The sequence below is a fragment of the Hibiscus syriacus genome, unplaced genomic scaffold, assembly GCF_006381635.1.
Source record: "Hibiscus syriacus cultivar Baekdansim isolate YM2019G1 unplaced genomic scaffold, ASM638163v2 tig00112072_pilon, whole genome shotgun sequence".
NCBI lineage: Eukaryota > Viridiplantae > Streptophyta > Magnoliopsida > Malvales > Malvaceae > Hibiscus > Hibiscus syriacus.
Genome location: NW_024063249.1, coordinates 60,149 through 132,237, shown reverse-complemented (window position 1 = coordinate 132,237; position 72,089 = coordinate 60,149). Strand labels below are relative to the sequence as shown.

At 33.9% G+C, this 72,089-nt stretch overlaps 1 protein-coding gene and 1 pseudogene across 1 annotated transcript; both read left to right on the top strand.

Moving 5' to 3' along the window:
- The first annotated feature begins 33,553 nt into the window (after positions 1 to 33,553).
- LOC120174381 lies at positions 33,554 to 61,612 on the top strand. Its single transcript, XM_039181254.1, is given in 11 exon segments — positions 33,554 to 33,668; positions 33,764 to 33,792; positions 34,091 to 35,138; positions 35,249 to 35,356; positions 35,434 to 35,732; positions 42,242 to 42,868; positions 44,021 to 44,656; positions 45,603 to 46,169; positions 46,171 to 47,604; positions 61,222 to 61,308; positions 61,436 to 61,612. Coding segments are annotated over 11 exon segments (5,127 nt in total).
- A 1,855-nt stretch (positions 61,613 to 63,467) lies between these two features.
- Positions 63,468 to 63,535, top strand: LOC120174391 (annotated as a pseudogene).
- The last annotated feature ends 8,554 nt before the right edge of the window (positions 63,536 to 72,089 follow it).

Genomic DNA, 72,089 nt, shown 5'->3' with positions numbered 1-72,089 from the left:
AAGAACGGAAGAAAGCTCAACAAAATACAAAAGCTATGCACATGTTGTGTTGTGCAATTGATCCTAATGTATATAAAGGATTTTCTTCTTGTTCAAATGCCAAGGAGATGTGGGATAAGCTTGAAGAGATCTATAGAGACAAGGAAGAAGAAGAACCAATAAATGTGATGTCTCTATTAGCTCTCATAGAGTCAAAGGTATCTTCTAACTTAAATATATTAAATTCAAAATCTTTTAATGAGTTACAAGATGCTTATGATGAATTATTTTCAGAGTTTGAGACCATGAACTCGAAATATAATAAATTGATTTATGAATTTATTGCTAAAAATAATCTTCTTTTGAAAGCTAAAACAGACTTGGAAAATCAAAATGAAATGTTGAGAAAGAGTTAGAGCTTTCAAAAATAAAATTTGAAAACTTTGAAAAAGAAATTTTCAAATTAAACAAACTTCTTCTAGAAACGAAAATGGATTTTGAAAATCAAAATGAAATCTTGAAGAAGGATTTAGAGCTTTCAAAAATGAAATTTGAAAGTATTGAAAAAGAAAATTTATATTTGAAAGTTAAGCTTGAATGTTTAACAAAAGAAAAAAATATCATTTTAAATAATTCATCTAGTTCAATAATGACAATATGTTCACATTGTCATTATCATGGTCATAAGGAACATACTTTTCCTTTAAAGAAAGGAAAATGATTTACAATTAGACAAGTATGAGTTCCAAAAGGAACAAGAGGCATTGAAACTAATGTTCAAGGGTCCAAAGCAATTTGGATACCAAAATCTACTTAAATGTCTCTTGTAGGTGTGTGGGAGCAATGGTGATGAAGATGATGATATTCAAGATGCTTTAGCCACACATGAAAAAGGAATGGGTAACCACTAAACTTAATGTTTTTATTTTATTTGGTTGCTCATTTTGTTTATGCATGCATGAGGTTTTAAATGTTGAATAATTCTAAATGATTATGTTTTATCTCATGTATGTTGAAAAATATTGTATGATGAGCATAGTAATTTTTGGTAATGTTTTATAAACTCTAGTTCATCATATTAATTTTTGGTCAAAATTGTTTTTGATATATCTTTAACAATTGATATCGATTTTTTTTCAAGAACTTTGGTTTTTGCAAAATTTTGACCTTAAATATTTCTTAATGTCTATGCATTTTTTTTAGTTTTAATGCATAACATTTTCAAAAACTTTATGCATGTGCTTTTAATCTCGATAATCAACATTGCATAATGTTTTGTATGTCAATGGATTAAAGCATAATCCGATTAGATGAATTTGACAAAAGATACAATGTCTTATTTTTAAATTAAGTGTTTGCAAAATTGATTGACATTGCATCTACTTTGATTATGCTTGTTGGTCATTGAATAGGAAACATTTACATGGTGCATTTAGATTCTATCAATATGACTAATTTATGCCTAGTTGCTAAGGATGAGCATGATTGTTGGTTATGGCATAGGAGACTAGGACATGCTCGTATGAGTGTTTTGCAACGATTGATTCAAGGAGATTTAGTTAGAGGGTTGCCAAAGCTAAAATTTGATAACGATAAAATCTGTGATGCTTATGCTAAAGGAAAACATAGAAAAGCTTCCTTTAAGTCCATTAATGATGTATCAACTAGTAGAGTATTACAATTGATCGATATAGATCTTTTTGGGCCATCTAGGACTACTAGCTTGGGTGGAAAACAATATGCATTTGTCTTGGTAGATGAATATTCTAGATATACTTGGGTTCTATTCTTAAGTGCTAAAGATGAAGCATTAGAAAAATTCATCACGTTTTTAAAAGTAATTCAAAACGAAAAAGGTTACTCTATAACTAGTGTTAGGAGTGATCATGGAACTGAATTTGAAAATCTTGGATTTACTGAATTTTGTAATTCTAATGGTATTAGCCATAATTTTTCAGCACCTAGAACCCCTCAACAAAATGGAGTTGTTGAGAGGAAAAATCAAACTTTAGAAGAAATGACTAGAACCATGCTTTGTGAAAATAATTTGCCAAAATATTTTTGGGCGGAAGCCACAAATACCGCTTGTTATGTTATTAATCGAGTAATGATTAGGCCTATTTTGAAGAAAACTCCATATGACCTTTTTTAAAATAAAAAGCCTAATATTAGCTATTTTCATCCTTTTGGATGTAAATGTTTTGTTTTAAACAACGATAAAGACAATCTTGGCAAATTTGATACTAAAAGTGATGAAGGAATTTTTCTAGGTTATTCCTTGAATTCTAAAGGTTAGCGAGTATTTAATAAAAGAACTTTAGTTTTAGAAGAGTCTATACATGTTTTTTTCGATGATAACCCCCTTTCGAGGAAGAATTCTTGTATGAATGATGATGTAGACATTATAAATATAAATGACGTTGGACATGGCGTTGAGAACCATCATCAAAGGAAGAAACTAAAGATGAGGAAACTCAAGATCCTCTCAGAATCCAACCATTGAAGAAGGGGAAGTCTCTTACCCAAGGGAATACAACTATGTCAAGGATGGTGAAATAATAGGTGATCCATCCATAGTGGTAACAACTCGATCTTCTCTTAGAAATTTTTGTAATTATGTTGCATTTATCTCATGCATAAATCCTAAGAATATTAAAGAAGCATTAAATGATGAACATTAGATTATGGCTATGCAAGAAGAGTTAAATCAATTTGAGAGGAGTAAAGTTTGGACATTAGTTGAAAGGCCTAGTAATAATTCTACTGTAGGTACTAGATGGTATTTAGGAATAAGCTTGATGAAAGTGGTAATATAGTGAGAAACAAGGCTAGACTTGTTTCTCAAGGGTATACTCAAAAAGAGGGCATAGACTATGATGAAACATACGCTCTCGTAGCTAGGATGGAAGCAATTAGAATGTTATTAGCATTTGCTTATTTTCATGAATTTAAATTATATCAAATGGATGTTAAAAGTGCATTCTTAAATGGTTTTATAAAAGAAGAAGTGTATGTGGAACAACCTCCAGGTTTTGAAGATTTAAAATTTCCAAATCATGTTCTTAAATTGACAAAAACGCTTTATGGTTTAAAACAAGCTCCTAGAGCTTTGTATGAAAGATTGTCAAACTTTTTAATTAAAAAAAAAGGATTTTCAAAAGGGAAGGTTGACACTAAATTGTTTTTAAAGCATAAAGGTAAAGATTATTAGTAGTTCAAATTTATGTTGATGATATAATATTTGGTTCTACTAATGATGTTCTTTGCCAAGAATTTTCTAAGCTAATGCAAAGTGAATTCGAGATGAGCATGATGGGGGAGCTCTCATTTTTCTTGGGACTCCAAATCAAGCAAAGAAAATATGTCATCTTCATCAATCAAGCTAAATACGTCAAATATGCTCAAGAAGTTTGGACTGGAAAATGGGAAACCTCATGACACTCCAATGAGCTCATCAACAAAGCTTGACATAGATGAAGGAGGTAAATGTGTGGATGTTAAATTATATAGGTCAATGATTAGCTCTTTGCTCTATCTAACTGCAAGTAGACCGAACATTATGTTTAGTGTTTGCTTATTGCTAGATTTCAATCATGCTCTACGGAATCACATTTACTAGCTGTTAAGAGAATCTTTAGATACCTTATGGACACTCCTAGTTTAGGACTTTGGTATCCTAGAGACTCTAGCTTTAGCTTGCATGCCTTTTCTGATGCGAATTATGAAGGATGCAAATTAGATAGGAAAAGCACCTCATGCACTTGCCAATTCCTTGGAAATATGTTGATTTCTTGGTTTTCAAAGAAACAAAATTGTGTTGCATTATCTACCACTGAAGCCGAATACATTTCAGCTGGTAGTTGTTGTGCACAAATTTTATGGATGAAACAACAACTTTTTGATTATGGAAATGAAGTAGGTACTATTCCTATCAAGTGTGACAATACTAGTTCTATTTGTCTCACTAAAAATCCCATCCAACACTCTAGAACTAAGCACATTGAAATAAGATATCACTTCATAAGAGACCATGTCGCTAAGGAAGATGTAGTTCTAGAATTTGTTGATACTTTGCACCAATTAGCGAATATCTTTACAAAACCTTTAGACAAGGAAAGATTTTGGACACTTAGGAGAGAATTAGGTTTAACTATCCTATCTTCACTTAGTGTTTAAAATAATTTTAGCACTTTTAAGAATAAATGAAAAATGCTTATAATAAATTTTGATTGCATTCTTTGCTATTAATTAGGGGGAGTTTATGATGCTTTGTGAAAAACTGATTATATGTTCAAATAAATTTTAATGATAAATTTGATTGATTGAACATAATTAATTTTTGGTAATATGAGTTGCCAATACCACTAGAGAAAATTAATTTAGCATTTTGAGTGTTTAACATCAAATTTTAGCAGTTTTAGTGAAGAGGGAATCGATACCCCCTTGAAGGGGAATCGATTCCCCCTTTGAATGGGAACCGATTCCCTCCTTTAGGGAATCGATACCCCCATGAGTTCTGGTTATTAAACGCCCAAAAAAACCTTTTCTCTTAAAACCCTCTCTTCTATCTTAAACATCGTTCATCCTCTCTTTCTCTCTAAATCTCCATTTTTTCCAAAATCATCAAATACAAGTCAGAATTAGATATTTCTTCAACTTTTAATCCTTGCAAACAACAGCACATTCTCATAAAATCCAAATTTTCAAGGTAATATTTCAAAATCCTCTATTTCATTGATTTTTGAACTTAGGACTAGTTTTGATTTGTTCTAAGATGAACATTACATCGGACATTGGTTATATGATGATTTTACAACCAATTTCGTCAAAAACACTCAATTTTTCAAAATTATCTTGTAATTTTGAAATAAAAAAATCGAGAATTGTTGTTTTAATTGATGTTTTTGATTCAATTATGTTGTTTTCATAAAAACTATACGTATTATGATTTTTAAACATTATTTTCCAAATAGTTTTTCAAAACATTGCCCTTTAGGATTCAGTTTAGAGAACCTTGAAATTTGAGGACTCATTTGAGTTTTGGGTTTGATTATATTGCATACATGTGTTTAAATTTGTAGGTTACATATTCTATTCTGATTCTTAAAACATGTCAAATCCTAAATGACCTAGGACGTTGTCTAGTCGCTCAAGTCAAAACCGACCTCTTATTCCTCCACCCAATCCAAATAACCCAAATATGACCATTCTGAACTCTTGTTTCACGTACCTGGTCATAGACAAGATCTGTATCATAGGCACCATACTTGTTTTGAGTCATACAAAATCCGAGAAGAACGTATCCCTTCGATCCAAGCTATAGAAGATATGGACTTCCAATATCTTCCTACTCTTAAATCATAGAAGTTTGATAAACTCTTTAAACTCAAACCTTTGGTTTATCATCAATTAGTCTGCATTTTTCTATTCCAATGTGGTATGTGTCCAAAACGAGCACCGATTTGAAATTATAGGAATTCAATCCTATCATTTAGGAAAATTCATTTTTATTGACTCCAGCACAATCGCTACCCATTTTGGACTAATAACTCAAGTTTAATGAAAAAGAGACTGTGGATTCACCCTATAAGTCTAAGGATAGTGAGAGTACCCTAAGAACTTATCGTGATAGATTCCTTCATTATATGATCTCTTAGTGGTTTAGACCATCTGGAGGTAGATACTCCTCCCTTAGGAACATAGATATATGGTGGATATACTGTATCCAACATAAAAGAAGATTAATCTGTCACATATCATCTTTAGTGAGTTTCCATAAACACTATTCCTTCCAAGAATATAGAAACCTTGGTTTATGGTTGTCTCCTTAGTAATTTGTTTATCAAACTCGATCTTAGGGTCTCTTATGATATTCCTATCCCTCTTCAAAACCAAATCAATCTTATTTCCTTGAAGAAAGCAAGATGGAAAAAGGATAAGGAAACAGGCCAATGGATTTATTATCCCGAACTCAGAACTTTGAATTGTGAAACATTTTGATGTTCATGGATTGTTTTATTTTGGATGTTTGAATTTGTTGGATACTTGGATATTTGAACTTACATGCTTATAGATTTGGTTTGGTTTTAACTTTCATTTGAGCTTAATGTTTATTTTGCATCATTGACATATTAGTTGCATTATGACCATTTTTTTGTCATTTCACATTATTTATGAATATTGAATTATGGAACTAATGGCTAACGTTTCTCTTGATTGTGATCTTAGCAGCTTACGCTATATTTATTTATAATCAATTGGCTAAATATTTTTCAAAAACTTGTTTAAAATCTTTTAAAGGTCTTTTTGATTTAACAAAAAGGGGGAGAAATGTTAAAGTGTTTAAAGGGGAGAAGTGTTAGAGTAAGGGGAGTAATTTCAAACTAATTTCAAACTTGATTTCAAAATCTTAAAATTAATAAAATGTTTTGTTATATCAAAAAGGGGGAGATTGTTGAAATTGTTTTTATATTTCGATATAACAAATTAAGTTAAATGAATTTTAAGATTTTCCAAAAGATTTTCTAAGTATATTCGATATAATTATTCGAATATCAAAATATTACTCCAAATATTTCAAATGCCATTTTTAATCCTTACTCAAGTGTAAAATTAAGTTTTAATCTTAAAATAGTTTCAAAATAATTTTACAAAGTATTTCGAACTATTTCAAATCCAAAAATTCCAATTGTCCAGAGGGAACCGATCCCCCCCCAAGGGGGTACCGATTCCCCCCTGAATGGTTTGGCTCTGAGAAAAACAAAATGCTCGGAGGGAACCGATTCCCCCCAAGGGGGTACCGATTCCCCCTGATTAACGGTCGAAATATTTGAATTTTACACTTAGGGAACCGATTCCCTATGGGGGTATCGATTCCCCCCACGCTCCAAGCTGTTTTATTAATTGATTTCACACTAAAACGGCTCCATTGACTCCACTAATCATCCCCAACGTTCAGAATCAATTGAAGAGTATTTAAACAAGCTTAGAAGCCATTGATCAACAACAAGAAACAACAATTATCAAGAATTGAGAGAGAATCGAGAGAAAGCATCAAACTCATTGTTTGAGAACTTCAAGCCTATTTTTCATTTAATATTCATTGTGCTTTCAAGAACACCAGTTGTGCTCTATTGTATTTATCCTTGAGTGTTCTTTCTTTGTTCTAGAATTGTGCAAACAATCTACCTTGTGAGGTTTTCCATGTAAGTTTGCAAATTTGTGTATTTATCTTTGAAAAAGAGTGTGCTCAAGAATTTGGGGTATAATTCTTGAGGGAGTTGTAATGTTACTCTTTGTCCTCAAAAGAAAGAACAAATTAGTGAGTTTGTTGGAAAATCCTTAGTGTGGATAGCTAAGGTAGTGGACGTAGACTTTGGTTGAGAAAGTCGAACCACTCTAAATTGCTGTGAAAATCTTTTCAATTTTCTGCAAAAGCTTCCACCAAAATTCTTATTGCCAATTCACCCCCTCTTGGCCAATTCCATCGATCGATTAACTCAACACAGTGGAGTCGCCAAGTTGTCGTAACCGTCCTTCGGGTGGGCCCATAATCGGGTTTTGACTTAATTTTGATGTGTTAGAGCCGCCACCGATCATTTAAAATTAGGTTGACCGGACACCTTGACGTACCATTTACCTAATCTACGCTTTACCATAAATTAATCGGATTCGGGAGTCGATTACAGTCAAAGAATGATTAGCACCCTTTTACTGCCCTTTCAATACCAATTTAATTTTTCGGTAGTCTTAATTGCGAAATAAAAGTTAAATTAAAATTTAAAAGTTCAATCCGAATTACTTACCTTTTGATAGATTTTTAAAATTGCCCTAAAAAATAAAACAAATATTAAACAATAAAATAAAAATAAAAATTAAATAAATAGAAGAATAAAAGGAAAATTTAAATTAAATGGATTAAATTGAAAAGAATTAAAAATCAAGGGTCAAATTGATATCAATTACAATCTGCAAGGTAAAAATAAGAGGTTAGGGGGTTTAATCGCATAAATATAAAATATAAATAAAGACTAAATTGAATTAATTTAAAATTCTAGGTCTAATTTACAACATGTGGCCAAAATGAATTATACAAAATAACAAGGATTGTAGAAATAATTTAAGAATTTGGTATTTACAAGGTCTCCTATAAATACCCGATAAAACCCAAAAATCCTTCACATTTAACCCAACTCAAAAAAACTTTTAAAATTTTTTTTCTCAAGCTCTCTCCCTCAAAACTGTCCGTCTTATAACTGGCCACTCACTGTCCACAACACACCGCCCGACCGTCGCTCGACCCCCGCTCTGGCCACTGCCTCTGATGGCTGGAAACCCAAAACTACCCAAAAGCTTCATTTCACCCCCGTGAACCCAAAGCCAAAGTCCAAACACCCAAAAAAATAAGCCTACCGACCTAGATCTAAACACAAAGTCTCGAAATTTTACCTTATATTTGGTGACCCTTCACGTTCCGGTGCCCGTTCCTCCTCCAAGCCGATGCTAGCCTTTATTTTGTTGTGACTTCCTGAATTATTTACGGCTGCTATTTAATTGATTGCTTCACTGTTTTCTATGTGATGCTTCGTTTCGGTCGTTCTTCGATTGTTATCTGTTGCTTCATTTTTTATATTCAATGCTTTCTTTGTATGCTGTGGGTACTTTGTTTTTCGATGTAGTTTTTGTGTTGCTTGTTTTCATTCTTGCTTGATCATCCTCTTGGTTTTCTTGGTGTGGTATTTATATAGCCCCCCCAACGGGGTTGTTTTCGATTTTAACGGGGTTGTTTTCCCCCGTTTCCTGATTTACTCGGGGTTGAGGAAGTTGTTGGTCAGAAATCTCGGGATGGTTCAATCCCGGGTTGCTCTGATTTGCTACGCCGAAATCTTGATTGGTTACTATGTTGACAAAAAATATCGGGATAGCTCAGTCCCGATTGACTTGATCGATTTTCAAATCTCGACTGGCACGTGGCCTCCATGCGCGCACCACCACCAATGGTGCCTATGTTATCTTAGGGTTTGGAAAACCTTATCCTCTTACTGGGCCAGGAAGATGGGCTTGGACCTTATCGAGCTTTTACAAGCTTGTTGGGTCAGGCTACGGTTGGGCCTCTACTTGATTTGGACTTCCTTGAATCCCAATCTGCTGGGCCAGGCAGATTAAGTCTTGTCACCCATACTGGACTTTGGACTTTAAACAAAGATAAAAATGAAAATAATTGAGAAAAAAAGGAAAGTAAAATAATGATAATATATAATAATATGTGTATATTAAAAAAAACTATATAATATATATTATATTTAAAAAATTGTTTTTAAAAAACTATATATATATATATATATATGTTTTCAAAATAATATATTTTCAAAAACTATATTTATATGTTTTCAAAACCCTTTTTTTAAAAACTATGTATTATATGTTTTCAAAAACCATTTTTCTAAAAATTATATATTATATTCTTTCAAAAATATGTTTTAAAATACTATATATGTTTTTAAAAACCAATTTTTTAAAAACTATATATTATATGTTTTCAAAAACTGTTTTTTTTAAAAAACTATATATTATATGTTTTCAAAAACTATATTTATTATATATTTTTGAAATTATATATTATCATATATACTAAATAAAGAACCTTGAAGTCCCGGACGAAAATGGGTGTCTACAGGTCAGTTGGTCGGGGATTCGCAATTCACCTTCATTGTAGGGCGTCAAATTCTTGATTGTTCTTTAATAGCTAATGAGACCATTGACTGTGTTGCGAAAGAGGGGCTGAGTGGGGTTGCCTTTAAAATGGATTTCCAAAAAGCTTACGATTCTATAGACTGAGAATTTCTAATTCGGATCTTGAAGATGTGTGGATTTGGTGAGAAATGATGCTGCTGGATATATCATGTATTGCTACACCTACAATTTCTGTTCTGGTAAATGGAGCTCTTACGGAGGCTTTCTCCATCTCAAAATGACAGACATGGGTGTTATCTATCTCCCTTTTATTCAAATTAGTCGGGGAAGCCCTGAATCTAATGCTTCAAAAAGCTGTGCAATCTGGTTTATTTTCTGGTTTTTCCATTGGTAGAAGAAATGAAAGGAAGATCATATCACATATACAGTTTGATGATGACTTAATAATCTTTTGCGACGCCTCAGAGATGCAGGTACGAAACGTAAAAGAGGTCCTTAGAGTTTTTGAGTTAGCATCAGGCCTTAAACTTAATATGAGGAAAAATAAGTTGTTGGTTATTAATGTGCCGGAGACTTCCCTTCAAGCATGGGCGAATGCGGTTGGTTGTTTGGTGGATAGTTTTCCCACTAACTACCTTGGTATACCTTTAGGCGTGAGTCGAAACTTGATCGCTTTTTGGGATCCAGTGATTAAAAAGTTCTCATCCAGATTTGAAGGTTGAAAGTCGAAGTTTATTTCATTTAGGGGAAGATTAACGCTTATCAAGTCTATCCTCACCAACTGCTCGTATATTATTTATCTTTTTTCGTATGCCAATTTCCATTAGTAACAAGTTGAACAAATTAATGTCGTGGTTTCTATGGGAGGCGATGCGGAGAAAGCCAAAATTCATTGGGTGAATTGGGATCAAGTTTGCAAACCTTTTTAAGAAGGTGGTCTTGGCATTGCAAATTTAGAAACCATAAATATAACACTATTAAGTAAATGGGTTTGGAGGTTCAGAAATGAACAGTCGAGACTATGGAGGAGTATCATCTCCTGTAAATCCTCGGGTGGCAATCGTAGCTTACTGCCTTCAAATACTGTAAGCCGAAATTACTCCTGGATTTAAAATGATATATTAAAATCTTATATGAAAACTGATGAATTTGGTACTTATGTTAGAGCCAACCTCTAGCTTCAAGTGGGGGATGGTGTTAGCTAAAAAATAAATATCAGCTAGGTGTTAAAATGGTTATAACTGAATAGGTTACCTGACATAACAAATATATTCTTCTAGTATGACATTTGTAAACAGGATAAATACATGTTTTGTGAAATGAAAAAGCAGTGCATTTGTGATTTTTTTGTTTAACAGAAAATTTAACATGGTATCGAGAGCCTTGGGATCTGGGGGTATCTACCTTCCTTAATTTCTTTTCTTTCTTTTTCCTTCTTGCTTATTCTGTTGGTGGTGAGATGGGTGATACAGACGTATCATCGGCGACGTTACAAAAGATCTTCACCAACAAACGACTCATTGTCGTCTTGATGAACACAACTTTCTCTTATGGAAACAACAAGTGCTTCTGGCGGTTCGTAGTCATCACTTGAAAAAACATCTCACTAGTACAATTACTCCTCCTCTGTGACCGGTGGTTCTGGGAAATGGAATGGTTGTTGAAAATGAAGATTATGAAATATTTGCTGCACAAGACAGTGCACTTGCTTCATGGCTTCTGTCCACTATAACCTGTCGATCATTCCTCACTTGGTCGGAGTTGATACGGTTGCGCAGGTGTGGGCTACGGTCACTAAGTATTTTGCCTGCAAGTCGACAACGACAATAATGAATCTTCATCATCGTTTGAAAGCAGTTCGTAAAGGTGAAATGAGCATGCGAACGTTATATCTCAGGTCAAGGAGCTTTGGGATGCTCTTGCCGCATGTGGTTCTCCGGTGACTGAGTATGAGCAAGTGGCGACCATTTTGAATGGTCTTCCGTCAGAGTACCGACCGTTTATTACTGTTATCACTACTAGCAGATAACCTTTCACGTTGGATGGTGTTACGTCCGTGTTGCTTGATGCAGAGTTACAACAGAAGGGTTTTGAGGAGGCTGATAGCTTGACGATCAGCGCAAATCTTGCGAACCTTCAAGTTTCTGATTTGCTAGGAAATGGAGCTGTTCCTTCATCTGATCGTCTCCTAGTTTTTCTGCTTATCGCCAGAGTGGTCGAGGTCGAGCCAAGCCTCGGATTCAATGCCAACTTTGTGGAAAAATTGGTCACTTAGTGAATCATTGCTGGTATATGTTCGACCAAAATTTTGAAGGGGTCTCTGTTGGTCGTTCTTCTTCGAGTGTCAATCCAACTGCTCATTCTTGTGTTTTTTCCTCATCATCTACATGTGGTTGTCAAGGAGTGTGGGATGCTAATGCTACAGTAGATGTGGCTGAATGTTCTTCTAAGTCCAATATGGGTAGTTATGGTGCTGTTCGCTCATATGGGAAATGGATTGTTGATTCAGGGGCCACCCATCATGTGACATTGGATGCAGACAATGTTGTTGGTCGAGAGGATTATACCGGACAAGGTAAGCTTGTGGTTGGTAATGGTAATGGCTTATCTATTTTTAGTATTGGCCATTCTCGTTTACATGGTTGTGATAGTTCTTTAACGTTAAATAATTTACTTCATGTTCCTCATATATCGAAGAACTTAGTATGGGTTTCTAAGCTTGCCAAAGATAACCACATATTCCTTGAATTTCATGCTCATAGATGTGTAGTTCGGGATAAAGCTACAAGAGCGGAGCTACTTGAAGGATGTGAGAAATATGGTCTCTATGAGTTTGACTCTATCTTGCTAAGGAATAATGAGCATGCCGAGTGTAATGTAGCTTTGGGGTTGTTTATTTTCGCTTATGGAACAACCGATTAGGACATCCCTCTCGGGATACATTGCTCAAAGTGTGTAGAGAATATAATGTTGATACAACTTTGGTTAATGATGAATTTGTTTGTGTTGCTTGTCACTCTGGAAAAAGTCATTCTCTATCTTTTTCTCCATCTGTTACTGCTTATACCGAACCATTTCACTTAATATTTATGGATCTATGGGGGCCTCCTCACGTTGTGTCCAACGAATATAAATATTATATGTCATGTGTTGATGTATGTACGACGTATAATTGGGTTTATCTTTTAAAAGAGAAGTCCCAAGCTTTGTATGCCTTCAAACTGTTCCAACGATTAATTTGTGTACAGTTTAATAAGGAAATAAAGGAAGTTCAGAGTAATTGGGGTGGATAGTTCCGTCTTTTCACTAAAGCTCCTCAAGAACTCGGGATACGTCATAGACTCACTTTCCCTCACACGTCTCAACAAAATGGGATTATTGAGCGTAAACATCTTCACATTGTTGAAATGGCTCTTATGCTTCTCGTTTAGGCCTCGTTACCACTAAAGTATTGGTCGTATGTTGTTTCTATGGTAGTCTATTTGATCAACAGATTACCTACGAAAGTTCTTCACGGTTCGACTCCGTTCAGGAAGCTATTTGGTAAAAATCCGGGTTATGAACACCTACGTGTTTTTGGATGTCATTGTTTCCCATATCTTCGGCCGTTTCAGTCACACAAGCTTACTTTCCGATCACAGGCTGGTACTTTTTTGTGTTATAGTGTGCAACGCGAGGGTTATTTATGCCTGGCACCGAATGGACAGATATTTACTTCTCGACATGTTAAGTATGATGAGGGCACTTTTCTTTTTGCAGCACATGTTATGGAGTCGATTCCTGCTTCCACTAAGATGCCTTCGATGCCATGCACCGAGATTGTTCAGGTCCCAGGCACTCAACGACTAATTCGTGCTCTTGCTTCAACTTTTTGCACGACAATCATGGTTCTGGTCCGAGTGGAAATTCGGTATCTTCTCTTCAAGTTGAAAATGCATATGATAACATGGGACAAGGAAATGTGATGCCTATAAATTTAGTTGTTCATACTCACTCGTCTGATGACTTACAAACAATACTTGCGACTGAAAATTCAGCAACTAGTTCGAGTGTTCCACTTCAAGGATCATTAACATATGTTCCACCTGAAGCTGCTGCTACAGGAGCAGTATATGGACCTCTTTCTTCACCGTCCAATATCCATCCTATGGTTACAAGGAGAAAAGTTGGCACTTTTAAACCCAAAGATTTCTGTGTGCATTCTATGATCGATGGCGATGAACCAGTGACAATTCAACAAGTGTTGCTCTCACCCATATGGAAGGAGGCTGTTATGACTGAATACAATGCGCTGGTTCAAAATGGTACTTGGCGATTAGTTTCATTACCTCATATGTAACACCCATAACCCGTATAATTATACCTATACAGATTATAGATGTTACCTGAATTTCTAAAACCATTTCCAATTCAAAAAGGGATTTAAAATTTATTTTCTTAAAATGGTAAATTCAGGTGCTCTCATCTTTCTCAGTTCTTTCGAAACTGACACTGGGGTTCAACGATTAATAATGATGTCTAAGGCTTGTAAGAACAATCCCCGATCTTGAACATGCATATCCTGTTGATTCAGACTAGACGGCTCTACATTCGACTGAGCATTGGGTGAATTCTGATTCACCTCATTACTCCCACTCTATACAGGAGTAACATGCTCGCATGCCCTACTCGATTCTTGATGATCTGACATCTGAACATAGTCAAAATCATCATACTTTAGTAAAGAGTAACTTTACTCCTAATAAGTATCATCACAGTATATATACAACTATCATTAACTTTTGACATCCTAGTGGCATGTATACAGTTTTTAACTTAAACAAACTCGGTTTAGTCCTAGAATCGGCTAAACATGTAGCTCTGATGCCAATAAATGTAACACACATAACCCGTATAATTATACCTATATAGATTATAGAATTACCCGAATTTCTAAAACCATTTCCAATTCAAAAAGTGATTTAAAATTTATTTTCTTAAAATGATAAATGATATTATAAAAATATCATATCATATGATTTGTTTTTCGTTATAACAAATTTAATTCAAAAGATTTTTATGAACAGTGCCGTGAACACAGTGATGGTATCGGTACCTGTAGCAGGGTATCTGTACCCCTGAAGCATTCTGGAAATTTTTAAGCATGGATACTCTGTTCACTGCTACAGTAATTTCAGTATAATATATATAACTTAAACTTTCATCTCTATAAAATTTCTATTTTCTTTTCCACAAATTGTTATATTCAACATAGTTCCACATAACAAATATGACTTTAATAAATACATGCCACTAATAAAGTCAACATTACATATTAGGATGTCTTACTGATATTGAAATATACACTTGATGCTTTATGTAGCTTGAACTCTTTATTCCACTACTGGTTTTTTACCTACACGTGAAAATCATCATACGCTAAGTATATACTTAGTGAGGCAATTAGAACAATAAACAATGCAATACAATTCATGCATGAATTTCCATGTCAAAATCAAAACAACATAATATAATAAAAATAATTTTTATCCACAACTATTGCCCACAATTCTCAATCTATGAGGAACCTGGTATATGAGTCAAATAGTGCACAAAAGTGCTGAGGTCGAGCATCGCTCACCTAATAATGCACCGTAGTGCTGAGGTCGGGTTTTACCCATCTGACTTGTACTATGTATCTTATTTGACACTATAGTACTACTTAATTCTGTAGTTGCTAGACTCTATGGCATGCCATTAATACCACTGAACCTCAATAACATATTTGGGCATATAGTCATCAATTAAATCTTCCATGGAAACATATAACCATGTATAAACATTAGGACAGTTCATACCCAAAATAACATCCATATCAAATCTCATGTTGATAAAACAAGGTCGACTTGTCACAAGTCTTCCAGATGATGTATAAAACATCAATGTACACTATGTATAAAACATCTATGTACCATGTCATGCATGTATTGCACTCACCTTGACACTTTATATAATCCCAAAATATATGCCTCACTACGGTCCACAATAACTCTTTTATACTCGATTTGCTTCAATCATAATTCAATTACGATCTGTATAAAATCACAAATTCATAACAATACTTATGTTAGTATTGTACTAACATAACACATTTCCCCAAAAAAAATCCATAATATACTTGGAACTCATTTTCTACCAAATCTTTAACACTTAATAATTCCTTTAAAACTATGTTTTCATGATTTTGCTCAATTTTGATTCGATTCAATCATGAAATCAATTTCAAGCAACCTTTTAACATCTCTACAATCAAATCCCTAATCAACTTTCATCAGAACACAAAGTTCTCCAACTTATAATTTGACCGAATTTAACATAATAATCTTTAGAAAGATTGAACATGTTTTAACCATAAATCAAGCTTGAAAATGAATCTACAACATCTAAATCATCAAGATTTATCATCAATTTCATGAATCCTATCATGAACATAAACCCTTAGATTTGGGATCTTTGAAAACCAATAAGATTAGAAAGAAATATTGGTACCAAATGATAGCGTTTTTCGCGTAGATCATTTTCCTATTTCACGGCATAACCCGAATTCCAAAGGAATCGACACAAAAATGGAAAACAAATATTTTCCCCTTACCTTGGTATAGCTCACGTCCATGGAGAGATGATAAACACTTTGGCATGAAATTTCAGATATTCTTCATGCTTATCATCCTTTAATTAATCCTTTAATGAATATTAAATTCATTAAATTGAGAAAATACCAATATACCCTTAATGAAACTTTATAATTACCATAAAACCAAGATTCCTATCCTTATCATCTTCCAAATCATATCACCTGAACTTTATCTTCATCCATAAGTCAAATATGAACAAATTATATCTTAGTTTACCGATTTGCCTTTGTAATTTTCCAAAAATTACAATTAAGACACTTTAATCAAACAATTAAAATTAAACATGGAATTAAACCATTAAATATTATTTTTCAACATTTTAAAAATATGAAAATAATATTTTTATTTTCTTATTTTCGTGACCTATTTGTAATTTTTCTAAAATACATTTTGGTCTCTGAACTTTTCAAAGTTTATACTTTGGCCACCAAACTTTACCAAATTTATAATTTGGTCACTAAATAAATCCATTTATGGAATAAAATTCATTTTGGGAAAATTACCACTTAATTCCTTAAACTTTTCCCAAATTTTCTACTTTGACTATCAAACTTTCAAAATTTACATTTTGGTAATTATCTAAAATTTTGAGGTATTTCATCATGGTCGAACGACTATCGGATGTAAATGACTGTTCCGAATTAAAAAGAATGCTGATGGGTCGATTGTATGACATAAAGCCAGACTTGTAGTAAAAGGCTTTGCTCAAGTTCCTGGTCAGGACTTCCACGACACATTTAGTCATGTCATCAATCCGTCCACAGTTAAGGTCGTTTTGTCATTAGCCGTGATGCATGGGTGGAAGTTGCGACAAGTCGACGTAAACAACGCTTTTCTCAATGGGGAACTCAATGAGGAAGTATACATGATACAACTACCGGGATTTGAAAAATCTACAGTCGACGCCTCTCAATTGGTATGCAAGTTGGAGAAAGCGTTGTATAGTCCCAAACAGGCTCCTCGCAGTTGGTATGCAAAGTTACGAGCCTTCTTAATTCGGATTGGTTTCACCAGTACTAAGGTCGATGCCTCCTTGTTTATTCTTCAACTTGGTGACAATATGGTATATGTTCTTATATACATTGATGACATTATCATCACGGGTCATGATGATGAGGATGTTTCACAAGTGGTGATGCTCTTAGGTAACGAATTCTCTCTAAAAGATTTAGGGGAATTGAATTTCTTTTTAGGATTGGAGGTTACCCAAAGTGATCAAAAGTTAGTTCTATGACAAAAGAAGTTCATTCTTGAGTTGCTTGACAAAGTTGGCATGCATGGGGCTAATCCGGTTCCAACACCAATGGTATCATCACCCAAATTAAGTAAGAATGGTGGAAGTTTATTACCAGATGCTCAAATGTATAGAAGTGTTGTGGGGGCTCTTTTATATCTCAATCATACACGCCTGAACATTGCGTTTAGTGTAAATCGCTTGGCTCAATATATGCATGCCCCGTGTGAACAACATTGGACAGCCGTGAAGTACATTCTTCGTTATCTCAGTGGCACTTTGGATTATGGGTTAATTTTCCACAAAAATAACATTGGTATTAAACTTGAAGCATTTGTTGATGCTGATTGGGCAGTCAACATTGATGATCGTCGTTCAATTTCTGGATTTTATGTGTTCCTTGGCAGAAATATGGTATCTCGGTCGTCTAAACGACAACGCTCAGTCTCGAGGTCCACCACTGAAGTAGAATATAGCGGGATTGCAGAAGTTGTTAATGATGTTGTGTGGGTTACAACTTTTCTCAAAGATATGGGTATAGTGTTCTCTAGTCAACGTGTCATTTGGACTGACAATACAAGTGCTATTGCCATGAGCGCAAACCTAGTATTTCACTCACGTTCGAAACACGTCGAGTTGGATTTACATTTCATTTGGGAAAAGGTTGTTGATGGTGATGTTGCCGTTAATTATGTTACTGCCTCACATCAGTTTGATTTACAATGGTTTAACCAAACCCTTGTCGATGACCTATTTTTACATGTTTAGAGATATGATGCATGTCACTGGAGGTGATGTTAAAGCCATAGAACGTAGGAAGAATGTTAGGTAATAAAACAAATATCATCTAGCTGTTAAAATGGTTATAACTTAATAGGTGACCTGGCATAACAAATAGATTCTTCTAGTATGGCATTTGTAAACAGGATAAATACAGGTTTTGTGAAATGAAAAAGCATTGCATTTGTGATTGTTTTTGCTTAACAGAAAAGTTTTACAACATAAAATTTAACATATGGGAAACAAATCTCTTTTTGGGAAGGTGTATGGTTAGGAGATGTTTCTCTTACATCTCGTTTTCCTTGGATATTCGCCTTGGCTTGTAACAGAGCGGAGAGAATAGCAAATTTTGGGAGAAAGGAGAATAATATATGGGTTTGGAACATACCGATAAGAAGAAGATTGTTTGAGCGGGAAGTCCAAATGTGGAATGAATTTATGAAGTGCCTCAAGAATTTCAAATCAAGTAATATTGAACATGATTGGGTTTGTTGGATGGGTTCGAGTGATGGTGCTTTCTTGGTTAAGTAATTAAAAAGTATATTTAATGGTCTGGTTCTTTCAAATAGCTTTTCGAGTAAATTTGTGTGGTTGGGTTTTGAGTGAAATTATTCATTTGACTCGTCATGAGAAACCAATCCCAGTAAAGGTAGAACTATTAAAAAGGGGCGTGCAGTTAGCCGAAAACAACCTTTGCCCATTCTTTTTGAGAAAATTAAGAAATCTATGTTCTTTAAAAATAATAATAATTAAGCTAACATGTCATGCATTCATTGAATGGCATATTTTTCTATTTTCTTTTTTTTTTCTGAAGAAGAACAAGTTTCATTAAAAATTCCTTCTAAACCTATAAGTGGAAAAGAGTGTACTATAAACTTGTATGATCATAAACATAATTGTTGGATACAATAGTCGATATAAGCTTATGACAAACTGAGTCAAAATACAAAGCATTACAAGACCTAAGAGCTCACATAGCTAGATTATGAGTAACAGAATTACAAGATCTAGGAGCATAACAAATCTTGAAGTGGATCTTAGCCTATAGTGTCTTACGAGCTTCCAAAAGGTGGTAACCCAATATGGATAGATCATTCTCTTGTTGGGACAACTTGTTAACAACGAGCGTCGAGTCTGATTCGAAAATGACATAGGTTCAACTATACTCGTTAGCCAACAAAAAAAGCGGCATTAAAAGTGTGAATCTCCTATAGCCCAACTTCAACACGACTTGGCGATGCCGCAACCATTTACGAGCAATAACATCAACAACTGTCATCCTCTCAATGGATTCAAAAGCACCATCCAGGTTAATATATTTTTATGATGTTAAGAAATTAATCTTAAAATAATAATGAAATAAAATGTTACATATTTATTTTGACAGAAAAACAATTTAAATATCTAAAAAATATAATTTAAAAAATTAGATTTTGATTAAAATTTATTATTTTAATAAACCGAATAATATTGGATATATTATTATAAATTTTTAAACGGAATGTAAGAGTTGGTACCAAAAATATAAATTAATTAAATGAATAAACATTAAAGGAAAATAATAGATTAAATAAATGAAATGTGTAAAATTAATAAAATTACAATCGTGAAAATTTTTAGATAATCGACTATCAAATTTGTTAAAATGGATAAAAAATAGAAATATTAAGGATTTGTTTGATTTTAGAAATATTTTTTGTTTTCGTTTTATGTTTTATTTCATAAAATATTTTTCATTTTATGTTTTTTGAAAATTAGGAAACATGTTTGGTTAATATAAATAAAAATTTAAATTCAAAAATGAAAATAATAAAAATATATTCGACATCTTCTTCTTCTTTTTAATAGAGATGAACAAATAATTATTAAATAATCAAATTAAAATATAATTATTAAAAAAAGTTCATTAGATAAATTTAAAATGTGAGGTATGCAAATATAAAATAATAAAGTTGATAAAAAATTTCATAGCACAAAAATTATTTTAGTTTATTATAAGAATATAATATTAATGCATATTGGACATCAATTAAATTTAAAAAATACACAAAAAATATTGTTGTTAGCAAGAACAAACAAAAATATCACTAAAATATATATATATACTGATATTTAAGGCCCTCAAACTTTTGGGAGAAAACTAGTGTATGTATTGAACTTTTTTTTGCACTCAATGAGACCCTTAAATTAAGAAAAAATCTATCTAATCCTACATGACAGTTCACAAAACTTACATGGTAATCTAAAATATTGACGTGACAATTCACGACATTGTTGTGGCAGTGCACGGTAGACGATGGTGTGATAAATGAACTTATTGATTTTTTTACTAAGTTCGAGGGCCTAATTGATTTTTAAAAAAGTTTGAGAACTTATTTAATTATTTTACAAAAAATAAGATATTATGTAAATATAAAATATAAACAATTATTAAAATATTCAATACATTAAATATAAAATACTATCAAATTAAATTATTTAAGAAATCAATTTTGAGGACCATATAGAGTGTAAAAAACTTTAGGGGATCATATTTATTTATTTTTTTACAAAAATTTGAGAGTTTGAGAGTTTTAGATACTACTAAATAAAAAAATTATTGTTAAAAATAGTTGAACCTGTGTAAGTTAAATTAAAAATCTATATATTATGTTTTTTTTATTTTTCAAATTTCTAAAACAATTGCAACGAAAATATTGAAAACATTTTTTTATGTTTTTATGTTTTCATATTTTCAATTATTTTTATTTTCATTTTTTAGAAATAATTTTTTTAATTTTACAACCAAACATGTTTCATCAACGTTTTCTATTTTATATAATGTCTATATTTTCTAAAACCAAACTGTTGAGTTAATCGATTGACTGAATCGGCCAAGAGGGGGGTGAATTGGCAATAAAAAATTTTGTGGAAGCTTTTGCAGAAAATTGAAAGAAATTGCACATCGATTTAGAGTGGTTCGACTTTATCAACCAAAGTCTACGTCCACTACCTTAGCTATCCACACTAAGGATTTTCCAACAAATTCACTAATTTGTTCTTTCTTTTGAGGCCAAAGAGATAACCTTACAACTCCCTCAAGAATATACCCCAATTCTTGAGAACACTCTTTTCTCAAAGAGAAATACAAATTTACAAACTTACAAGAAAAACCTCACAAGGCAAATATGTTTGCACAATTCTAGAACAAAGAAAGAACACTCAAGAATAAATACAATTGAGCACAATAAGTGTTCTTGAAAGCAAAATGAATATTGAATGAAAAATAGGCTTGAAATGCTCAAACTTGAGGTTTGATGCTTTCTCTTTGATTCTCTCTTGATTCTAATTGCTTGATGTTTCTTGTTATTGATCAATGGCTTCTAAGCTTGCTTAAATACACCTTGAATAACTTCTGAACGTTGGGGATGATTAGAGAAAATAATATAGCCGTTTTAGTGTGAAAACAATTAATAAAACAGTTTGGAGCATGAGGGGAATCGGTACCCCCTATGGGGAATCGGTTCCCTAAGTGTAAAATTCAAATATTTCGACCGTTATACAAGGGGGGAATCGGTACCCCCTGGGGGGAATCGGTTCCCTCTGAGCATACTGGAATTCTCGTAGCCAAACCATTCAGGGGGAATCGGTACCCCCTTGGGGGAGAATCGGTTCCCTCTGAACAATCTGGAATTTTTGGCTTTGAAATGGTTCGAAATACTTTGTAAAATTATTTTGAAATTGTTTTAAGATTAAAACTTAATTTTACACTTTTGAGTAAATATTAAAAATGATCTTTGAAAGATTTGGAGTAATGTTTTGATATTCGAATAATTCTATCAAATATACTTAGAAAATCATTTGGAAAATCTTAAAATTCATTTAACTTAATTTGTTATATCGAAATATCAAAATGTTTTCAACAATCTCCCCCTTTTTGATATAACAAAACATTTTAGTAATTTTAAGATTTTGAAATCAAGTTTTGAAATTACTCCCCCTTACTTTAACACTAACACTTCTCCCATTTATCATTTTTTAACTTCTCCCCCTTTTTGTTAAATCAAAAAGACATTTTAAATAATTTAAACAAGGTTTTGAAATTATTTAGCCAATTGATTATATATAGTTTAAGCTGCTAAGATCATAAGCAAGAGAAACGTTAGCCATTAGTTTCATAATCAATATTCATAATTAATGTGAAATGGCAAAATTGGTCATATATCTAATCATGAAGTAAATGATGCAATAATGAATAAATTTAATCACACCAAATAGATAATTTCTAACCATTCATAAATCCAAACAAATTCAAAGTCAATCAATCCACAAATTCAAACATTCCAAAATGTTAAAACAATGAGTTTGGAGTTCAAAGCAAAACATAGAATCACATATCAGGATCAGGAGGAGGAAAACGAGCTCGCATAGCGGCCATTTCGTGAGTGAGGTCATTAATACGCGCGTTGGTTGCTTCATTGTTTGCACGCATCTCCCGAAGAATTTCTAATTGTTGAGCTCCCATTGTGGATAAGTGGGACTCTATAGAAGAAAAGCGTGAATCCATGTTAGCGTATCGGAAATCGAATATCTCCATAAAGGATTTGAAATATGGAGGCATTTGATGCGTTTGTTGTGCTTGCTCTTCGGGCTGCTCAGGCTCATCTTCGTCAGCTTCGGGTGGAGCTTGTGAAGAACTAGCTCCCGGAGTATTTGCAGAAGATCGAACCCATTCACCAGTTTTCTTATCCTTAATCCATCCCGCTCTCGTTAAGGAAAGAAGGTTAATTTGTTTCTTAAGGGGAAAAACGACATCTAGAACGACTCTAAGCCCAGCTTTGGAAAACAGATTACTCAAAATGCAACCGTAAATAAGAGATGAACAGAGTTTCTTGTTAGGAACAAGATTTACGGTTTCAACAATTTCAGCAAAAATAATATGAGGTAGGTTAATTTTAATATTGTTTTCGAAACAATGTAACCACCAAAGATCTAAGGCTCTAAGAGTAGAATAACGACCTCCGATGGTCGAAACCACCAAGAAATCATTAGATGAAGAAAACGTTCATGAAGGTCTAAGACACTTGCACTATCCCTTCTTTTATAACGAGATCCTAAAACCTGTTTTTCATTTGAAATACCATTATTATCTAGTTCGAATGTATTGGCTATGTAATCCGAGTCAATATATAAGAATTATCCTAGGAGGTAGGAATGAATTCCTATGGTTTCAGTTTCAGTTTGGTTTTTAACACAAACGGCATTAGAATAGAAAATACGAACAAGTTGATGGTAAACGATGAGTTCAAGGTCAAATAGTTTATCAAATTTCCACTCTTGTAAAAGAGGAAGATATTTAAAATTGATAGCTAACATAGCTTGACGAGAAGGAATACGTTCTTCCTGGATTTTGTAAGAGTCGAAATATTGATAATACCAAAAACGATGATTTCTAGGACCAGGATGATTGAAACACGAATTTTGGATAGTCAAGTTAGGATCAATGGGATTAGGATTAGAAATTGGAATAGGAGGAGGATTTAGAGGTGGATTTGGTTGACGGTGTGAGCGACTAGATGATGACCTAGCACGTTTAGGATTTGACATGGTTTAGGAAATCGGAATAGAATTGATAACCTGCAATTTAGAAAACACATGTATGCAATTTAATCAATCCCAAAACTCAATTGAGTCCTCAATATTTCAAGGTTCTCTAAATCAATCCTAATGGGCAAAGTTTTTTGAAAAACTTTTGAAAAATATGGTTTTGAGAAACAATATATGTATAGTTTTCATAACAACAACATAATTTAATCAAAACACGATAATTTGAAAATTAACATTTTTTTTTAATTTCGAAAATTTAAAAAAATTTGGAAAATTCTTGTGTTTTTTATGAAATTGGTTGTAATATCTAGTTTCTAATCACTAAACAATCAATGCCCGATCTAAAGTTCATCCTAGAACTAATTAAAACAAGTCCTATGTTCAAAATCAATAAAATAGGGAGTTTAGAAAATTTTACCTTGAAGGATGAGATTGAGTGGATTTTGATGTTGTTTGCACGATTTTAATGATGATTGCAAGTTTAGGAGATGATATTTGAAGTGAATTCCATTTAAAATCGATGATTTGAGGCAAGAATGGAGATAGGGAGAGAGTTGAGGGAAGAAACGACGTGAAGAGAAAGGAGGGTTTTGAGTAAAAATAAGGGTTCTGCCTGTGTATAACCAGAACCCCAGGGGGTATCGATTCCCCTGTGGGGGGGGGAATCGGTTTCCCTTCAAGGGGGAATCGGTTCCCTCAAGGGGGGATCGATTCCCTCTGCACCAAAATGCTAAAAATCCGATTTTAAACACCCAAAATGCTAAATTAATTTCCTCTAGTGGTATTGGCAACTCATATATTGAAAATTAATCATGTTCAAACAATTCAATTAATCTTTAAACGATATTTGAACATAAAATTAATTTTTCATCAAGAATCATAAACTCCCCCTAACTAATAGCAATGAATGCAATCAAAAATTACTATTATAAGCATTTTTTATTTATTATTAAAAGTACTAAAATTAATTTAAACACTCAGTGAAGATAGGTTGGTCAAACCTAATTCTCTCCTAAGTGTCCAAAATCGTCCCTTGTCTAAAGGTTTTGTAAAGATATCCGCTAATTGGTGCAAAGTATCAACAAATTCTAGAACTACATCTTCCTTAGTGACATAGTCTCTAATGAAGTGATGTCTTATTTCAATGTGCTTAGTTCTAGAGTGTTGGATGGGATTTTTAGTGAGACAAATAGCACTAGTATTGTCACACTTGATAGGAATGGTACCTACTTCAATTCCATAATCAAAAAGTTGTTGTTTCATCCATAAAACTTGTTCGCAACAACTACCAGTTGAAATGTATTCGGCTTCAGTGTTAGATAATGCAACACAATTTTGTTTCTTTGAAAACCAAGAAATTAGCATATTTCCAAGGAATTGGCAAGTACCGGAGGTGCTTTTCCTATCTAATTTGCATCCTCCATAATCTGTATCAGAAAAAGCATGCAAGCTAAAGCTAGAGTCTCTAGGATACCAAAGTCCTAAACTAGGAGTGTCCTTAAGGTATCTAAAGATTCTCTTAACAGCTAGTAAATGTGATTCCTTAGGACATGATTGAAATCTAGCACATAAGCAAACACTAAACATAATGTCCGGTCTACTTGCAGTTAGATAAAGTAGAGATCCATTCATTGACCTATATAATTTAAGATCTACACATTTACCTCATTCATCTAAGTCAAGCTTTGTTGAAGAGCTCATTGGAGTGTCATGAGGTTTCCCATTTTCCAGTCCAAACTTCTTGAGCATATCTTTGACGTACTTAGCTTGATTGATGAAGATGCCATCTTTTCTTTGTTTGATTTGGAGTCCCAAGAAAAATGAGAGCTCCCCCATCATGCTCATCTCAAACTCACTTTGCATTAGCTTAGAAAATTCTTGGCAAAGAACATCATTAGTAGAACCAAATATTATATCATCAACATAAATTTGAACTACTAATAAATCTTTACCTTTATGCTTCAAAAACAATAGTGTCAACCTTCCCTTTTGAAAAACCTTTTCAATTAAAAAATTTGACAATCTTTCATACCAAGCTCTAGAAGCTTGCTTTAAACCATAAAGAGCTTTTGTCAATTTTAAAACATGATCCAGAAAATTTGAATCTTCAAAACCTGGAGGTTGTTCCACATACACTTCTTTTATAAAACCATTTAAAAATGCACTTTTAACATCCATTTGATATAAGTTAAATTCATTGAAACATGCAAATGCTAATAACATTCTAATTGCTTCCATCCTAGCTACGGGAGCGTATGTTTCATCATAGTCTATGCCCTCTTCTTGAGTATACCCTTGAGCAACAAGTCTAGCCTTGTTTCTCACTATATTACCACTCTCATCAAGTTTATTCCTAAATACCCATCTAGTACCTACAGTAGATTTATTACTAGGCCTTTCAACTAATGTCCATACTTTACTTCTCTCAAATTGATTTAACTCTTCTTGCATAGCCATAATCCAATGTTCATCATTTAATGCTTCTTTAATATTCTTAGGCTTTATGCATGAGATAAATGCAACATAATTACAAATATTTCTAAGAGAAGATCGAGTTGTTACCCCTTTGGATGGATCACCTATAATTTCACCATCCTTGACATAGTTGTACTCTCTTGGATAAGATACTTCCCTTTCTTCAATGGTTGGATTCTCAAGAGGATCATGAGTTTCCTCATTTTTCGTTTCTTCCTTTGATGATGGTTCTCCAACGTCATGTCTAACGTTATTTGTATTTATAACACCTATATCATCATTCACACAAGAATCCTTCCTCAGAAGGGGATAATCATCGAAAACAACATGTATAGACTCTTCTACAACTAAAGTTATTTTATTAAATACACGATAGGCTTTAGAATTTAAGGAATAACCCAGAAAAATTCCTTCATCACTTTTAGCATCAAATTTGCCAAGGTTTTCTTTACTGTTGTTTAAAACAAAACATTTACATCCAAAAAAATGAAAATAACTAATGTTAGGCTTTTTATTTTTGAAAATTTCATATGGATTTTTTTTAAAATTGGCCTAATCATTACTCGATTTACAACATAACAAGCGGTATTTGTGGCTTTCGTCGAAAAATATTTTGGCAAATTATTTTCACAGAGTATGGTTCTAGCCATTTCTTCTAAAGTTCGATTTTTCCTCTCAACAACTCCATTTTGTTGAGGGGTTCTAGGTGCTGAAAAATTATGGCTAATACCGTTAGAGTTACAAAATTCAGTAAATCCAAGATTTTCAAATTCAGTTCCATGATCACTCCTAACACTAGTTATAGAGTAACCTTTTTCATTTTGGATTACTTTTGAAAACGTGATGAATTGTTCTAATGCTTCATCTTGAGTACTTAAAAATAGAACCAAAGTATATCTAGAATAATCATCTACCAAGACAAATGCATATTGTTTTCCACCCAAGCTAGTAGTTCTAGTTGGCCCAAAAACATCTAAATGGATCAATTGTAAAACTCTACTAGTTGATACATCATTAATGAATTTAAAAGAAACTCGCTTTTGTTTTCCTTTAGCACAAGCATCACAGATTTTATCATTATCAAATTTAAGCTTAGGCAACCCTCTTAAAAGGTCTCCTTGAATTAACCGTTGCAAAACACTCATACTAGCATGTCCTAGTCTCTTACGCCATAACCAACTATCATGTTCATCCTTAGCAACTAGGAATAAATTAGTCATATCAAAAGAATCTAAATGCACCATGTATATGTTTCCTATTCTATGACCAACAAGCATAATCCGATTAGATGCAATGTCAATGACTTTAGAACCATTAATTTCAAATAAGACATTGAATCCTTTATCGCATAATTGACTAATACTCAATAGATTATGCTTTAATCCATTCACATATAAAACATTTTTAATTTGTATAGAAGAGGTATTACCTATTGTACCAATACCTTCAATGTGACCTTTTGAATTGTCTCCAAAAGTCACTTCTCCTCCATTTTTGGCGTTAAGCTCAATGAACCGGCTTTTTCTCCGGTCATGTGTCTTAAGCATCCACTATCAAGGTATCATGAATTTGAATTTGTTTCCCGTGCCTTGTAGCAATGCTCCTTTCCCTACAAACATAGATTAATTTTTGATTTTTGGTACCCAAATTCTTTTGGGTCCATATTCATTAGTTTCCAAAATCCTAGTCCCCTTACGTATCCATTTGTGTAGGATATTTTTATCTTTAGTAGTAATGAGTTCTTTATGAACCCACATACTTCTAACGATTTTTCCATTAGAGGTTCTCTGGGGACCTCTATGATTGTAGTTTCTAAAACTTTTTATAACAAAGTTGGATTTTGAATTTCCACCTTTTTCAAAATGTTTTGTTCCAACTTTATCAAAAGAAGTTTTAAGATCATCAATTTTCTTTTGATGATCATCATTGATCTTTGAAAGTAAATTTTGCAAATCTAAAATTTTCTTTTCAAACTCTTCTAGTTTGATTTGCAAATCTTTGATTTTACTTTCAAGATCGTTGTTGGTTTTGGATATGAGTTTGTTTTCATTTTTTAATTTTGAAACATCATTTTTATATTTTAAAAATAATTTCTCATAATCCAAAGCCAACCCATTATATTCCTCTAATAACTCATCATAGGATAAATCATCAAAATCGGATGAGTAAGAGGTTACCTTAGAATCTTCCCCAAATTCCATCAAGCACAAGTTAGCTACTTCTTGTTCCTCTTCATCGAAACTTTCTTCATCGCTCCATGTAGCCATATGAGACCTGTGCTTATTCTTTGATTGACCATTTTTCTTCAATTGTGGGCAATCATATTTGACATGCCCTGGCTTTTTGCATTCGTAGCAAATAATTGGGTCATTCTCTTTCGGTTCATTTTTGAGGCCTTCATTTCGTTTGAATTTTCTTCCTCGATAAGGTCTCATTATTTTTCTAAACCGTTTGGCAAATAATGCCATTTCCTCGTCATCGTCATCGTCATTCGAATCACTCTCATCTTTTGTGGATTTAAGAGCAACTCCAATGTTTTTCTTCTTCTCCTTCTCCTTTGGTGTCTCGTCAATCTTGTCGAGGTCCACCTCATCTTCGAGCATCATTTCATGAGTGAGGAGTGACCCAATTAGCTCTTCAAGAGTTAAGGACGTTAAGTCCTTAGACTCGATGATTGTCGTCTTCTTTGATTGCCACGATTTTGGGAGGGAGTAGACTAACTTCCTCACAAGCTTTTCATTTGAAATGATCTCTCCATATGATTTGAGACCATTGAAAATCGTTGAAAATCTATTCGTCATAGCTTTGATATCTTCATTTGGTTTCATCTTGAAATTTTCATAGCTATGCGTTAGAATACTAATTTTAGATTTCTTTACCTCATTGGTACCTTCATGAGTGACTTGAAGTTTGTCCCATATTTCTTTGGCAGTTGTACACGATGAAACTCTTCCGTATTCATCTGGTCCAAGAGCACAAAAAATGATATGGATGGCTTTGGAGTTGAGCTGGAACATTCTTGTCTCTCCTTCTTTCCAAACCTTGGATGAGTGAGAGGATTGATGTATCCTTCTTCTACAGCATTTCATGCTCTCATGTCACTTGCTTGAGTGAAGTACATCATTCTATTCTTCCAATAGGCATAGTTAGCTCTATTGAAGAAAGGAGGCTTGTTGACGGGCATCGAATCGAGACCGGAGTCGAAGTTTGAAGCGGAGGCCATTGATAACTTTGATTATCGATATAACTCTTCCCGAATCGACTCAAGAGGTGATTAAACCTTCAAATGAGTTAGGCTCTAATGCCAATTGTTGAGTTAATCGATTGACTGAATCGGCCAAGAGGGGGGTGAATTGGCAATAAAATTTTTTGTGGAAGCTTTTGCAGAAAATTGAAAGAAATTGCACAGCGATTTAGAGTGGTTCGACTTTATCAACCAAAGTCTACGTCCACTACCTTAGCTATCCACACTAAGGATTTTCCAACAAATTCACTAATTTGTTCTTTCTTTTGAGGCCAAAGAGATGACCTTACAACTCCCTCAAGAATATACCCCAATTCTTGAGAACACTCTTTTCTCAAAGAGAAATACAAATTTGCAAACTTACAAGAAAAACCTCACAAGGAAAATATGTTTGCACAATTCTATAACAAAGAAAGAACACTCAAGAATAAATACAATTGAGCACAATAAGTGTTCTTGAAGCAAAATGAATATTGAATGAAAAATAGGCTTGAAATGCTCAAACTTGAGGCTTGATGTTTTCTCTTTGATTCTCTCTTGATTCTAATTGCTTGATGTTTCTTGTTATTGATCAATGGCTTCTAAGCTTGCTTAAATACACCTTGAATCACTTCTGAACGTTGGGGATGATTAGAGAAAATAATATAGCCGTTTTAGTGTGAAAACAATTAATAAAACAGTTTGGAGTGTGGGGGGAATCGGTACCCCCTATGGGGAATCGGTTCCCTAAGTGTAAAATTCAAATATTTCGACCGTTATACAAGGGGGAATCGGTACCCCCTGGGGGGGAATCGGTTCCCTCCGAGCATACTGGAATTCTCGGAGCCAAACCATTCAGGGGGGAATCGGTACCCCCTTTGAGGGGGGGGGGGGAATCGGTTCCCTCTGAGCAATCTGAAATTTTTGGCTTTGAAATGGTTCGAAATACTTTGTAAAATTATTTTGAAATTGTTTTAAGATTAAAACTTAATTTTACACTTTTGAGTAAGGATTAAAAATGATCTTTGAAAGATTTGGAGTAATGTTTTGATATTCGAATAATTCTATCGAATATACTTAGAAAATCATTTGGAAAATCTTAAAATTCATTTAACTTAATTTGTTATATCGAAATATCAAAATGTTTTCAACACAAACATACGCTAATATTTTGATAGATTAATTGGTTAAGGCTAGAAATAAAGGCGATTACACCGAAAAATCACATTTTAGAACTTTAATTACCTGTCAGACACCTTTTCATCTTTATTTACTGATCTAACACCCTTTGCAGGAAGACGCGACCCATGCACCGCGCCTTGTGAACGTGAGGTGCTATGTTTGTAAATATTTTTACAATAGTACCTAATATATAATTAATTTCTATTAAGGTGATATTTGTGTAAAAATGTCAACTTTATTTATTTATTTTTTGTGTGAAAAAAAGCTTTCTACTTTAAAATCTTTAAATATTCTTTTACAAATTATTTTATAACTCGATTTTTTTATTTTGCATGAAATTACATAATACGTATAATCTAGTATAGGAAACTTTTGAGGGTAAGTATTTTAAAATATGAATAATTTTATAAAAGTTTTATAACTAGTATTTCTTTTACAAAATGTTGATGATGATAATAATAAATATTTATAATTTAAAAAATTATAAATTTAATATATTTTTAAAAAAATTATTGACTTTTAAAATTAATTGTTTAAAAATATAAAAAATATTAAAATAAATTTTTAATTACAATTGACTTTTGCAATAAAAGCCACTCTACTTTTGATTTTTATGTGTGCGCGTGAGCAACTATAATCAGCAGAAAGTAATTGAAAAAGAAAGAAGCTCATACGAGGGAGAAAATGATGAGACAAAACAGTTTTTGTGAAGTTTGAGCAGAAAAGATCAACTCTTTTTTATGTTTTCATATTTTCAATTATTTTTATTTTCATTTTTTAGAAATTATTTTCTAATTTTACAACCAAACATGTTTCATCAATGTTTTCTATTTTATATAAAGTTTATATTTTCTAAAACCAACCATACGCTAATATTTTGATAGATTAATTAGTTACGGCTAGAAATTAATGTATACATTTAAAGAATTGGTATAAACTATAAAGTAGACATAAAATATCTGCATCATCATGAAAAGAAAAGAAAAACCATAAACGAATTTGTAAACTTGAAATATCGTAGTTGCTTGATTGACGACCGGAAAAGACCAGGGTAACGATTGATTTCAAAACCCAATCGTATTTTCCCCCTCAACTCTTCTGATTTAATTCGGATTGACCCATATCTCACACATGATTTTAGTTAATGAATATCTTAACGATGATTTTCTATACACATACGAACTCAAACTCAAAACCTGTTCAAATAATATGAAATTGTTTATCACTTGAATGAACCCATTACTAAAACTCAATTACGTATTAGAAGTAAAAAGTAATTATGCTGCAAAACCATTCCTCTTGCAGTTTGGTTACTACTTCAAATAGTACACTCTTTGTTTCAATTTTGAAAAAATATGTTTTCAGCAATGTTTCGTTCTTTCCTGTAGCAGCATGCATCCGAACCGTCATTTGAGCACGTTACTATCACATTTTCCCTTCTTCTTCTGGACTATCGCACACAACAGATTTCATCCAGCCTGCATTTGTTTGATCTGTGGGTGATAGTTCTGGTAACTTCTTGCTTGGTTTCAGCAAAACAATTGGAGCTATGAATAGTCTCAACGCCAAGCTTTGGGTTGTTTATAACGCTGTTTAGTGTTTACAATGGCGTTGAGACTATTACCAAGCTTGTTGATCCTTGTTGTTTATTACTGAATATCTATGATTTACTTCCGGTCTCTTTACAGTCTCTCTTAGATAGAGACATAAAAATGTTGTTCTCTCCTAAGGTTGTTGGATTCAAGCAGTTACATATATGAGACTTGTACACATTACAATGATTAAGAAAGATTTTGATCGAATTTAAAGATTGAATTAATTTTTATCTAGCATCTAAGAATTAAATTGATATTTTATCTAATTTTTATGAATTAAATTATCTTATCTAAAATTTAAAAACTAAATTAAAAATTAAAATATTTAGTAAAGTACACAAACGGTTCCTCACTGCAGGGCATTGCTTTGTCGAATCCCTTAACTATTAAAAGTTAAAATATTGTCATCTGATTATTAATATGTTTCAAACTCATATTTTTCTATTAAAAAATTAGTGACAGTTTGAGCTAGACGTTAACATACTGACTGTGATGTGATAATATATGATCTAAAATCTCAAATGACTATCACATCTCAGTCAATAGATTAATGTCACGCTAAGATTGTCAGATCAAAGACGAGTTTGTGACATATGAATAATTGAATGATCATTTTATAACTTTTAATAGTTGAGAGACTCAATAAAAAATGTCTTATAATCGAGAGATCATTTTGTAATTTTTAATAATCAATGAACTCAACAAAACATGATCCTATTGTCATCATTTACCTACTTTACCCTAATATATTTTACTAACTCATCATATCATCGATTATCAAAATAAAATAGTTTTAAAAATCAATGATAAAAAAACTGATTTACACTTATTTTCCGAAACTAGAGTGAAATTACAGTTCAGTGTTGTTTGAAACAAGAAATGTCAATCTTGTTGAAACCAAAGAAAGGAAGGATTTTTGGTTTTCCATGGTAGCCTTTTTCCTCCTACAGAAACTGTCATTGAAACTAGTACACGTTATCGTTTTCTTCCAACGACTGACCCAGCAATGAAACAACAGCAGATTGTGACTTATTGTATTATATTTTCCCTCCAAATTCCACTTCTACTCTTCAAATTCTTGACTTTTAAACACTCAAGCCGTCTCCTCTCTCAGACACAAGTTTTCTTCAATATGGCTGAAGAATCAAAAGCTCCTTTAGTTCGTTGCCCAAAGTGTGATAGTCTTATAAAGGAGCTTCCCCAGTATTCTTTATACATGTGTGGCTCTTGCGCTACTCTTCTTCGAGGTTATAATTCTCCCTTTTCACTGTATTCTTATTCTTTTGCTTCCTACATATTTTAAATATCTGAGAGATTTTGTTGGTTTTCTTTGTGAATACAGCAAAGAAGAAAGATGAACATGGAAGTGGGGTTAGTATGAAGGGTAAAAATAGGAGAAAAGAGAGGATTTTGGGAGAAAAAATTAGTGTTTCATCAAGAACAGATAAGGCTAATGGCTTCCTTGATGATATAGAACTGGGAAAATTGATGGATATGTTGATGATTATGCATCAGCATCAAAGAATCCAATGAATTATTGGGCTCATCAATGGCATGTTCATCATGACATCAACATCAGCAGGTCCAAGTCTGTTAATTCGAGTGGGGATGCCATTTCGGGATCTACTTGCCGAGATTGGATAATTTGACTCGGTCCCTGAGGCTCAAGGGTGTGGATAGAGATGGATTTAGAGGGTTTTATAAGAGGAGCCTGGAAACAATAGATGAGGGACCTTCAACTTATGGGGATGTTCCAGCCTATGGATACCACAAACCGGTTAAGAGCTTTGAGTATCTAGATGGGTTGCTGCTGCTTAAGAAGCTTGGTGAGTTGAAGGATCAACTGAGTAGATCTCATGATGTGCCTCAGAAGCCTAGGGCATTGGTTCCTGGTGGTAACAGGATGGCTTGTACTGACCATCTGGGTGGTTCTATTGGGATGTCTCTGGCTCATACTTGGTCTGCACGATATCATAATGTTTCGAAATTGATTTATTCAAATCATGATTCCATGAATGATGATGAACATATGCAGAACTTCTATGGAGATTATCTATCACCAGGCATGCATAGAAGACTTCATAATCAAGCAACACATCAACACCCTCAGCAAAGGACTTTTGGCTACTCTTCAGAGGAATATTCGGGTTTCAATGAAGATCTTCTTGCACAGTATCTGAATCAAGAGGGAGCCTTGCATCACCTCCCTGCATGTTCATGTTTATATTGCTATGACGAAAACCGGAAAGGCCCTTTGCGAGTTCAATTGACTGGTTTTGGAAATAGAAGCTCCTTGAAAGACCCTTGCAGTTCTACTTTCAACCATTATGTTAGTTCTAATAGAGTTGGGGAACATTATCCACCTATACCTCAACCAAAATTTGAAGATCCACCAGTGCACTTATGGCCAAGTGAGATCGATTCAGATATTGATGGTTTTGGTCCACGACGACGTCCTAGAAGGGTGGTGCTAACCAGCAGGAATAAGCGGCTTTATCACCCTGTAGCCAGTGGTTCTCCATTTATATCATGCTATAATTGTTTGGAGCTGTTAAGGCTGCCCAGGAAATTCAGGAAAATGATGAACAATGAGCAAAGGTTAAAACGTGGTGCTTGTTCCACAGTGATTGTGTTTGAAATGGAGAAAAAGAGATTGATTATTTCCATTCCTGGAAATCCCAATCCAACACCAACAGAAATCAAAGAAACATCACCAAGTTAGTGACCGGAAACCACCCAAGTTCTCATGGATGTTTTACTTCTGGTGGCACCATCCAAAAAACTTCAAAGGAAGATCAGAGCCCTGATAATGTTACTGATTGCACAGATTCTCCAGGATCTTTTGAGCTTTGCTTTAGTTCCGATATTCCTCCAACCGCTTCAAGTTTACCTTTTCAAGAGCTGGCTAAGAACCCCTCATCTAATGAAACAGTTGGTGGATATAGGGATAGGACTAAACCAGAACATCAATAGAAGGCTTTCCTGGTGAACAATGCTTCTCAGTTGTTCCAGGGGACAATTCACTGCTGGTGACAAATGAGGCGGGGGTTTCTTTCAATGGATATCGGAGTTCAAGTTCATCTCGAGACTCTTCGGAAGCAAGCAGAGAGCAAAACCAATTGAAACTCCACAAGGGGAGCAAATCATTTTTAGTGGGCCTTATAAAGAAAAGCTTCAGAGATTTCTCAAAATCTAATGATAACATCAGGAATGAACGGCCTAATGTTTCAGTGAACGGACAGCCAATATCTGATTATGCCGCTAAGGAGGCTGAAAAGCGAGCCGGGCCAATTCATCTGGGGAAATTACTGGTAATTCATGCATTTCCTTCTAAGCATGCATCAGTTGAGCAATATTAGACTCCATGAATATAACATACGTGTTTTAAACTCAAGAATTGAATAATTTGCTCTTCTTTGTGTGAGGTAGTGATAATATTTCTTTTAATCTGGCTTTGAAAGGTATGATTCTCGAGCCGGATTCTGGGGGTGTAATGGGACAATCATGAGATCAGTTGATTCTTAGTTAAAACTTTTATTGCAGACAGAACGTTGTTTTGCTATGGTCTTGATGTTCCTCGGTTTTTTATTTTGCAGCCATTCATCGAAGAATTTAAATACCCTATGCCCATTGAAGATATTAATTTTTTATCCATATTATTATTATTAATATTATTATTATTATTATTATTATTACTATTTATTATTATTATTATTATTATTATTATTATTATTATTATCATTATCATTATTACTATTATTATTAAATATATTAAATACATATATAAATTACAGACCAATTACAACTGGACCGGCCCAGTTACAAACCAACCAGAACCGGTCCAAATCCAACCAGAAACCCTAAATATTTGGGTTTCCAGTTAGGGTTTCCTAACCCTAATTTACCCAGCCGCCTCAGTTCACAGCCGTTGGATCTGGCAAGATCCAACGGACCAGATTGCCCCAGATAGAAACCCTAGGGTCTGATACCCTAGGGACACGCGGCCGCCGTTGCTGTCTCGCCGCCTCCGCCGCTGCCACGTCCCAACCGAAGACTCCAGAAGATAGAATACCAGCCGTCCACGCCATGGCTACTCGGTGAGTCACCACTAGTAGTCCGGTGACTCACCGAGACCCCATCTTCGGACCGGTCCGACGGCCACACCGGTGGTGGCTATAAAAGCCACCACCCCAACCTGAAAAAAAAGGAGGAGAGACGGAGAGACACAGAGAAAAAAAAAAAAAAGGAAAAGAAACAGAAACAGAGAGAGATACAAAACTACCAACGATCCCAGTCCACAACAACAGAGCAAAACACAAAAAACAGAAGGAAAAAGAGAGGAGAGAAGCTTACCAAGGAAGCCTTGATCATCGCCGGAGAACCGAAAATACCGAAGGTATTTTCATAGATTTACTCCGATTAGGAGTCTTTTTGGGGAAACAAAGGTTGGATTCGGTCTTAGGGTGTTTAGATCTACGTTTTAGGTAAATTTAGGGAATTTTCGACCACCGGAGACGGTGGTCGACGGCAGAATTCACGGCGGCAGACGGCTGCCGGATTCCCTCCGGTGAGGGAATCTAGAGAGAGGCCAGAGAGAATTCTGGCTCTCTCTCTGCTTGAGAGAGAAAAAAAAAAGAAAATGAAATGGTTGGCCCTTCGGGCCAGCCGGTTTGGACCATATATAGTCCTTCCCGAACGACGTCGTTTCGGGAAGGACTATACGAGTAATTAAAAAATAATTAAACCCCGTCCGCAGTCCTCCGAATTTATAAGCTTTACATTTTAGTCACTAAATTGAATTTATAATAATTTTTAATTCAGTCTTCGAATTTTAATTTCTTTTATTTTAGTCTTTCATATTAAAATAATATATTTAGGATAAATTACAGATTTGATACATTAATTTTAATAAATAATATTTTAATCCCTAGTTTATATTTTTAATTTATTTGAATCTAATATCCGAATTTTAGATAATTTTATTTTAGTCACCAAATAAATAAAATAAAGAAATAACATATTTAATCCCTATAATTTTGATTAATTAGATTTTTAATTTTATTTTTATTGTAATTTAGTCAGTTATTTTATATGTTTTCATTTATTTTATTGTTTTTAAATATATTATTTTAGTAGTATTTGTATTTTTATTTTATTATATTGTTAAATATTTTTATATTCATAAATATATAATAAATAGTATTTTTAAATATTTATTTTTAATATCGAAGAAAATGACAGTCTTAATACAACTGGATGTCCTATTCTGATATTTTAAAATTAAAAAGTAAACAATATTATTTAAAATTAATATTTATCAATATCAAAGAAAAGAGCTGTCTTAAGGCACCTAGAAGTTCTTTTCGGATATTTTTTAAATAAATAAATATTTTTTTTATAAATTTTGAAATAATAGAATTATAAATTAAATATATTTTTGAATTTTTAAAATTTTAATAATAGAGACACTTTATAATTAAAAAGTACCAATTTTGGGCGTTGTAGGGGTGCTAATCCTTCCCTAAACGTAACCGACCACGAATCCCTTTTTATTATTAAAAATAATGAATTTTTGGTTAAAACGCAGATCAGTTTATCTTTTAATTGATGTTTTCTTAAAAACTCTTTTAAAAGAAAATTTTTAGGTATTCGACCTACCTGATCCAAAAGGTCGATGGCGACTCACAAATTATTTTCAAAATTATTTATTCACATCAATTTCCCCGTCAAATTTAACATTTCGTGCCCGGACGAAAACCGGTTACGACAGCTTGGCGACTCTGCTGGGGACGGTCAAACTTTTAAAAATCAATTATAAATTGTCTCTATTAATTAAAAATTAAAAGTTAATATATTTAATTTTTAATTCTTTATTTTCAAATTTTTATTTATTTATTATTATAATATTTATATGTTTTATTTTATTTGCAAGTATTTTATTTCATTATTTATTTTTCTGTCAAAGGTTTGAGCATTTCTCCTCATACACAACACTTGCATTGCATAACATAAAGCTCTATAATTGAGTTGTCCCTTTTAAGTGGGAGTGAAAGCAACGTCTTCGTGAGAATTTATTCTCCGTGTCAGACCTAGCAAGTAACTTTTGGGGTTCATATACTCTATGTTTTCGTGAGAATTTATTCTCCGTGTCAGGCATAGAGAAATGTATCCCCTCGAATTGAACTCGATCCACTTTAGTTTGTAATGGACTAGGATTGAGGGTTAGCAGCCTAAGGGGGCACTAACATGGACAATTCGGGTACCTTTATTCTTAGATCTGAAAGCTTGCATATAAAAAACCTTAGAAACTCTTCCGATCAGAAGTCATGCCAAAATTTTGTCCAAAATAGGTGTACACACAGGAGAAATGAATTCTGTCTTTCCTGTTAATTTATTTATTGTTTAAATTACATGTTTATTTAAATTATTTAAATTTAGAAAAGCATGTTTAAATAAAAAAATATTTATGTAAATGTTATTATTGAATTTTTTATGTAAACTAATTTATTTTCTTTTTGTGTGTTCTTTATTTTTCTGTTTGCATAGCATCATACAGGATAAAAGATATTGATCCTTGTGTTAATTGTCTCATTGGAAAGCCTTCATCTATGGATAAAAAGTGTTCAAATCAAATAGTTCTGAACTCAGAAGTAAGACAGTGGGCTGAAGACTTACAAAGACAAGAAGGAGACAGTCTGCAGGATGATTATGTATCTGACTTGGCCAGTTATGCTCCAGTTTCACTAAAAAGAAATGATATGCAAGATTTGCGAAGCATTTGGGAAAGTTGGGATTCAAACAAAAAATTGCAGTTTTATCAGACTTACGGAGACATCCCATATTTGCTCTATGTTGAAGTTGATGATGAATTACTCAGAGCCCTAGTTCAATTCTGGAATCCAGGGTACAATTGCTTCACTTTCAATAAGGAGGACTTGGTCCCTACTATTGAAGAATATACAACTTTGTTACATCTTGAAGGTGCTTTGGAGAATCGAATATATTCAAAGTCAATTAAAACTCAACCCTTTCGAGTTAAATTAGCAAAGATTGCTGGGGTACGAGAAGAATGTGTGGTATCCCGTACAAAACAAAAAGGCGAAAGTGAAGGCATTACTTGGACCAACATTAGAAAAATTATTCAGAACCATCCAGATTATAAAGTACGATTCGATTTATTTGCTCTGGGTATATATGGTATGGTCATCTTTCCAAAAGTATTGGGATATGTTGAAGCTGCAGTGGTAGATTTGTTTGAACAGTTACCGAAGAAGATTAATCTTGTTTCTGCAATCCTAGCAGAGACCTTCATATCGTTAAATGCTTGCAGAAGACTAGGAGGTGGACGATTCTCAGGGTGTACCCAGTTGTTATATGTTTGGATCCGTAGTCATTTCTGGAGAACAGAAAAGGTTTCATACCGACGCTTTAATACGGATTATTCACCATTAAAGGAATTTCTGGAGCAGGAATGGCCTAAAGAAATTAAGAAAGATATGTGGATTAATGCCTTTCGAAATCTGCAAAGCAATGACGTTGTTTGGCGAGCCTCGTGGCAAATACAAAGGGAATTCTTTTACAGGTGTGGTGATTACAACTGGATAATGCTGCTCGGATTATGGGGAGGAATTGGATATGCACCACTTCTGGTTATAAGACAGTATGGAGGTCGTCAATTTGTACCTGTCACTGCTGGATTACAGTCATCTGAGTTCGCATTCCACAACAAAAATTATAAAAGAAATATCATGGAAGCCGTTACAGCTTGGAAAACAACTTTTTGCATCCGAGCTAAAGCAGCAAAAGAAATGTTAACTCCTGATTATGAAGAATGGAGATCTGTCAGAAAAAACGAAAATATTCCTCTATCAGATCAAAATGAGGATATCTCTATGGAAGATCGCATTAAGGTGGTTCCATCAGAGATTGAAATCTTGAGAGCTGAGTTTGAAGCAGAAAGAGAAGGCTGGTCGAAAGAATTAGAGCAAATGAGACAAGATAAAGCTATGTTGGGGGTTGACATTGACTTTCATTCATGACAATGTGCAATGTTGAGAAAAGATAAAGAAAAAGGTGAGGATGAGTACAGAGCCTTACAGAAAGATTACCAGGAGTTATATAAATCCCAAAAAGCATCAGGACCCAGCCAATCGACGGTACAGATGACCAGAGAATTGAACATTGAGAAAAGACGAGTTGAAGATCTGAAAGGAAAGAATAGCCGTCTACTCAAAAGCCTTGAGAAAGGAAAGCAAAAAATGGAAGATTATGAGGTTGACAGAAGAGAGCGAATTATAAAACACAAGGCTGAACACCGCGAGATCATGAATGAAATGCATAGAGAAAGGGATCGAGCCAAAGATTTAGAAGAGATAAAGAATGACATCTTTAATAAACTTGAAGGTGAGAAAAATAGCATGTTCAAGGGATTTGAATCTGAAATGAACCAGTTGATTGCTGAACTTGAAGTCAGAGACCAAAAGATGGAAGAATCCAATATTGAAAAGGAAAAATGGGAGCTGGAAAGAAAAAATTTCAATACCAGACTGGAGGTAGAGCATGAAGTGGCTAGCAATTGGATGAAAAGATGCAGAAATAAAGATGTTCAAATCCAGAAGCTTAATCAAAGAACGCAAGAAGCACGAACAAAACTTGAAGAGGATCTAGATCAGTCTAGAAACAAAAACTCAGAGTTTAATGCTTACATTTTGCAACTTGAAGAATCATTGTTTCAAGAAAAGGTTCGTCTAGGACCTAATGATCTCAAAGAAAGTAATGAAGAAAATGCTTCACTGCGAAGACGCATTAGAGATCTTGAAAAAATTCTGCACAATTGTCAAGTCAGAATCACTGAGTTAGAGCAAACTCTTGAAGGGACGAATGAACAATGGCAAAAGTCAACTGAGTTCTATGTCGAAAGAAGTGAAGAAAGAAGCAATATGGTGTTCGAGGCCATGGTTCAAATGAGCGAAGTTGCCAGATATGTTGGGGAACTAGCTGTTGAAGCCAAAATAATTGAGCATCAAGTTGATCCAGTTTCTAAGTGCGGAAAGAAGGTGTCATGGTTAATGAAAGAAATTATAGAGCTTAATAGGAAAGCTACGCCTTATCTGTAGTTATGAACTATTATAAAGAAACTTTTGTATGCCGATGAAAGTTGTTCTATGACAGTTAACTTTTTGGGATCAATGTGTTTACATACATGCATTTTGCATACATTCATTTCATAATTTTCACTATGAATTATTTTATTAAGTTAAAATTCATTAATTAAAATTTGGAAAAAATAATATGAAAAGATTTTTCAATCGCAGTTACTCTGGCCAAAAGAGAAATACTACATCACTACGGTACTAGACAAGCTACTAAGAGAATTATGGAGGATAAAATACAGCGTATTGAGGAACAGCATCATAAAGAACAAGAAGAAATGAGAATGAAGCTGGAAAAAATTGAAGCCAATATTGCAAATTCACAAGACAGTATGATGAAGAAAATAGAGGATATGTTTAAAAGGCAGGCTATCAGTGGAAAAATGCATGAAAATCCTGTATCTTTTGACCAAGATCCTATGTATCCTCTAGGTTTTCCGCCAGAACCAATTTATCATTCTGGTACTACACCTATACAAATCAATGCTCGTACATCTGCATTACAAGAAGTCAAACCACATGAAGATCAACAAGTGGATCCTGCATCTTCAAGCAAAAATCCGCTTATATCCGATATGAAAATAGGGGATCTTAATACTGAGCATTTGATCCCAGATTTGAATGAGCTGAATGAGAAACAAAAAGTAAATGAAGAACTGACCAGACAGATCAAGAGCTTAGAAGAACGAATGAAATCCGTGGAAATAACTGAATCATTCTATGGGTTTGATGCTAGTGAGTTGAGTTTGGTTCCAGACTTAATTCTTCCCATTAAGTTCAAGGCTCCTGAATTTGATAAATATGATGGTACTACATGCCCTTCATCCCATATTACTATGTTTTGTCGAAGAATGGCAGGGTATGTGAAAGACGAGAAATTGTTAATTCACTGCTTTCAGGATAGTTTGACAGGACCGGCTTTAAAATGGTATACTCAATTGACCAAAGCCAACATTAGATCCTGGAAAGATTTGGCTAAAGCATTTTTAGAGCAGTATCGCCATGTGACAGACATGGTCCCTGATAGATGGACTCTCCAAAATTTGGAGAAAAAGAATAATGAAACATTCAGACAGTATGCCCAGAGATGGCGTGACACTGCAGCCCAAGTTCAACCACCTTTGTCAGAAAAAGAGGCCACAGTAATGTTTGTCCATACATTAAAGGCTCCTTATCTAAACCATCTAATGGGGAATGCAACCAGAAATTTTGCAGATTTGGTCATTTCTGGAGAATTAATTGAAAATGTCTTGAAAAGCGGCAAGATTGAATCAAATGATGGGTCTAGTTCCAAAAGACCTACATACCGAAAAAAGGAGAATGAGGTCAATAATGCCAATTCTTACAGCAAGGATTCATCGAAAAGTGTTACAATAACCCAACCAAGGGTTAAGAAAGAGGAAACAAACACTAATCGAACAGAGTCCAGAGGATCTCGAAAAGAAAATGAAAGGTTGTCTTTTACACCATTACCAGTACCATATGCAGAGATCTATGATTCACTGTTAAAAGCAGATGTCATAAGGCCTTATCCTTTGGTTCCCATGCAACCACCATTCCCTCCTTGGTATGATACAAAGGCACACTGTGTTTACCATGAAGGAATTACGGGTCATTCCATTGAAAACTGTTTAGCATTCAAAAGGGTGGTTCAAAATTTGATCAACACTGGGAAGTTGGAATTCAATACACCATATGCATCAAATCATCCATTGCCAAATCATGGAGATAAAAACGTGAATGTAATTCAGGAAGAGAACAGAAAGAAAGCAAAAACTGACATTTCTGAAATTAAATCTCCGTTTGTTTGGGTATTCCAACAACTCTCTTTAGCCGGTATAATTCCACAACAATTCAGGCCAAAGCAGAATGAAGGAAAGAATTATTGTGAATATCATCAGGAGAAAGGGCATAAAATTCAACTATGTCCTGAATTTAGGGATTTGGTGCAAAAATTGATGAACAACAAAGAAATAGAATTCTTTGAAGAAGAACCCGGGAAAAAAGAAGATGATGTTTGCTCATCAGAGGATTCTAAACCAAGTCAGAGAATAAATGATCCTGTGATCATCAATGTAAAATCATCTACGACGATTCCTGCACCAATAAAACCAAAGGTAGTTATCACCACTCCTCTACCATTTCCATACAAAGATACCCGCAGGGTACCTTGGAATTATACTACCAATGTTTCAATGGTAGGAGGATCTGTTTCTCTAGATAAAACAGAAGAGAAAATACAGAGTTTGGGTACCACATCGACATCTGAAGCAGTGAGCGAGGTCGGTTTCTTTACAAGAAGTGGGAGATGTTACTCTCCCGAAACATCTAATGCTTCAGAACAAGTGAAAGCAAAAGGAAAAGCCATGGCAATACCTCAGAAGGTATTTGAGAATGAATCCCTTCCAGCATTTAATGAGCCTGTGACAGAAAAACAAGCTCAAGAATTTTTGAAATTCCTGAAACATAGTGAGTATAGTGTGGTTGAACAACTACACAAACAACAAGCGAGAATTTCTATTCTTGATCTCTTGATGAAATCAGAAGCACATAGAAATGCTTTGATGAAAATCCTCAATCAAACATTTATCCCCGAAGATATATCCCTCAATAAACTTGACAGAATTGTGGGACATATAGCCGCTGACAATTACATAACGTTCACAGATGATGAAATACCGGAAGGCGGAATGGGGTCAGTAAAAGCTTTGAACATCACGACACATTGTCATGGTCATGTGTTGCCAGGAGTATTGATTGACAATGGATCCGCTCTTAACCTGATGCCTCTAGTTACACTTCAAAGAATGCCTCTGGATCAATCACACATGAAGAGTTATCAGAACGTGGTACGAGCATTTGATGGTACTCAAAAAGAAGTGCTTGGCAAAATGGAAATACCGTTGTTAATTGGCCCAGTCGTGTACAATATTGACTTTGTGGTGATGGACATCCACCCCACATATAATTGTCTATTAGGGAGGCCATGGATTCATTCAGCAGGAGCCGTTCCCTCTTCATTACATCAGAAATTGAAATTTGTTGTTGATGGACAACTAATATGCGTCAGTGCTGAAGAAGAAATCATTGCGTCTGTAACAAGCGATGTTCCATATATCGACACCAATGATGAGGCTCTTGAATGCTCTTTTCGAGCTCTTGAATTTGTAAATGCAACCTTTATTGTAGAAGGAAGCAAAATTCCATATCCCAGATTGTCTGATTGCACCAAGATGACGGTACAACAAACTTTAGGCATTGGAGCTAAAGCTGGGAGAGGTCTAGGAAAGAATCTTCAAGGGATTTCAGTTCCTATCAGTATAAAGATGAAAAAAGACCGTTTTGGGCTAGGGTTTAAGCCCAATCTTCAGCAAAAGAACAAAGAGATGAAAAGAAGATGTGAAGACAGAAAGGCAAAATTGAAAGGGGGAGAAATCCTTTGGAAACACATGTCTTTCCCACAGTTGAAGACCACATTCAAATCAGGGGGAACAATTAATGTAGAACAACAGCTTATTGAAGCCTTTAAAGAAGAGAAGTTGAAGAAAGATCAAGACATAGTTGAAGAAGCTATGAATGGATTATTTGTCAACATGATCATGAATGACAACAAAACTGGCAAATACTTGGATAGGATCCGACCATGTCTTCCTGGAGAAACACTCACCAATTGGACCACTGAAGATCTTCTTATAGTTTTTAATATTAATGCAGAGTAATATTCCGAACTAATCTTTATGTTTAGCTAAAAATATGAAAACTTTTTGTTATCTTGTAAAAGAAATTATGTTAAATATAAGGAACTTTCTTTAAAATTTTCAGATGACAATCATTCTTTACATTTTTTTTACATTTTTACATTTATTTATTTCATAAATTTACTATATTCTTTCGGAAATATGTCCGAATTAAATTTGCAGGTGTCACCATGTTAATAGCATGTTTATTCCTAAATTTAATCCAGTGATAAATTTAGAGCAGCCCATATGTCTGGAAGAAATCAATGGTTGTGAGGATGAACTGAATTGTGATATTCCTACTGAACTATTAAGATTGGTAGAAAAAGAAGACAAACAAATTCTACCCTACAAAGAAGAGGTTGAGACTGTGAATTTGGGAACAGATGAAGAGATAAAAGAGGTGAAAATTGGTACCACTCTGACAGTCCAGATAAAACAAGAATTGATAAATCTCCTTCAAGAGTTCAAAGATATCTTTGCCTGGACGTATCAAGATATGCCTGGTTTGAGCACAGATATAGTGATACATAAGCTTCCAATCAATCCAGAATATAAACCGGTTCAACAAAAGCTCAGAAGAATGAGGCCAGAAATGTTGTTGCAAATCAAAGAAGAAGTGATGAAACAGATCAATGCAGGTTTCCTACAGGCATCTAAGTACCCAGAATGGGTAGCCAACATTGTTCCCGTACCAAAGAAAAATGGAAAAGTTCGAATGTGTGTGGATTACAGAGATCTCAACAAAGCTAGTCCGAAAGATAGCTTTCCCTTACCCCACATAGACACATTGGTGGACAATACTGCAGGGCACGCATGGTTTTCATTTATGGATGGATTTTCAGGATATAATCAGATAAAAAATGAATCCTGAAGACATGGAAAAGACGACATTTATAACCATGTGGGGCACATTCTGTTATAAAGTGATGCCATTTGGATTGAAAAATGCAGGGGCAACGTATCAAAGAGCCATGGTAACTTTGTTTCATGACATGATGCACAAAGAGATTGAAGTATATGTAGATGACATGATTGCCAAATCCCGAACTGAAGAAGAACATATTCAAAATCTGAGAAAGCTTTTCCAGAGATTGAGGAGATATCAATTAAAGCTCAACCCCGCAAAATGCACTTTTGGGGTAACTTCTGGGAAACTTTTGGGATTTGTGGTCAGCAAAAAAGGAATTGAGATTGATCCAGATAAAGTAAAAGCAATTCAAGATCTTCCACCACCCAATACAAAAAAAGAAGTTCGAGGCTTTTTGGGAAGATTAAATTATATATCTCGGTTCATTTCTCAATTAACTGACAAATGTGATCCAGTGTTCAAATTACTTCGAAAGAACAATCCTGAAGTCTGGAATGAAGAATGTCAAGAAACTTTGGATATTATTAAGAAATATTTATCCAATGCCCCAATTTTAGTATCACCAATGCCTGATAGACCATTAATTCTCTACTTGACGGTCTTCGAAAATTCGATGGGATGTGTACTAGGACAGCATGATGAATCTGGAAGAAAAGAAAAAGCTATCTATTATCTGAGCAAGAAATTTACTGATTGTGAAGTTCGATATCCACCAATACAAAAATTATGTTGTGCCCTGGTGTGGGCTACTCGAAGACTCAGACAATATATGTTATACCATACTACTTGGTTGATATCAAAACTTGATCCTTTGAAATTCTTAATGGAATCACCAGCTTTGACAGGCAGAATGGCTAGATGGCAGATGTTATTATCTGAGTTTGATATTGTATATGTCAACCAAAAAGCAATAAAAGGAAGTGTAATAGCTGATTTTCTGGCCAGTCGTGTATTAAATGATTATCAGCCTTTGAACTTTAATTTTCCCGATGAAGATCTGTTGTGCATATCCATGAATGAAGAAGTCAGAACAAATGATGAATTTGCAACTTGGAAACTTTATTTTGACGGAGCATCTAATGCTTTGGGACGAGGAATCGGGGCAGTGTTAATTTCTCCAGAAAATGTTTATTATCCCTTTACAAGTAGACTGGAGTTCTTTTGCACCAATAACATGGCGGAATATGAAGCTTGTGTCATGGGATTGAAAGCAGCTATAGAAAGAAAAATCAAATTTCTCAAGATATATGGAGATTCATCTTTGGTGGTGTATCAATTGCGAGGAGAATGGGAAACAAAAGATCCCAAATTGTTGGAATACCGAAATTTTACCCTCGAATTAGTGAAAGAATTTGAGAGAGTTACCTTCAATTATCTCCCTCGAGAAGAAAATCAAATGGCAGATGCTTTGGCTACATTAGCTGCTATGTTTCAAGCAACTAAGAAGGTTGATATGATGCCAATCAAAATGCAAGTATATGAAATTCCTGCACATTGTTATAGTGTGGAAGAAGAGGTAGATGGTAAACCATGGTATCATGATATTCTGCAATATATCAAAAATCAAAGTTATCCACCAAATGCATCAGAAATTGATAAAAGAACTTTGAGAAGAATGGTTGCTGGATATTTTCTTGATGGAGAGATTATGTATAGAAGAAGCAGTGATCAAATGCTATCGAGATGTTTAAATACCAGCGAAGCTCGAAACGTCATTGAAGAAGTACACAGTGGAATATGTGGAACACATGCAAATGGTCTTTCCATGGCCAGAAAAATAATGAGATATGGATATTATTGGGCTACTATGTACACAGATTGCATTGATTATGCAAGGAAATGTCATAAATGCCAGATATATGCAGACAAGATTCATGTACCCCCATCTCCTCTACATGTAATGACAGCACCCTGGCCATTTTCTATGTGGGGAATAGATGTCATTGGAGCAATCACACCAAAAGCATCGAATGGACATTGCTTCATCCTTGTGGCAATTGATTATTTTACCAAATGGGTTGAAGCTGCTTCATACACCAATATTAAGAGGTCCACAGTCTGCAAATTCATAAAGAAAGAGATAGTTTGCCGATATGGTCTACCAGAAAGGATCATTACAGATAATGCTCTGAACCTGAACAACAAAATGATGACTGAACTTTGTGCACAGTTTAAGATCAAACATTCAAACTCAGTGGCATATCGTCCAAAGATGAATGGGGCAGTTGAAGCAGCAAATAAGAACATCAAGAGAATCATTACAAAGACTACTGAAACTTACAAAGATTGGCACGAGAAGTTACATTTTGCTCTATATGCATACCGAACTACTGTTCAAACATCTACTGGGGCAACACCGTTTTCTCTAGTCTACGGAATGGAAGCAGTTTTACCAATTGAAGTTGAGATTCCATCGCTTCGAATATTGAGAGAAACAAAATTGGATGAATCTGAATGGATCCAAGCAAGATTTGATCAATTGAACCTTATTGAGGAGAAAAGATTGAAAGCTATTTGCCATGGACAAATGTATCAAAAACGGATGATGAAGTCTCATGACAAAAAAGTACATCCAAGAGAATTCCAAGAGGGTGATCTAGTACTAAAAAAGATCTTGCCTATACATAAAGATTTCCGTGGGAAATGGATGCCTAATTGGGAAGGGCCATATGTTGTAAAAAAAAACCTTTTCCGGAGGAGCGTTGATCTTGGCAGAAATGGATGGAAAAATTCTGAGAAATCCAATAAACTCGGATTCTGTCAGGAAATATTATGCTTGAAGAAAAAAAAAGAAAGAAAAGAAAAAAATAGAAAAAAAAAGAAAAAAGAGAAAAAGAAGAAAAAGAAAAAGGAGGGTCAAGGTGAAAACCCGCAAAGGGCATCTTGTAACCAAAGGAAGGATTTGAGTTGAAAACTTGAAAAGGCGGCTCAAAAGCAGGTTGATATTAGGCATCTGGCAATTGGACCCTCTTAAGATTTTGACAGTTTGGGAGAAACTTCACATCTACAAGCATTTCGACAACGTTTGAGATCTTCCAGACAAAAGCTTACATCATTACTCTAAATTGTATCAACTTGATTAATTTAGAAATACTCATGCTAATAATTTGTTGAGACATTTGAATTATTCTTATGTTTGCCATAACTTTGAATACAATTCTATTTATTTCAAATTCAATTTATTTGAGATTTAATTTATTTTTGGAAATTCAATTTATTCTTCTATGATTTAACATAATTTTGAAATAAATTAAAGATTTCTGAATATCACTTTATGTTAATACTTTTGAATACATGGAATACAAAGTAAGCAAATCATCACTAGCTTAAAGCCATGAACATCAAGATTATTACACGGGATCCTACCGACAACAAAGTCGAATCCGCCAAATCTACTCATCAATTGCTCCAACCGATCACCATTCAGTTCTTGCACATCTGTTTTCAAAAATATACTAAGACAATAAAAGGTGATCTTTGCAGCACTGATTCCAACAAAAGGAAACAAGACATTGATATCACTGGGAAATATGTCTCTATACAGATCCTTGTGTATGGTTTTGAAAGAAAACTAGAAGTATTTCCACCTCATCAGGTTCAAGTGGAGCAACTTTATTCCTTCCAACCCATACTAGATTCCATTCTCAGCACTCATCAAGAACATACTTCTGGACACTTGAAGGTGGCTCATTGTCATAAGCTTCAAGTGCATTACAGATCCTTTCTGTCAATTTGGCACTTCCTGTACATATTTATAAACAGTTTAACTTTATTCTTGGATCCCAGGAAGGCCATCATTTCTTTGTCAATGGAAAAACATCAGCACATGGAGGAAGCAGAATAAGAGAAAATCTGTTCTCAATTGGCAGAATTATGAATATAGCCATTTTCAGTGTAGTAGCATGGAAATGCTTCGAATCTACAAATTTTGGCTCTACATCAAATAAGCACTGTGATATCCTAGTCCAAACATTAACTGAAAGAGACTCAATAGCATCTTCTGGAAGTGTTCTTTGAGTTATCTGATCTGGTTGGACAGAACCAATCATTGAATTTAGAAGATGAATTTGCCAATAGCATCTTCTGGAAGTGTTCTTTGAGTTATCTGATCTGGTTGGACAGAACAATCATTGAGTTTAGAAGATGAATTTGCCAATAGCATCTTCTGGAAGTGTTCTTTGAGTTATCTGATCTGATTGGACAGAATCAAGCATTGAGTTTAGAAGATGAATTTGCCAATAGCATCTTCTGGAAGTGTTCTTTGAGTTATCTGATCTGGTTGGACAGAACAATCATTGAGTTTAGAAGATGAATTTGCCAATAGCATCTTTTGGAAGTGTTCTTTGAGTTATCTGGTTTGGTATGAACCCAAAAAACCAATCATTGAATTTGGAAGATGAATTTGCTCATAGTAAAAATAAGGATACTCAATAGCATCTTCTGGAAATGTTCTTTGAGTTATTTGATCTGGTAAGAACTACAGAACCAATCATTGGAATTAAAAGATGAACTGCATGATTATATTCATTAAGAAGCTTGTTTTCAAGCTTCCTCTGCTTCTTCCTTTTCAAAAATCATAGCCCAAGTTTCGCCTTTGCTTGTAATTGGGATCATTGCATAATGACTCCCTATTTTTTACCAGAAGAAGTGCATCAGCAGCCTTAGTCATTTGAGCAGCACATATAAAATTTGCCAATTCTGCAATTGATGAATCTGGACCACATTTCTCCAGGGCTATTGAAGTTTCAGCCCATGAGAATCCCATTTTTGTCAAGTATAACAGTTTATTCTCCTCATCAGAATCAGAATTCAAGATTTCTCGGTATTAGAAGAACTATCGATATCTGTGAAATCATCTTGAAAGGTCACTTCATAATCAGATGAATTGTTATCAGAATCAACATGTTGCCTGAATGCAAGCTTTTCAAGAGCCTATACTATTGAGTTTTATTCTCAAGAGGTTTTGTGACATTATATCTACATCTACATTTGTCAAAGATGATATATTCTTTGATTTGAAAAAGAAAGATCTATTGGGTTTTTACAATTGAAGAAATATTCAATTCACCAATCTGAAATCAAATAACTTAACATTCATGCATCATATTTTAGGTGTTTACAAAAATAGGTGCATTTTCATTCATTTTTATTCTTGTTGAATTTTTAACAGGAATTTCAAAGATTTTAGCAAAGATTCAAGTCTATCATTTGAAAGATTAGCTTTTCCAGAGAAAGTTCATAATGAGAAGAACTCATCTGAAGAAGGAAGAAGAAGTTCATAATTAGAAGAATTTGTTCAACCTTTTACCTGAATCCATCATTTGAGAGATCAGCTTTTCCAGAGAAAGTTCATAATGAGAAGAACTCATCTGAAGAAGGAAGAAGAAGTTCATAATGACAAGAATTTGTTCAACCTTTTACCTGAATCCATCATTTGAGGGATCATCTTTTCCAGAGAAAGTTCATAATGAGAAGAACTCATCTGAAGAAGGAAGAAAAAGTTCATAATGAGAAGAATTTGTTCAACCTTTTACCTGAATCCATCATTTGATGGATCAGCTTTTCCAGAGAAAGTTCATAATGAGAAGAACTCATCTGAAGAAGGAAGAAGAAGTTCATAATGAGAAGAATTTGTTCAACCTTTTACCTGAATCCATCATTTGATGGATCAGCTTTTCCAGAGAAAGTTCATAATGAGAAGAACTCATCTGAAGAAGGAAGAAGAAGTTCATAATGAGAAGAATTTGTTCAACCTTTTACCTGAATCCATCATTTGAGAGATCAGCTTTTCCAGAGAAAGTTCATAATGAGAAGAACTTATATGAAGAAGGAAGAAGAAGTTCATAATGAGAAGAATTTGTTCAACCTTTTACCTGAATCCATCATTTGAGGGATCATCTTTTCCAGAGAAAGTTCATAATGAGAAGAACTCATCTGAAGAAGGAAGAAGAAGTTCATAATTAGAAGAATTTGTTCAACCTTTTACCTGAATTCATCAATTGATGGATTATCTTTTCCGGAGAAGTTCATAATGAGAAGAACTCATCTGAAGAAGAAAGAAGAAGTTCATAATAAGAAGAACTTGTTCAACTTTTTGCATAATTCTATCGCAGAAGGAGATAGATTAGCATCAGCCTTTCTAGAAAAAGTTCATAATGAGAAGAACTCATCAAGAGCTTATTCAACCTTTTGAATGACTCTATCACAGAAAGGAGGTCATCATCATCCCCAGCAGAAAGTTCATAATAAGAAGAACTTATCTGGAGAGAGAAGAATTTATTCAATATCTCCATTATGATCAAAGTAAAGTCAAAATGGATAAAAAATTTTATTATCTTTTCATCTTTGCCCTATTCTTGTTAACACAAGAATGAGCAAAGAGGGGCAGCTGAAGATATTAATTTTTTATCCATATTATTATTATTATTATTATTATTATTATTATTATTATTATTATTATTATCATTATCATTATTACTATTATTATTAAATATATTAAATACATATATAAATTACAGACCAATTACAACTGGACCGGCCCAGTTACAAACCAACCAGAACCGGTCCAAATCCAACCAAAAACCCTAAATATTTGGGTTTCCAGTTAGGGTTTCCTAACCCTAATTTACCCAGCCGCCTCAGTTCACAGCCGTTGGATCTGGCAAGATCCAACGGACCAGATTGCCCCAGATAGAAACCCTAGGGTCTGATACCCTAGGGACACGCGGCCGCCGTTGCTGTCTCGCCGCCTCCGCCGCTGCCACGTCCCAACCGAAGACTCCAGAAGATAGAATACCAGCCGTCCACGCCATGGCTACTCGGTGAGTCACCACTGGTAGTCCGGTGACTCACCGAGACCCCATCTTCGGACCGGTCCGACGGCCACACCGGTGGTGGCTATAAAAGCCACCACCCCAACCTGAAAAAAAGGAGGAGAGACGGAGAGACAGAGAGAAAAAAAAAAGGAAAAGAAACAGAAACAGAGAGAGATACAAAACTACCAACGATCCCAGTCCACAACAACAGAGCAAAAAACAAAAAACAGAAGGAAAAAGAGAGGAGAGAAGCTTACCAAGGAAGCCTTGACCATCGCCGGAGAACCGAAAATACCGAAGGTATTTTCATAGATTTACTCCGATTAGGAGTCTTTTTGGGGAAACAAAGGTTGGATTCGGTCTTAGGGTGTTTAGATCTACGTTTTAGGTAAATTTAGGGAATTTCCGACCACCGGAGACGGTGGTCGGCGGCAGAATTCACGGCGGCAGACGGCTGCCGGATTCCCTCCGGTGAGGGAATCTAGAGAGAGGCCAGAGAGAATTCTGGCTCTCTCTCTGCTTGAGAGAGAAAAAAAAAAGAAAATGAAATGGTTGGCCCTTCGGGCCAGCCGGTTTGGACCATATATAGTCCTTCCCGAACGACGTCGTTTCGGGAAGGACTATACGAGTAATTAAAAAATAATTAAACCCCGTCCGCAGTCCTCCGAATTTATAAGCTTTACTTTTTAGTCACTAAATTGAATTTATAATAATTTTTAATTCAGTCTTCGAATTTTAATTTCTTTTATTTTAGTCCTTCATATTAAAATAATATATTTAGGATAAATTACATATTTGATACATTAATTTTAATAAATAATATTTTAATCCCTAGTTTATATTTTTAATTTATTTGAATCTAATATCCGAATTTTAGATAATTTTATTTTAGTCACCAAATAAATAAAATAAAGAAATAACATATTTAATCCCTATAATTTTGATTAATTAGATTTTTAATTTTATTTTTATTGTAATTTAGTCAGTTATTTTATATGTTTTCATTTATTTTATTGTTTTTAAATATATTATTTTAGTAGTATTTGTATTTTTATTTTATTATATTGTTAAATATTTTTATATTCATAAATATATAATAAATAGTATTTTTAAATATTTATTTTTAATATCGAAGAAAAGGACAGTCTTAATACAACTGGATGTCCTATTCTGATATTTTAAAATTAAAAAGTAAACAATATTATTTAAAATTAATATTTATCAATATCAAAGAAAAGAGCTGTCTTAAGGCACCTAGAAGTTCTTTTCGGATATTTTTTAAATAAATAAATATTTTTTTTATAAATTTTGAAATAATAGAATTATAAATTAAATATATTTTTGAATTTTTAAAATTTTAATAATAGAGACACTTTATAATTAAAAAGTACCAATTTTGGGCGTTGTAGGGGTGCTAATCCTTCCCTAAACGTAACCGACCACGAATCCCTTTTTATTATTAAAAAGAATGAATTTTTGGTTAAAACGCAGATCAGTTTATCTTTTAATTGATGTTTTCTTAAAAACTCTTTTAAAAGAAAATTTTTAGGTATTCGACCTACCTGATCCAAAAGGTCGATGGCGACTCACAAATTATTTTCAAAATTATTTATTCACATCAATTTCCCCGTCAAATTTAACATTTCGTGCCCGGACGAAAACCGGTTACGACACCCATCAACTGTGCTGCTGGAAACACAATTGTCTTTATAAATGGGAGAAAACTGCATCAGAAAGACTTGGAACTACTAGCTGTCAAAGGATTTCCAACTGCAAGAGATAGAAGCTATATCATAGTCACATGGATCGCGGTACGCTCAGTACGGGAACGTGGAACGGGATCGCAATTCGCTAGGTCCCTAAAATTCGGTACGAGGGGGTAGACTTCTTTAGGATCGCTCCGGTACGATGTACCATATAAATTAGTACGATGTACCAGTTTCTTAGATAGAGATCAATTATGCATGGCTCCTTTAGGAACAAAATAATTCAAAACTAAAAATCTAATATGCATAAATCCGATTTAAGGACTAAAATAAATTGAATAAAAAATGAGCATGGCTCCTTTAGGAATAAACTCACGCGAACAAAAATGGACCACCCTGGACCCCAATTAAATGGCAGTGTTTAACCAAACTATCTAAAGCCTTTAAAAGCTAACCTAAAAATAGATCATAATTTATGTTAAACCTAATCCCTTCCCCCTGCGCCGTTTTGAACCTCTTCTCTTCTTCATCCTCTACTCCTCACACCCGCATGGCCGAAAGTCTTCATAGCCCCAGACCCGAGCAACTTTGAACCCTCTTCTCTTCCATCACCTGAGAAGGAAACCCAAAAGGCTTCGATCATCGATCATCAGCCCCGACGAGGAGCTGTTTTGAAATGGTTTCCCCACTCCCTCTTATTCTCCTCTGATTTTTTCTCTCAAACCCCCAATCTCTTTATTTTTTTGATTGCATCTCCTCTTTTCCCTGCTGCAAAATTACGATGTACCGAATCGCGATTTTGAAACGATCCAATCACAATTTTGAAACGATCTGAACGCGTTCGTACCGCGTTTTGGATCGCAACGTTCAGTACATAGATCGTGGCCAAATGAGCGATTTATGTAACTATGAGCTATATTATCGAGTTCTCGGGGCGAGTTTTCAACGAAGACTCTGGCATAGAGTTGTACACTCTTGGCAAACTGGCCCCAACATAAGTCCTACACTATCATTTTCTACTGCTTATCACCCCATTATAGGATACTTACACAATCATTTTGAAAGCATTGCCACTAGAAGCCATGTTTGAGGGTCCAATCTTAGGGAACAAGAAATGATTGTTTAGTTGCTTGCTTAGGCGGTTTCACTTTGCTTTTGCTTGGCCTTTTTCTTTACTCAAGCTTTATATGTTGTGTCTCACTGACTGTAAACCATCGTTGATCGGATAACAGAGTCGAGAAAGAGAAGATCGGATTCGGCATGCGAGTCCCCCGTGCGGTCGAGTGATTAAAGATCGAACAGCCTGTTGTGATGACAAATTGTATTCATCCTCGGTAAAGTCATATTTGTTTGATGCCTTGTAAACAAAACCATGTCCTCTGGTTAATGTAAAGTGAGAGTCCTATAAAACGTTATGTTGTATTTGTAACAACAATGTTTCATTAAGCGTTTGGGTATGTGTGAGGCTTGAGAAATGAACAACATCCATACTGTTTTCTTGTGAGAATGAATAAAATTCAATTCTATTAAAAAAATTGATTCGAGTGACTCAAATTTCATAAATTCAATTCGACTCAATTTTTGTAAAATAAAATTTAAATAATAAAGTATGACTCGACAATTGGACTAATTCCAAATTTTTTTATTTGAATCAACTCAAGTAACTCAAATACTTATTCCCACTCTTAGTTCACTTGTCATTTTAACTCCATTTTTTTTTATCAAATTTGAATCATATGTTCCTTTAACATTATAAAATATTTATATAACTTCAATTCATATTTTTAACAATATATTTTTTTTTCAATTTAATTCCTCAAGTTTACATTTTATACAATTTGATTTTTGATGTATTTTTTTTATAAATTTATTCTCTCCATCAATTTTTGACTCCTTTATATTCTTATTGATACTTTGTCACAAAAATATATTTAAAAACCAAAATTATAAATACATTTTATAATTTTAGATGATACTTGAGTTTTTCTTTTATTAATTTAGGATGCTTACAAGTGGTAACAAATGTTATAAAAACTCTCAACCATTTGACAATGAATACTCAAATACCCTATATTCTAGTGCTCTAACTTTGTAACCTCTAGGAGTAACAATCATTCCCTTAACCATGAGGTAGTTTGGTTCGTGCGATACTTAAATTATTAAATGATATTGTAATGCGTAAAGAAAACATAAAATAATATGTATGCTTATTGTAGAGATTCATTTTCGTCTGGGGCTTATTTAGTATATATGTTAATATTATATTTTATCTTTGTATTTTAGTTTAAATAGATGTTAGTATTTCAATTAGGATTTAGGATATTATTTTAAATATTATTTTATTTTATCTTTGTTTTAGGTATTTTAGTTTAAATAATTTTAATTGTTTTAATTAGGATAAAAAATATTATTTTAGGAATTATCTTTAGCTTGTTTTTAGGAATTTGAAGGTTATAAATACCCTTCAGGGTAAGCCTAAGAACATAGACATCTGAGCTCACACACAGATCTGAGAATAAAATCTTCTTTTTCTCTCTAGTTTTCTCTATATTTTCACATACTCCTTTATTTTCTTTTAATTTTTGTTTTCAACAAATGCTAAGTATGACTTTGGTCATGTTTAGCTAATTTTCTTTTAAGCCAAGGGCTAAAGCAAAGACTCAATTCCAAATGTGAGAATTGTAAGGAGGATTGGCTTATTGAAGCATAATCGGCTTTCCGAGAACATACTTAGCAAAATTGTTTGCTAAAAAGAAACTGAGATCGAAACCAGTTATAGTTGAAACAACATAATCCGAGTCGGTAGCGAAGAATTATCCTTATAAGCCGACGTGAATTTTGAAGTAAAGATCTGTTTCGATGACCTGATGAATTTGTAGCAAAACTGAAGTCTGAGGTTGCTTTCATTATAAGTTTATCTTTATCTAAATCTCTTTAGATTATTTATTTAATTATTTCCTTTTATTTAATTCTTATCTTTTATTTTAAAAACAACTTTTAAAAACCCTTTTTATCTTTACTACTATTATTTATTATTTTATTTAATACTTTATTTTATTTTGTTTTATTTTTATTTTTCCACTTATTTTTTATTTTATTTTATTTTATTTTATTTTTATTTTCTCTTTTAATATTTTTTTATATTTTTTTTATTTTTCTTTTATGAAATTTAATATTTTCTTCATTTATTTTATTTTTTAAACATTTTTTATATAACATTTTTAAAATTTAATATTTCATTCTTTGATTTATTTTATTTTAATTTTTATTTGATATTTCTTTTATTTTATAATCTAACGATTTCAACTTTTTAGAGGCAATTTCAATCGATTAACGATAAGTAATTTGAATCGAATTTTTACTTTTTAATTTAACTTGCAATTTTTTTAATTAAGACAAATGGAAATTAAATTAGTACCAAAAGGGCATTACAAGGGTGTTAATCATTCATTGACTGTAACTGACTCCCGAATCTGACATATTTATGTAAAACGAAAATTAGGTAAGAAGGTGTCCGATCAACCTAGTTTTTTTATGTTTAAAAAAAGATAAATGATCGGTGGTGACTCTAACCCATTTATTTAAGTTAAAGCCCAATTACGGGCCCACTCGAAAGACGGTCACGACAGCTTTGCGACTCCACTGGGGACAAGTAAGTGAGTCAGGCTAAGACTAATTTCAGGTTGACTTCTTAAGTGAAAATTGTAAGTTTAATTTTTAATGTAATTTTTTGATCTTTATTACTTACCTTTGATTATTTTTCAAATAAATAGTTGTACTGACGTTTTTTTTAATTATTTCAGATTATTAAACATTTTCATCTCAGGCTCTATACCTGAGCTCCAAACCTTTTCTTAAGTGGAGGTGAAAACGACGCCTTCGTGGGAATTTATTCTCCGTATAGGCCTAACAAGTAACCTTCGGGATTTATATACCGTATGTCTTCGTGTGAATTTATTCTCCGTATGAAGATAAGGAAATGTATCCTCTCGAGTTTAACTTGGTCCACATGAGCTTGTAATGAGCTTAGGACTGAGGGTCTGGCAAGCCCAAGGGGGCACCAGCAAGGAGAACTCGGGTACATTCTTTTAGAACCTAAATCGGGAGACTACAGGGAATTAGAGCCTACCTCGAAACTCCATTCCAAAACGTAGAAAGTTTTTACTTTTATCATGCAACTTATTATTTTTTTACTTTATTATTATATTATTTCTATCTTACTAACTGATTTTTCTTTCATGTTTTCTTTATTATTTGCATCATAAAAAGAGGTAATTGATCCACAAAAAAAAATATTTGTTACACACAAATAATCTGCATTAACGGACGAAGGGGTTGTAATGCAAGAGGTGAAAAATGCCAAGGTACGACTATGGTTCGAAAAGACTCAGAAAGAAAAAAGGAGACAGTCTGTAAGAAAAATATGTATCAGATCTGGCTATGTTTTTGTCAGCCTAAAGCAGAACGATATTCAATAACTACAGAACATTTTGGGATAGTTGGAAAAATGACCAGAAAAGGAAGTTCTTCCAGCGGTATGGTGATATTGCACTTCTACTATATGTCAAGACAGATGAGCCCCTAATTCGATCCCTAGTATAATTCTGGAATTCAGGGTACATCTTCTTCACATTTAACCAAGAAGACATGGTACCCACAATCAAAGAATATACTGCTTTGTTGCATTGAAAAGGAATGAGAATGGATCGGGTTAACATCAAACACATCAAAAGTCAACTTTTCAAGAACGGATTGGCAAAACTGGTGGGGGTAGATGAGAAATGGGTAACTGGTCGGATTCAACATAAATGTATTGGGGAAGGAATTGCTTAGACCCATATCAAGAAACTAATGAAGAATCACCTCGATGAATGAAAGGTAATGAACCTTTTTGCACTGGGCATTTATGGTTTGGTTACATTCCCAAAGACTTTAGGATATATTAAGGCAGCTGTGGTGGAACTATTCGAACAACTCTTGAAATGAGTAAATCCAACACCAACAATTTTAGCTGGAACTTTTCACTCTCTCAACCACTACAGAAAGACTAGCAGAGGAATATTTATAGGGTGTGCACACTTCTCCAAGTTTGGATCCATAGTAATTTTTTTCTTACCGTCGATTCAGAACCAGTTATTCTCCTTTAGGGGAATTCCTCACCTGAAATGGCAAGAAGGTGTCCCAAAAGAAAAATAGATAAAGGTATTCACACACCTTCAGGATAGGGATTTGTCTAGAGAGCCCTTTGGTTAATCCATAGTGACATTCTTTTTCGATGTGGAAACTCAGAAACTATGACATTATTTGGATTATGGGGAGGAGTCAGGTACACTCCACTTTTGGCACTTCGACAGTATGGGGCACACCAGTTTGTCCTAACAACACATGGAATATCTGGATCAGAATTTGCATATCATGGGGATAACTACAAGAAAAAGGTCAAAGAAGTAACTGAGTCATGGAAAAAATGTTCCGTATGGATGTCTTGACCACTAAGGACATGCTTACTCCAGACTATTTAGAATGTCAGAGATTAAGGAAAAATGACACCATCCCAGTGCCAGACCATGAAGACACTCAAACTATGGAAGAAAATATTAAGCAAGTTCTCTCCGAGCTAGAGATAGCAAGAAAAGAATTTAAAACTGAAAAGTAGGAGCTGAAACAAAGTCTAAGGGAACTCAAGGCTGAAAGATTCCAGTGGAAGTTGGACGCTGATACTCAAAAGGATCGGGCAGACAAGTTAGAAAGGGAATAGAAGAAAATTTGTTTTGAGCTTGAGGATTTAAGAAAAGGGTATGAATAACAAGTTCAGAACAATTCCAATCTGAATATGTCTTCTAAATACTGGAAAAGTGAAGCTAGCAGCCTGAAAAAGGAAGTTTTAGGGGCAGGATGAAAGAGAGACCTTGAAAGAACTGCTAAAGACTTCTCAGAGACGTTTGTTAGACAACCAATACCAATATAAATATTTGAGGATCTAGATAATTGGTTTAGAGGAATCACTTCAGAAACAGTGAGAACATGTTAGCAAAACCATAGCTGAGTTGGAGGCCATTGTGGACGGGTTCAAGAAACAAGCAAGTGAGTTTCAGATAGTTCCATTTGATGGAAGTTTCCAATGGTGTTTTGTTGTGAAGAGGTTAAGAAAAGGATAAAAGCCAGAGATGCAGTCATTCGAGACTTTTTGGAACAAGTACAAAAAGCAGCTCAACACTTTCACGGTTTAGCCAGAGAAGCTGGAGTGGTTCAACAGGATATTCAACCGGTGGCAGACGAAGGCAAAAGACTAATCAACCTATTAGAAGTTGTTTGGGGTCTAGAAGACTTAGTTAGAATGTACCTTTAGGAGGTTTTTGTCTCTTAAGAAATAACACTTTTGTCCCAATAAAGATTATTCATAATAATAAACATATTTTTAGATAAATTCCTCGAACATTCCATGCATCATGCATACTTTGCATTTTGTTATTTTCATTTCTTTACATTCTCATTAACTAACATAAAATGTCTCATCAGAAGAGGGAACTAACATCAGATATACTTCCACAAGCCTTGGATCCATCAAGCTGGAGCAATACCGTCTACGTTGCACCAGAAAGTCAAGTTTGTCATCGACGGGGCTATAGTAATTGTTAATGATAAAGAAGATATTGTGGAAAGTGTGACTACTAACGCCCCATACATAGACATAACTGATGAAGCAGTAGAATATTCATTCCGCTCTTTATAGTTTGTGAATGCTATATTTGCGGCTGAAAGAGGAAAGATTTCCAAACCCCGACTCTCCAAATACACTAAAATGGATATCAAACAGACCTTGGGAAGAGGTGCCAAGGTGGGAAGAGGATTTGGGAGTCTCTTGCAAGAAAGGATCAATCATGTCCTTCCTATAACAAAGCTAGACTAGTTCGGGCTTGGTTTTAGGCCCAGTCAACAACAAAAGTGGAAGAAAATTCAGAAAAATCGAAAAAAAGATTGGCCAGATTAAATGGGAGTGAATTTTAATGGGAACTCATGGTTTTCCACTTTTTTATGAAACATTTAAATCCGGTGATTATGAGTTTGGGACGGCTTCACCGGATTTAGAGGTTGGCTTGAAAGATTTGAGTATTAACGCTATAACCGCAGAGAATGTCGAAAATATGGACGGGTCAAGAATCTGCCCTTTGAAACCTGGATCGATGCTTAGAAAATGGAAGACTGAAGAATTACATGTGGGTTTCAAATTTATTTCAGAGTCCCAAGATAATGATAATGCAGGAATTGATGATACTGACCCAGAAGTGGATTTTGAACAGTTCGTTTATCTTGGGGAAGTTGATGAATGTGACAATGAATAAGAATGCAATTTACCTTCTGAATTATTAAGAATGATAGAAAGAGAAGACAAGCAAATATTTCCACATAAAGAGAAAATCGAAGTCCTGAATCTGGTTACATATGATGAGAGAAAGGAAGTCAAAATTGGCACACCTCTCTCAACTGAAGCAAGATAAAACCTAATATTCTTACTTCAAGAAAACAAAGATGTGTTTGCATGGTCGTATCAAGACATACCAAGACTAGATACATATATAATAGTCCACAAACTGCCTATCAAACCAGAATGCAAACCTGGGCAACAAAATCTAAGGAGAATGGGACCTAAAATGCTCCTTAAGATCAAGGAAGAGGTCAAGAAACAATTCAATGTCAGCTTCCTTCAAGTAGCCTAGTATCCGGAATGGGTGGCTAACATAGTGTCGGTTCCAAAGAAAGACAGAAAAGTACACGTGTGTTGATTACCGAGACCTTAACATGGTGAGTCCTAAAGATAACTTTCCTCTACCACACATAGATACTTTGGTGGATAATACTGCTGGGAACACTTTCTTCTCATTCATGGACGGATTCTCAGGATATAACCAGTTTAAGATGCATCCTGAGGACATGGAAAAGACCACATTTTTCACAATACAAGATGATGCCCTTCGGACTAAAGAATGTTGGGGCAACATATCAAAGAGCCATGATGACCTTGTTTCATGACATGATGCATAAAAAAAATCGAGGTTTATATCGATGACATGATATCAAAGCACAAACCGAATATGAACATATCGAGAATCTGAGAAAGCTCCTTCAAAGATTAAGAAAGCTATAGCTGAAACTGAACCCTAATAAAATGTACCTTCGGGATAATATCCGGAAAGCTGTTAGGCTTCGTGGTCAGCAGGAGAGGTATCAAAGTCAATCCAGATAAAGTCAAAGCCATCTAGAATTTACCTCTCCCACAAACACAAAAAGAGGTTTAAGGTTTTCTGGGCAGGTTAAATTACATAGCACGATTCATATCTCAATTGACTGACAAGTGCGACCCAATTTCTGTATTCTTCGAAAAAAATAACTCTAGAACATGGAAGAGGATTGACAGACTGCATTCGAGGAAATAAAAAAATACTTATCTTGCACTCCTATCTTAATATCCCCCATTGAGGGTAAACCTCTATTCTTCTATTTATCCATATTCGAGAATTCAATGGGGGTGTGTTTTAGGTCAACTTGATGAATCCGTGAGGAAGGAAAGAGCCATTTACTACCAAAGCAAGAAGTTCATTGATTGCAAGGTCAGATATCCTCTCGTCGAAAAGCCGAATGGCAGATGCTATTATCTGAAGTTGACATCGAGTACATGAGCCAAAAAGCTATAAAAGAAAGTGACATATCAGATTTCTTGGCAAGTAGAACTGCTGAAAATTACGAGCCACTAGACTTTGACTTCCCAGACGAAGATTAGCATGGCCCATGCGCAAAGATGACACGCACAAATTGAGAAATGGTCCAAAGTTTTTCGCCACTAGATTGGAGAGTATTCCTTTTCCCTTACATTGTTTTTAAATTCGACATACGTTTTGGGACAAAATAGAGTACGTGAGGGGGGAAGGATAAGCATGTCAATTTTTTCCTTGACTTATTTGATTGTTTGAAATTGAGATATTCTGATATTGATGTGTTGGGATCGTTGGTTGCTAGTCTCGAATTTCACTTTATACTTTTGCTTCCTTTTGGATTATGATCATGTTTTGATCGAATTTAATTTGCATGATTGGTGATTGATGTAGTTGGTGAATTTTTTGTTGAGTATTGATATTTCATGCTTTTGTTAATAGAGATGAACTTGACACAATGCATATAAACTTTTCTTGTGAGGTTTGAGCCTAACGAGCATACATTTTCTTTCTTGCTCATTGTTTGACTTGTGTGTGCCGAACTAATTAGGATATTCTAGAACTTGTAATCATAATGCATATCGAGACTACATATTGAACGTAATGTTTTAATGTGATAGGGGAACCTATGATAAACCTACTTTTCCCAAAAAGCCTACCCATTTACATATCCACTAGGGAACCACATTTGAGCCTATTTTTCTTTCTTTGTTTTACACCTCAATTAAACCCGAAGCCTTTCTTTTTATTTTTCCTCTCTTTTCACACCCTTACTGAGACTTGAGATCTTGTATCACTCTTGTTCTACGAAAAAAGAAAAGAAAAAAAATCATTGTTTCGAAAAAAACAAGTTGTTCACTGTTTCGAACAGTAAAAAACCCTTTGTTCAAAAAAAGGGAAGGAAAAATTGATAGTTTCAATCGTCTTTCATCTATTCTTTTTCCTTGTTTTGTTTTTTATTGCGCTTCATATTAATTCATGGATTGTTCTTAATTATTTTGATCTCTTGTTTTGGTATTTTAAACCTTCCTTTTTGGCCTTTTCCCTACCCTAATCTAAGCCCCATTACACGTTGCTTAAAGACCCTTGATTTTTGCATTATGTTCATTTTTTTAGTTTTCAAGTCTATGGTAATGTTTTGGTTAGCTTCGGTTTGAGCGATTTCATTCACCCCAAACACTTTGACCGGATATGTGTGAATTTTTGTGAGGTATTGAGTCATGTTTCATTGAAATTGAAAATTAATTGGGATGTCTTGCTTACTTCAAATTTTCCTAGTTTTGTCTTTGCTTGATTGTAACTTGAATTCGGCAAATGTCGTGGACTTATTTCAATTGGAAGTTTGAGGAATAAATTGAAATTGAAGATGACGACTTATGATTTTGATAGGTTAATTGAGGAATGCTTGAGGACAAGCATTGAATAAGTGAGGGAGAATTTGATAAGTGCTTAATTTAGTTAATATTTTGCTTTTAAATTACTCCTTAATCATTGATTTTTTGTGGCTTATTTGTTCGTTTTAATTCATTTTCTGTGTAGGGTGTCAAATTCTAGAAATTGCTCTAAAATGAAGGCATTATGCAATTTTTTTATTATTTGGTCACGGCTGGAGACATGGGCACGACTCTGGGCATGACACGGTTTGACGTGGCAGTTTCTAGAAGATATTTGGAAGCCGATCAAGGCTTATGCACCATACCTGAGGTAAATAAAAGGCATTGCCCAAACCAAGACTAGAAATAAAATTCTATACATCGGATTTAAACATGGTGGAGAATCCAAGATCAAGATCAGAAATTCAAGATTCTAGAATCAAGAGTCATCAGGACTGACAACCAGAGATTGAAGATTTCCCTCCAAATTATTCTTGTTAGAGTCAATGTCAACTTCACATGGAAGGATATTAAACTCGAACCAATGCAATTTTCAAGATTAGATTTGAACTTCACAACGAAGGACATCCAATTCAAAACTCAACTTCACAGCGAATGAGCTATCCATAATTTCAACTTCACAGCGAAATATATTAATCTCAAAGCGATTCAATTTACAAGATTGGATTTCAAGTTCACAATGAAGGATATCCAATTTAAAGCTCAGCTTCACAACGAAGGAGCCACCTACAATTTTGACTTCACAATGAAGATTATCGTACCCAAAAGATTGACCCAACTTCCCAATGAATGAGTCATCTATAACACAACAATGAAAAACCAGTTTCATGCCAAAGTCTTCAGGTCAAATTTCAGCTTCACGACGAAGTATATTGGGCTAGAAGACGATCTAGGAGTAACTTTCCAATGCTTTGAGTCCTGTTTCAACTTCACAACGAAGGATATCCTGCTTAAGTTTTTTCAGTTCATAGCTCAACTTAATAATGAAGGAACCACACATGATTTCAAATTCATGAAGAAGGATATTGTGCCCAATGGATCGACTCAATTCCACAACAAATGAGTCATTTGCAACAACAAGGAACTATCTCCTAACCTAAGTCACAACATATCTCAAGGTGAGAAGGGCTATCTGTCAACAAAAACCTTCGAGTTCGATTCCATTCAGCTCGAGGGCATATCAATGATACGATAGCATCAAGGAACTACTTTCTGGTTGAATTTGCAAACAGAGGTCTTTAAACCGAAAAGCATACCAAGGTTGACTACGATTTGGCCACAAGAATCCACATTCAATTCAAATTCTGAACAACATGAAGCTTCACGACAGAGAATTCATTCGCAACTACCGAACGAAAATTTGTGTCCTTTTATGTTTGTCCTATTTTTTGTTACACGAAAAAGGACAAAGAGGGGTAGCTGTAGACACTCATTTTCATCCGAGGCTTATTTAGTATATATATTAATATTATATTTTATCTTTTTATTTTAGTTTAAATAGATGTTAGCATTTCAATTAGGATTTAGGATATTATTTTAAATATTATTTTATTTTATCTTTGTTTTAGGTATTTTAGTTTAAATAGTTTTAAGTGTTTTAATTAGGATAAAAGATATTATTTTAGGAATTATCTTTAGCTTGTTTTTAGGAATATGAAGGCTATAAATATCCTCTCAGGGTAAGCCTAAGAATAGAGACATCTGAGCTCACACACAGATCTGAGAATAAAATCTTCTTTTTCTCTATTTTCGCATACTCCTTTATTTTCTTTTAATTTTCGTTTTCAACAAATGCTAAGTATGACTTTGGTCATGCTTAGCTAATTTTCTTTTAAGCCGAGGGCTAAAGCGAAGACTCAATTTCAAACGTGAGAATTGTAAGAATAATTGGCTTATTGAAGCATATTCGACTTTCTGAGAACACGCTTAACAAAATTGTTTGCTAAAAGGAAACTGAGATCAGAACCAGTTATAGTTCAAACAACATAATCCGAGTCGACAGTGAAGAATTATCCTTGTAAGTCGACCTGAATTTTAAAGTAAAGATCTGTTTCGATGATCCGATGAATTTTAGGCAAAACTGAAATATGAGGTTGCTTTCACTAAAAAATTCTCTTTACCTCAATCTTTTTAGATTATTTATTTAATTATTTTCTTTTATTTAATTAATATTTTTTATTTTAAAAACCCTTTTTATCTTTACTACTATTATTTATTATTTTATTTAACATTTTTTTATTTTTTTATTTTATTTTCCCACTTCTTTTTATTTTATTTATTTTGTTTTGTTTTATTTTCTCTTTTAACATTTTTATATTTTATTATTTTTCTTTTCTAAAATTTAATATTTTCTTCATTTATTTTATTTTTAAACATTTTTTATATAACATTTTCAATATTTAATATTTCCTTCTTTGATTTATTTTTAATTTAATTTTTATTTGATATTTCTTTTATTTTATAATCTAACGTTTTCAACTTTTTAGAGGTAATTTCAATCAATGAACGGTAAGTAATTTGAATCAAATTTTTACTTTTTAATTTAACTTGTAATTTTCTTAATTAAGACAACTAGAAATTAAATTAGTACCAAAAGGGCAGTACAAGGGTGCTAATCCTTCCGTGACTGCAACCGACTCCCGAATCCGAGATATTTCTGGTAAAATGCAAATCAGGTAAGAAGGTGTCCGATCAACCTAGTGTTTTTATGTTTTAAAAAAAATAAATGATCGGTGACGACTCTAACTCATTTACTTAAGTCAAAGCCCAATTACGGGCCCACCGGAAAGATGGACGCGACACTTATAAGATTATAAAAAATTGTCAAATTGGACTTACCCAATCCACAATATAATATTTTAGATATTTATAATTAAATTTGAATATAAATTTAAAAAACTTGAATTAAGTTTTATAAATTCGATTCTAACAATTTCAAATAAAATTTTAATCCTATAATAAACTTATTAGCTGGATTAACTTGAAAAAAATAGTTCTACTTACTTCGATCGAATAGTGTCCCTTATTCTCTTGCATCCCTCAACATTAAATGAATTTATTGCTTGATATAAAAGCACCTTAATCCTCGCCAATTTATTAAGTTGACCACTGTTTTGTTGTGTTGTAGTAACACCAAATTTTGGACTGCTTAAACTTACTCTAGGCTTGCTATCAAAATAAGAATATTTAAATTTTAAAATAGTTTATTATAATGTAAAAACAGTATAAAATTAAAATTAAAACAAAAGAGAAAACTATCAAATAAAATAAATGTATTATTAAAACGTGAAAAAACTCGAGCGGGCCATTAGTTAGTTCAGGAGTTGATAAACCAAAAGGAATAAATAACCATTAAATGTGTTAAGGTATGGGCTGTTAAGATGTCTTGCGTGATACAAAAATAGATAAAAGTAAACAAATGGGTAAATGTGTTTAGTAGTATTTTTTTATCTAAACTTTTATTTTTTTCCAAAATCATACTTAAAGTTTATTTTTTATTTCATTTTAGTATTATACCATTAAAGTTTTAGTTTTTGTTTCATTTTAGTATCCCGTTCAAAATTTAACATTAAATTTTGAAAAGATAAAAAAGTTTGGGTACTAAAACGGACCAAAAATGATAATTTAGGTACTAAACGCATTAAGTTTTTAACAACATTGTACTAAAATGAAATAAAAACTAAACTTTAGGTATGCTTTTAAAAAATTAAAATTTAGATATGTCATAACCATTTTTTGAAAAACAATTAAGTTTAAAGAAATAATTATGACTTTATTTAAAAAATTGACGATTTTGAATTAATTTGAATTAAATTGAATATGAGTCACCATCAACTTTTAGGTTAGGTAGGTCGAATACCTAAAATATTCTTTTTAAACAATTTTAAGAAAAATCATTTTTAGACCAAAATCGGTATGTGTTATCAAAGATTCAATTTAATGGGTTTGGGAATCGATTATGCGTGGGGAATGATAAACACCCCCACAATGCCCAAAATTGGTACTTAATTGCTTACACCTTGTCGTAAATGGTGGAAATTGTGAATTCACATCAATAATTAAAGTATGATCAATTTATTAAAGTTTAATTAATTTGCTTCGAATTATTGATTAAGAAAAATTCTTTAACTTTAAAAGAAACCTCGAGATTAGCAATCCTCCACCGGGAAAGTTGTCTCGCCTATTTCTTATCTGTAAAAGAATATTCCCTCCTCATTGTTGCCAAAGATTACAAATCAAACGAAAATTATTAGTAATTTCGTAAAGAATATGACATAGTATTTTAAGAAACAAACATTGCCATTAAACTAAACTATAAAGAATGAATTGAAAAAAAAATTTAACTTAGATAATATTAAACTAATGTTTAATTCAAAAAAATATTAAACTAATGTACTAATCAAGAATCAAATATGGATAATATACATTAAATCAAAAATGACTAAACATAAGAGTTATTTATCTCAAGATAAATAATAAATAAGTAGTGACAAACATATAAATATAAAAAAACTCGGAGCTTAACATAAAGCATACAAAAGTTCCATTTAATGACTAGAATGAAATGTAATATGATTCAACTGGTATATAAGGAAATTTAACTTAGAAGCAGTAATAAGCAGAACAAGGACTAAGATGTAAAAAATAGTAAATAACATATTCAAAGTTAACTATTAATAAAAATAAGAAGATCACATAACTATGATTAAAATGAAAGTACTACAAAACACATGCTCAAAAAAATAAGATTTTAAACCTTTTCAGTTGCATGAATAACAAGATTTGAAACTTGAAATAAAAAATGGAAATTTGCATTAAGTGGTTAAAATGGATTATTACAAAGCATTGAGGACCCGTGAAGGGTTTACCCAAGTGATCAATGTGCGCCTATTCCCCTCCCAGATGACACCGTTTCATATGCAATATATATGACCAGAACATGGCTTAAATTTGACCATTTCCTTCATTTACTCCCCTTTCTCATTCTGAAATAGAGAGAGAGCCAGAGAGAAATCCCTAAGAGCTTCAATCAAAGCTCTTACATTTCCAGAGTCCAGTGGACCTCTGCCGTGTCGACTGCCGCTGACCGGCGACAACTACCGTCCGCTGGCGTCGGGGAAGAGGGAAGAAAACACGGTACGAATCGCCTCTTCGCCCTGGTTATGGATCCTGGCTTTGTTTAGCCTGAAAATGGTTGAAACGTCGTATATCTATGACGAAACGCTTCAATTTCTTCAGCTTCGACGAAACCCCTTGGTGTTCTTGGTGTTCGACTATGAGTTAAGCCCCTTTCTCTTTATCCTCTTTCTTTGTTTGTTGTTCTCACTACTTTTTTCTTTTCTTTTTTCGTTCCAATCATTCTCTCACTATTCTCTATTTTTTCTTCTTTGGTTTCTTTTTTTTCTTTGCCCCCGAATGCCTCTCTCTTATTTCCTTTGTATGTTGATATAATAAAAGTAAATTCCCTCGGGATTTTGGTTAGATTTGCTCTCATATTTTATTGGATTGTTAGATTGACTTTGATTTGATTTTCGGCTGACTTGGTTGATGGATGGATGTCACTGTTGATGATGACGATGGGATTGATCGGCTCCAACGACGACGGCGGTAAGATTGAGGCTCGACTTGAGCGGCAGTTGGTTATTTGTGTTAGGGGTAAAAACCCTAATCTGGATGCATCTGGACCATTGGTTTTCGCCATATTTGACAACTGGGAGGGTGGTGGCACCAGGTAACAAAGGTTGAACCGTAATCAGGTCTGGGCTCTTGGGCTTCGGGTTTGTTAAAGGGTTTCGGGTTGGGTGAACTGGTTGGCTTGCTGATTTGGGTCTTTGTGTAATTTTGGTTGGTTTGTAATTGGGCCCAACTTGGGCTTGAAGTTGAGCCTGCAAACATGTAATATAAATAATAATAAAAAAATTAATTAGAACCCAGACAAAAACAGGTATCTACAACTGTCCCTCTTTGCACATTCTTGTGTTAACAAGAATAGGGCAAAAACTACAAGACAACGAGTTTTTGTTAAGTTCTTTCTTTTTCTTTGAAACATGATATTAAAGACGACACTGCTCATCCGCGATGAAGAGTTCTGGTTGTTTTTAGGTAAATTTGGAGACAACACGGTTCCTACGTGATGAGGAAATCTGGTTATCTAAAGATGACGCTGCTCTTACGTAATGAGGAGATCTGGTCGGTGGATGACATTGTTCCTACGTGATGATGACGTTGGTCATCTTTAGGGATAATAGAAATAACGCGGTTCCTATATGATGAGAAAGTCTGGTTATCTAAGGATGACGTAGCTCCTACATGATGAGGAGATATGGTCGGTGGATGACACGGTTCCTACGTGATGAGGATGTCTGGCTATCTTTAGGGATAATGGAGATAACACGGTTCCTACGCAACGAGGAAGTCTGGCTATCTAAGGATGATACGACTCCTACGTGATGAGGAGATCTGGTCGGTGGATGACACAATTCTTACGTGATGAGGATGTTTGACCATCTTTAGGGATAATGGAGATAACACGGTTCCTACGTGATGAGGAAGTCTAGCTATCTAAGGATGATGCGGCTTCTACGTGATGAGGAGATCTGGTCGGTGGATGACATAGTTCCTACGTGATGAGGACGTTTGACAATCTTTAGGGATAATAGAGATAACATAGTTCTTACACGATGAGGAAGTATGAATATCTAAGGATGACACGGCTCCTACATGATGAGGAGATCTGGTCAGTGGATGACACGGTTCCTACGTGATGAGGATGTTTGGCCATCTTTAGGGATAATTTATTTCAAGAGAAACTGTCTCAAGTGAGACAAAATTTGTTTCAAGGGAAACAATCTCAATGGTTTATCAATTTTGTTTCAAGTGAAACAATTTCCAAATTTTGTGTTTTAAGGGAAAATTGTCTTAAGCGAGACAAATCTGTTTTGAAAAAAAATTTCAAGTGAGATTAATTTTGTTTCAAGTAAAACAACTTTGAAATTTGTGTTCTGAGGGAAACTGACTCAAGTGAGACGAAATTTGCTTTAAAAAAAAAAATATCAGATGTTCGTGTCTTAAGGAAGACTGTCTCAAGTGAGACAAATTTTGTTTTGAGAAAAACAATCTCAAGTGAGATCAACTTTGTTTCAATTGAAACAAATTCAAAATTTGCATCACAAAGGAAAAATGTCTCAAGTGAGACTAAATTTGTTTTGAGAGAAATTGTCTCAAGTGAGAAAAAACTTTGTTTTTAGAGAAAATTGTCTCAAGCGAGACAAAATTGGTTTTT